Genomic DNA, 72,089 nt, shown 5'->3' with positions numbered 1-72,089 from the left:
GAAGTGAGTGATGAGAAGGATTAGATTGGGGGGTGGGCGCATCGGGGGTTGGGGTGAGGCAGAGAAAGTTTCAAATTTACTATGGTTTTGACAGGGCATTTCCTGTAACCTTCGCAAGATAGGTCGGCTTAACATTGGGTTCCCCACCTTGTTTGTGGACGCGTGTGTGTGCGTGTGTGTGCATGTATCTGCATGTGAGACTGTGTGTATATTTTTCTGTGTTTGTGTGTGTATCTGTGTGTGGCAGTCACACATTGTATGTACGGGGGCACAGGTTTAAGGTGCGAGGGGCAAGGTTTAAAGGAGATGTACGAGGCAGATGTTTTACACAGATGATGGTGGGTGCCTGGAACTCGTTGCCGGGGGAGGTATTGGAAGCAGATACGGTACTGACTTTTAAGGGGTGTCTGGACAAATACATGAATAGGATGGGAGTAGAGGAGATGGTGCCCGGAAGGTTAGGAGGTTTTAGTTAAGTCAGGCAGCATGGTCGTTGCGGGTTTGGAGGGCCGAAATGTCTGTTCCTGTGCTGAAATTTTCTTTGTTCTTTGTGTGTGTATGCATCTGTGTATGTGCGTATGTTTAGCTGTGTGCGCATGCGTGTGTATGTATCTGTGCGTGTGTGTGTGTATATATGTGTTTCTGTACATCTGTGTGTGTGTACCTGCATATCTGTGTCTGTGTATCTGTGTGTGCGTGCTTGTGTGTGCGTGTCTGTGTATGGGCGTGTGTGTGCGTGTGTGTGTGTGTGTATCTGTGTATGAATATGCGTCTGTGTGTGTGAACACATGTCTGTACTACCTGTATCAGAGCCAGTGCCACACTGGATGATAAGATCTCAATCAGTCCACCCTCGGTGTTACTGCCCTGCAGAACCTAGGGCTCAGTCCCACATCCGCGTTTTTGCTTCAGATTCCGGCGTCTGCCATATTTTTTTCGAATCTCAGAGAAGTGTGAGATTTTGCCTCCTTCATGACAAGATATTACACAATGAATGGGAGAGGATACTGACAGGTGTAGAGGAAGCAACAATTCATTGGGGTGAGTTCCAACACATTCCTAAAGCCAACACGAGGTATAATCTCTGTGAAGGAGGCAGATGGAAAGCATTCATTGTTGTCCGAGGCGGATAATACCCGTGCAGCGAAGGTATACTGGGTCCGCAGAGGACATAATTTGAGCCACATCTTGAGTCCGGTCACCTCATTACAGAAAGGATCCAGAAGAGGACTGGGAGATTTCAGCTATGAGTAAGGATTAGATGGGCGGGTGTTGTTTTTCAATGACGATGCTGTGTCTCTGAGAGACGTAATTAAGTCTTGCTTCGATGCTGAAACATGACTTTGTGTTTCATATTCCCTTCTATTTTATCAGAGCTGTTCTATCTGGATGCAGTAGCACTGTATTATTTCGGCAACAGAATATTTTATCTTAATTGCTCCCATATTAGCCTTAATCGGAACTAATGGATCGGCACATGGAGCACACCAGGATGATAGGGAGTGGGATAGCTTGATCTTGGTTTCAGATAAAGCTCGGCACAACATCGTGGGCCAAAGGGCCTGTTCTGTGCTGTACTGCTCTATGTTCTATGTTCTAATGCAGTGTTCTGTTTTTGTGTGTTCCCCTGGGATATTGCAGAGTAGGGCTTGCATGTAATGCCATAAGACAGCTTGGGGCGAGGCTTTCACAGAGAAAGCAAGGCAGTTCGTTTTTGGGATCTTTAGAGAGAGGTCACTTTCTCTGTACCTCTTTCCCTCCCTGTGGTCTGCTGAACTGGAATCTGTCAGGAAATAAGTCTTTGTCTTTGAGATTCTACTGTTTGAGGGTGTTGTTTTCTCGGGAAGTTGTTGCATGAGAATAAGAAGACAGACGTCTGTCTGGATCACTGTCCAGGAGTGTCAGCAGGCTCGAATCTAATATCCACTTAAGGATGTTTGGGTTTTGTGCTAACAGTTTCCACAAACAGGATTTATATTGATTTGGTGATGCAGCTAAATTGGAAGAACAGAGATAGCTGTGTTATGAATTGTACATTACAATGTTTAAGTCATTTAATTGGTAAAATCATTGCTGATTCTGTTTGTTATATTTTAATGCGATCTTAAATAATCCTTTTTCTTGTTAGTATCACAAGTAGGCTTACATTAGCACTGCAATGAAGTTACTGTGAAAATCCCCCAGTCGCCACATTCCGGCACCTGTTTGGATACATTGAGGGACAATTTATCATGGCCAGTGCACCTAAGCAGCACGTAACTGGAACTGTGGGAGGAAACCGGAGCACTTGGACAAAATCCACGCAGACACGGGAAGAACGTACAGGCAGTCACCCAAGCCATGAATCAAAGCCGGTCCTTGGTGCTGTGAGGCAGCACTGCTAACCACTGTACAACCATGCCAACAGAAGTGCCGCCCCAAAGATGAAGTTTGATTTGATAAATGCTCACTCGAATCATATCTGGAACCTTGTGCTCACCCTAATGCCAAAATCAAAGATAGAGGTTGGAGTCTAGGCTCACTTCAAAGAATCATAGAATCATAGAAACCCTACAGTGCAGAAGGAGGCCATTCGGCCCATCGAGTCTGCACCGACCACAATCCCACCCAGGCCCTACCCCCACATAAAATACCCTACCCCTTCATAAAATAACTTGGAGTTTCTGATCTGGTCACAGATACTTGGGTCAGCTTATAAGAACATAAGAACATATGAAATAGGAGCAGGAGTAGGCCATCTAGCCCCTCGAGCCTGCCCCGCCATTCAATAAGATCATGGCTGGTTTGAAGTGAATCAGTTCCATTTACCTGCCTGCTCCCCATAACCCTTAATTCCCCAACCGATCAGAAATCCATCTATCTTTGACTTAAACACATTCAACGAGGTAGCCTCCACCACTTCAGTGGGCAGAGAATTCTAGAGATTCACCACCCTCTGAGAGAGGAAGTTCCTCCTCAACTCTGTCCTAAACTGACCCCCCTTTATTTTGAGGCTGTGCCCTCTCGTTCTGGTTTCCTTTCTAAGTGGAAATAATCTCCCAACTTCTACCCTATCCAGGCCCTTCATTATCTTATATGCCTCTATGAGATCACTCCTCAGCCTTCTAAACTCCAACGAGTACAAACCTAATCTGCTCCATCTCTCCTCATAATCTACCTGGTATCAACCTGGCGAACCGTTTCTGCACTCCCTCCAAGGCCAATATATCCTTTCGCAAGTAAGGGGACCAAAACTGCACACAATATTCCAGCTGCGGCCTCACCAATGTCTTGTACAGATGCAGCAAGACTTCTCTGCTTTTCGATTCTATCCCCCTCGCAATAAATGCCAACATTCCATTCGCCTTCTTGATCACTTGTTGCAGTTGCAGACTGAGTTTTTGCGACTCATGCACAAGGACCCCCAGGTCCCTCTGCACAGCAGCATGTTGTAATTTTTTTCCACTTAAATAATAATCCAATTTGCTATTATTTCTTCCAAAGTGAATAACCTCGCATTTGCCAACGTTATACTCCACCTGCCAGATCCTCGCCTACTTACTCAGCCTATTCAATTCTCTCTGCAGACCTTCCGCTTCCTCCACGCAATTCACTTTCCCCACTTATCTTCGTGTCGTCAGCAAACTTTGTTACCCTACACTCAGTCCCCTCCTCCAGATCATCGATGTTAATAGTAAACAGTTGAGGCCCCAGTACCGATCCCTGCGGCACGCCACTAGTCACCATCTGCCAACCAGGAAAGCACCCATTTATTCCAACTCTCTGCTTCCTGTTGGATAGCCAATCCCCAATCCACGTTCACACCCTACCCCCAACTCCGTGTGCCCCAATCTTCTGCAGCAACCTTTTGTGAGGCACCTTATCGAATGTCTTTTGAATCTCCAAAAACACCACATCTACCGGTTCCCCTCCGTCAACCACACTGGTCACATCTTCATAAAAATCCAGTAAGTTCGTCAAACACGTCTTTCCTCTCATGAATCCATGCTGCGTCTGCTTGATCGAACCATTCTTTTCCAGATGGCCCGCTATTTCTTCTTTAGTGTTGGATTCCAGCATTTTCCAACTACAGACGTTAAGCTAACCGGCCTGTAGTTACCCGCCTTTTGTCTACTTCCTTTTTTTAAACAGTGGGGTAACAGTAGCCGTTTTCCAATCAGCTGGCACTACTCCAGAGTAAGAAGTCTCACAACACCAGGTTAAAGTCCAACAGGTTTATTTGGTAGCAAATACCATAAGCTTTCGGAGCAATGCTCCTTCGTCAGATGGAGTGGTCTCTGTTCTCAAACAGGGCACAGACACACAAATCAAATTTGTGTGTCTGTGCCCTGTTTGAGAACAGAGACCACTCCATCTGACGAAGGAGCATTGCTCCGAAAGCTTATGGTATTTGCTACCAAATAAACCTGTTGGACTTTAACCTGGTGTTGTGAGACTTCTTACTGTGTTTACCCCAGTCCAACGCCGGCATCTCCACATCATGACTACTCCAGAGTCCAGTGAATTTTGATTAATCACCACTAACGCATCCGCTATTACCTCTGACATTTCTTTCAGTACCCTGGGATGCATTCTATCTGGGGCCGGGGACTTGTCCACCTTCAGTCCCGTTGGTCTACCAAGCGCTACCTCTCTAGTAACAATAATTGTATTGACTACCTTTCCGCCTACCAACACTCGATCGTTAATATTCGGTAAACTATTTGTGTCTTCCACCGTGAAGACCGACCCAAAAACCTATTTAAAGTCTCAGCCATTTCCTCGTTTTTCACTATTAAATCCCCCCTCTCGTCCTCCAAGAGTCCAACATTCACTCTCGCCACTCTATTCCTTTTTATATATTTGTAAAAACTTTTACTGTTATTTTTTATGTTTAGAGCGAGTTTAGTTTCATAATCTATCTTTCCTTGCTTTATCGCTTTCTTAGTCATTCTTTGTTATTTTTTAAAGCTTTCCCAATCTTCTAAGTCTCCACTATTTTTGGCCACTCTCTACGCATCGGTTTTTAATTTAATACTCTCCTTTATTTCCTTCGTTATCCATGGCTGGCTATCCCTTTTCTTACTGTCTTTCTTTATGTTAACGGAAGGCTTGACTCAGGTGTCCAAAATGGTGTGGTGCCTGGTTGGAGTGTATGGAATGTGCCCATTTAAGCAGTAGGTTTGTGCATGTGCGGACATCATTCTCTGAAAGGCTGGTAGATGCAGAAACCCACAACCTATTCAGGATGATTTTTCTTTGGAAATACACCTCAAATGGTGTAACATGCAGGGACAGTGGGAATGAGTGTTGATGGCCCGGTTTTCGGCTGGCCGTAGATATAAAGTCTCAAATGGTCTATTCCAGGCCCAGATTTTCCTTCCATCACTCTCAACTGTTTTCTGGCATTTCACAGCGACATAGACAAGAAATTACAACACCTTCGGAGCCAGCTCATACAAAATTACATCAAACCCAAAGATGTTTCCTCGAAGATAATTAGGGGATTCTATGAGGCAATATGCTAAATTGCCTCATAGTGTCAGGGGTTATCAATGTAAACATGTTGGATTACAGGAATAGGGCCTGGGTGGGATTGCTGTCATTGCAGACTCAATGGGCTGAATGGCCTCCTTCAGTACTGTCAGGATTCTATTATGAAAAGATGGAAAGTTTCACTCACTAAAACTGGGGAAGCCTCGTGTTATTATCACTCGACGACTGAGCCAGAAACTCAGCTAATGTTCTGGGGGACCCGGGATCGAATCCCGCCATGGCAGCTGATGAAATTTGAATTCAGTGAAAAATATCTGGAACTTTGAATCGAGCGATGACAGTGAAACCATTGCCGACTGTTGGAAAACCCCATTTTGTTCACTGATGTCCTTTAGGTAAGGAAATCTGCCGTCCTTACCGAATCTGGCCTAAATATGACTCCAGAGCTATAGCAATATAGTTGACTCTGAGCTGCCCTCTGAACAAGGGCAACGAGGGATGGGCATCAAACGTTGGCGAGCCAGCGACGCCCATGTCCCACGAATGAAAATAATAATACGTAAGAAAATGGTAGGGACCATACTGACCGGAAAATGAACGTGCGGAGGTAGATTCGCTTTTCAGTCAATTCATTGAACATTTAAACATTTTGTGGATCATTAACTCTTGAGACTTGATCACGGGACTTCGAGCTCAGAAGTGGGGATGTTAACAATGTTACATTGGACATCTGTGCCCGAGACGTTGTGTATCTATATCTGTCCGAATTGTAGGCAGTTGGTGTCATTGGCAAGACCAACACGTCACTTTGTGCGCGCCTTGTCGCTGGGGGTAGGCAGCCTTGTTCGGCCCCTGATATCTGTGTTCAGTTCATGTGTATGGATTGAGTTGAAGTCAATAGATGATGGAGAACCAGTGGAAGTGGATTGTTTAAACGTCCACAAGGAGTGGCAAATGTCCCCGTAATCAACGATGATTCCCAAAAGTGGCAATGACCACCTCCACGCAAAAGGTTTCAGATAATGCCCCTAATATGAGATCGCTCGGCAAATTGAAAGCACATGTGTAATTAGGTACTATATTGGCATAGATCTGGAATTTTTTGACATGTGGCTTCCTGAATCCACTAAGCACAATGTGAATGTGAGATGGAATTCTTGCTACTCACTCGCTACATCATAGAATCTCGAGCAGGAGGAGGCAATTCAGCCCTTCTAGCCTGCTCCGCATTCAACATAATCATGTCTGATCCGTCATCTTAATTGCTGCATTCACGCTTTTTCCCCCAAATTCACATAGGTAACATTAAAATTTAAAACATTGTCTCTTTCTTTAATACGTTCACTGACTTGTCCTCCACAACCTCTGTGGTCGAGAACTCCACAGATTCATTCACCTCTGCGGTAAGAAATTTCTCCTCTTCTCAGTCCTAAATGGTCTAAACCCCGATCCTGAAACTATATTCTCAGACTGTGTTCCCTGCTTCGAGAGCCCTCCAGCAGGGAAAACATGCTCCTTCTGTCCAATCAGATCTCCTCTTATCCTTCTATACCCCACTGAATAAAGGGCATATTCGAACTAATCTCACCTCATGGGACAACCCCATTAACTCTGGTATGAGCCTGGTGAACCACTGCTGCATTACCTCGATGGCAAGTATATATTTTCTTCGGTAGGGAGGACATAACTGCAGATAATACCCCAAGTGTGCTCTCACAAAGAGCCCGTATAACTGCAGAAAGGCATCCCTACTCCTGAACTCAAATTATCTTGCAATGCGGTGGCACGTTGGCACAGTGGTTAGCACTGCTGCCTCACAGCGCCAGGGACCCGGCTTCCATTCCCGGGATTGGTCACTGGCTGTACAGGGTCTGCATGTTCTCCGTGCGGCTGTTTCCTCCGATGCTCCAGCTTCCTCCCACTGTCCGAAGGACGTGCTGGTGAGATGCATTGGCCATGTTCAATTCTCCTTCAGTGAACCCGAAAGGCGTCAAAATGTGTCGACTAGGGGATACAATGAAGGTTTTTAAAAAAAAGAATGATGAAAACATTTTCCTTCATAATTATTGGCTGCACCAATCTCTCCACTTCCGTTGACCGGAGAACACCATCCTGACTTAGACATACATCGCCGTTCCTTCACTGAGGTTGGTTTGAAATCTTGAAAGCCTCTTCTCCATGAGAGCATCTTGGATGTCTCGACAATACATGGACTGCGACGGTTGAAGAACGTTACTCGCCACCACCTGTTCAAGGGATGTTTAGTGTGGGCAATAGAAATGTTGGCGGAGGCAGCGACACTCACGCCCAGTCACAGATTGAATCAAAATGTCGTGAAATTTGGACATTGTATTTTTGAGACTCCCATGTACCCACAATGTGACCGAGCATTCTGCACATTTCCTGTCGTGTTAAGGACGGTTGAGTTGTAATGCTGTGCACGCACCTCCCACCCAATCGTATAAATACATACCTCGTTCTAACCATGCAGTACTTCACTCACTTTGGTTTGTTCCAATAAGCCTGGATGAAATATTTCTACAGGAACACATAATCGATCAGAAGCTCGGTCACACCTCCAGGCAGCTCTGAGGTAAGGCTCTAATCACACACATTGTCTCTGCCTCTTTTTGTGAATGGATCTATGGTTCCGTGTGATTGATCACTGAAATAAACCAATGTTGCACAGCGTATTCAGCAGTTGTCCTTCACATACACATCATACGCGTGCCTTGAGCATACTTTATTTGTATTTGTAAAGTCATTCCCAAAATGGACTCTAGCGTATGAGGAGACTATTATTTCCCACGGCAAATTGACCTTTCCTCTTTTGAACACAGTTCTCCACAAGTTGTCTGAAGTCCGAAAGACCTTCATTTTAGGTGCATTCGCCGTGCGAAATGCTCCCTCAGTGTAGCCGAACAGGTGCCGGAGTGTGGCGTCTAGGGTGGTATGGTGGCACAGTGGTTCGCTCTGCTGCATCGCAGCGCCAGTGTTCCCCGGTTCGATTGTGGACTGGGTTGACTGTGTTAAGTTTGTATGTTCTCCCCGTGTCTATATATGTTTCCTTTGGGTGCTACGGTTTCACCCCACAGTCTAAAGACATGTGGGTTCGGTGGATTGGCAATGCTAAGTTGTCCCTTAATGTCAGGTAGATTCGCATGACAATTACGTGGGATTACGGGGACTGGGACTGGGTGGGATTGTTGTTGGAGCTGGCTCGATGGGCTGAATGGCCTCCTCCTGTACTGTCGGGATTTTATCATTCTTTGATTTTCACAGTAACCTATAAGTTAATGTAAGCTTACTTGTGACACATAAAAACACTTTGAAATGAAGTGTGAAATCAGCAGCCTTCTGATTCACTTTGTTATGATGTGGAGGTGAGTTTTCCCTCTGCGCTAATTTGGAACCACCCAAAGTGACATTCCTCCCCTCATAATCGTATACGAGTGTGTGTGAGATATTAGGAAGTTACTGGTTTTGGTAAATTAAAGCAGGATCTGACACTCTCTATCATGAACAATTTAAATTCCTTGATCTTAAAAGTGACGGCAACGTTATTAAAACAATGAACAAACTGAATAAAATCCCATTAGAATGCTTTTCAAAGATTACAAGACTCCTTCAGGAATCATGAAATAAATCATTTCAAAATTCAGTCACTCTCAACTATTATACAACAAGGTACGTTTGGATGTATGAACATTCTTCGGTGATGATCACATCTGGAATTCTTTCTGAGTTGGTCTCTCTCTCCAGTTCGATGGCAAATTTATGAGGACATATATGGAACTGCAGGATTTTCATTCGAGCTTAGACTATCTTCATTCAGACTTAAGAAGTAGCAAGCATACTCCAACTGTTGTACCCCCTTGTCTGGGTTTGTGTGCCTGGAATTACCTCACATTTTCCCTGCGACCTGAGTGGCTTGAGGCTGTCATTAAACCTTGCATCTGAATTCCAATGGTTCGATGTCTCTGCGTGCTTGCTTTACACTCATTGTTTCCATTCAAAACCCTGTTTTGCGATGTTCGAACACTGACTGCTATGCGTTAGATACAAATGTTGCAAACCTGCTTCTGTATTTTGAAATCCACAAAACTCCATTTTTAAGAGACAATGTTCTATGATAACTTTTTGTGTTTACGTCGCATTTATTTTCACGATTTACATTTTCAAACACCACAGTTTCAACCTTACGTATGCCAATTCATAACAACCGAGAGAACTATCCCGCTCATCTTGTGATTTTTCTTTGTAGGACTAATGGGAAGATCCGGGTGAGGACAGAAGCCTTCAGTTTCAGAATGCTTCAGCACTTCATTTTGGACGGCCTTTTCACTTGCAGTTCCTCAACTGACCACCATCTCAACACTGGTGTTGTTGCACCGTTCCAGGGCATTCGGATGGTTCCACCCATGAAGCGGCATTTTCAGCGTGAAAGCTTGCGCCATAATGGAAGTGGACAAGACAATAGGAGACAATAACCTTCCAATAGCCTGCTGAAAGATGTTGCTTGATGTGCTGTTGTTTCTTTGCCAATGTCACGTGTGTTAACAGCTGCTTCCAACTGACACCAGATACCCAGATTCTTTGAACTGCAGTGACAACAGAAGTTTCTATTTTCTGAAGCTCTGCCCAGAACGACTACAAACATCCCCCACACCCAAATCAGTCGATGACACATTTTATGTCCTTCCGCAAATCGTTGTAACATATCATCATATGTCAAAATTGAAAGTCTCGCTTCACTGCTGCTACCACGTTGTGTTCCACTGCTTATCATTAATGCATCCGAGATACAACCATCGTGAGTAAAATAAAGTCGCGGGACTTCATTTGTCGACATGTCTGCAAATGTGAATTTGCAGCAGGGAGGATATGCTGACACACCTGAGTTGTTGCTCTGTTGCTCCTTCTTTCTATCGAAATGTTGTCCCAATTCGCAGAATGTTCTGCGATGGATAGGGACGGATGAAAGCTTCATGTCTGCATCCTTAAATGTAGTTGAACATCATAACGAGATAGAGGGATTGAGAAAGAGAGGGAAAGATGGGCTGGCAGAGAGAGAAAGAGCCTGAGATGGCGAGAGATGTGAGAAAGAAAGATAGGAGAGAGAAACAAAGTGATAGCAAGTGAGAGAACGAGAGTACGAGTGAGACAGAGCAATGGAGAGACATTGGAAGACACAGAAAGAGTAAGAGAGATAAAGAGAGAGCGAGAAAGATAGAGAGGAGGAAGGGGGGGGGGGAGAGAGAGAGAGCTTTAGTGAGACAGAGGAACGGAAAGACAGGAGGCGACAGAGGAAGACTCAGAGAGAGAGAGAGAGGGGGAGGGAGGAAGAGAGCAAGAGCCAGTGAGAGAAATGGAAAAACAAAGAGAGAAGGAGAGAGAAAGGGAGAGGCACAGCAATAGAAAGACAGTGAGAGAGAAATACATAGAAAGGGAGAGAAAGAGGGAGAGAGTGAGTAACAGAAAGAGAAATAAAGACAGGAGAAAATAGAGCGGGAGAGAGAGTGCACATGTGAGACAACGCAACAGAAGGAGAGAGATGGGAAGATATAGAGCGGGAGGGAGAGAAAGGGTTTCAGAGACAGACATGCAAAATGAGTGAAGAAGGCACAGTCATGGGGAAAGAAAGAGTATGAGAAAATGTAAGAATGAGTAAGGACGTCCGAGTGAGGGAGTGATAGACAAAGCGGGAGACAGACAGTGAGAGAGAAAGCTAGAAACAAGGAGGCAGAGAGAAAAGGCGAGAGAAGAATAGAAATAGACTAAAAGAGCAATAGAGAGAGGAAAATGAGGAGTGAGGTTGAGAGATGGAGCGAAATTAAGCATAATGCTGAGGGAGATGGCAAAATAACCTGAGAGTGACACACACACACAGAGAGAGAGAGAGATAGAGATAGAGATAGATAGGCAGGAAAGGTAGGTAGGTAGATAAGTAGGAAAGGTAGGTAGATAGATAGATAGAGAGATAGATAGATAGATAGATAGATAGATAGATAGATAGATAGATAGATAGTTTGATAGATAGATAGATAGATAGATAGAAAGATAGATAGATAGATAGATAGATAGATAGATAGATAGTTTGATAGATAGATAGATAGATAGATAGATAGAAAGATAGATAGATAGATAGATAGATAGATAGTTAGATAGATAGATAGATAGACAGAGAGATAGATAGACAGAGAGATAGAGAGATAGAGAGATAGATAGATAGATAGATAGATAGATAGATACATAGATAGATAGATAGATAGATAGATAGATAGATAGACAGATAGATAGATAGATAGATGAGAGCTATGGAGTGGTTACTATGTTCTTATGCCTAGAATATGACACGCTTTTGTAGCCAGTGTGTTTATGTGACGATTCCAGTTGTGTTTCTGGTGAATGCTAACACCAATTGTAGGACATAGTGGTGGTATCACCTCTAATGTCAAGGGACTGAACAATGAACAAAAAACAAAGACAATTACTGCACGAGTACAGGCAATTCGGCCCTCCAAGTCCATGCCGAACATGATGTCCTAACTAAACCAAAAACACATACCTCTGCCCTTAGTCGGTTGATATGCCTTTTTTCCCCAGCCATTCATGCACCCACACAGATGCCTCTTAAATGTTGCTAATGTACCTGCTTCCACCACCTCTTCTGGCAGTGCGTTCCAAGCACACACCACGCTTTGCATGGAAAATGTCCCCCACACCATCTCAAGTGAACCTTTCCCCTCTCACATTGAACTTGTGTCCCCTTGATATTGACACTTCCACCCTGGGGAAAAGCCCCTGAAGATCCACTAAGACCAGGACTCCCATAATTTTGTTGACCTGTATCAGGTCTCCCCTCAGCCTGCGTCTTTCTTGTGAAAACAATCTTAGTGAATTCAAACTCACCTCACAGACAACTTCCCCGGGACCAGGCAACATCCTCGTAAACCTTCTTTGCAATCTCTCCAAAGTTTCCACTTGCGTCTGGTAGTGTCGGGATCTGAGCTGAAGTCGATATGTCAAATGTGACCCAACAAAGGTTTAATATGGCTACAACATGATATTACACTCTTCTACTCAATGCCCAGGGCGATGAATGGAAGGATGCCTTCTTCATCACCTTGGCCACCTGTTGCCAATTTTACAGAACTGTGCATCTGTACACCCAGATCGCTCTGTGTTTCACTATCCCTATGGGTTCTGCCAGTGACTGTGTAATTCACACCTATATTTGATCCTCCAAAATACACCACCTCGCATTTGCCCCCGAATGATAAGAGGGAAGTGCAATGCATTATGGGGGATTCAGTTAGTTTTGTATTTACAGACTTTGAGGGACTCAGCCATTGCTGTTCATTTCTTATCGTCTTAGATGGTTCTTTGCAGTGTTTTATTATATTTCTTCCCAATTAATTGATGGATTATTTGCTTTTTAACAGAAGGGAGTTCTGTGTTCCCGCTGCTTCTGCAAATATTTCCCACTGACATGCAAATTTAAAAAAACATTTTAAACAAGTGTTTCAGATTGAAATACTCTCACACATAACCTCAGTGCCATTTCATATGCAGATCTGGTTGAAGTATTGAGGAGCCTGTGTGGATTGGGGCCTGTAACTCGTGAGAAACAGGTCACAATGAAAAAATAAACATCAAGAAGCAGTTGAGAGAGATTAAAAATGGAAAAACAAGTAGACGTGCCATAAGAAAAAATAAAATGACTCAGAGAGATTGGAGTTCGGGACAAGCTTCCTGAGAGGGTGCTGCAGGCAGGCTCAATCGATAATTGAAAAATTTGATGGCCATAAGTTTGGTGGGTGGGTACTTTTCTACAAGAGATAACATAATTTCATGATTTATTTCCATTCTTTACAGTGAACCTAGTCGCAATTGTGATTGTCCAGCGCAAAAACTGTGGTCTCTCTTACTGTATCACTCAATACCTGGTGGCCATGTCAGTGGCGGATCTCCTGGTCATTATCATTGACCTGATATTGAGACACATTCCAACTGTTTTCGACACGGAGTTTGTTTTCTTGATACACATCCCTGTGTGTAATATCCACGCTGTCCTGCTTCATGCAGCCACTGACTTTTGTGACTGGTTCACCGTCGCTTTCACCTTTGATCGATTTGTGGCCATCTGTTGTCCAAAGCTGAAAACTAAATATTGCAACGAGAAAAGGCGGCTGTGGTTCTGGGAACAGAGGCTGTGCTGAGCTGTTTAAAGAACATTTTCTGGTATTTCACCTTAACAGGACAGTGCAGGCTGGGCAACTAACCCTGGCATTGTGTGGGCCGATTATAAAGGCAGCAGTTGTGGGTGAACGTCGAGTGCATCCATCACGTCATGACACCATGTGTCGCCTTTGTCCTGATTCTGCTGCTCAATGTTCTCATTGTCAGACACCTTTTAGTGACCAACAAAGCCCATGGGAGACTAGGGGCTCATAAGAGTGTGGAGGCACCAAATGACCCAGAGTTGGAGAATTGAAGGAAGTTCATCATTCTGCTATTTGTTCTATCAGCTAGTTTCATTCTATCATCGGCAACATTAACATTTTATACAATCTGGAGACTCTTCTATAACCTGGGCTATCCGTGTTTCTTTTTCAATATGCCCTTTTTATCAGAGATGTCTTTTTCATGCTTCAAAAAATAAGTTGCTGCACAAACACTGCTATCTATGCTGTGACGCAGACGAAGTTAAGGGAACAATTAAAGAATGCGCTGAAATATCCCTTTTTTTCAATTTGTCAATGTATTAAATGGTGACCAGATTTGAATCACTGAGAGTTTCAAGAAAGTTCCCATTGTATTTCCCAATTTCAGACACGGTATTGGGGTCCATGGAAAGTTACATTTGGGGAATTCAATCAGTGCGAGTTTGCAGATATTCCCCCTTGTATTGCCCAGTTCCAGCGTGGGAGGTTGCTGGGAGGTCCAGGGTGGCGGGGTGGGGGGGGGGGGGAGGGGGGAGGGCGAGATAAACTGGGGGATATAATATCACTGAGTGTCTCCAAAATGTTCCAATTTGATTTAAAACTTCCACGATGCAAATGGGGATGACAACGGGAGCATTGAATAAATGCGTGTCTGCAGAATGTATCATTTTATTTCAGATTTCCAGAGGGGGGAGGTGAGTAAGCACCACACCCAGAGGCTTTTGTGCCATTGGCTCGCTCAAGTGTCAATCGGGCGGCACGGTAGCACAGTGGTCAGCACTTCTGCTTCACAGCTCCAGAGACCTGGGTTCGATTCCTGCTTGGGTCACTGTCTGTGTGGAGTTTGCACATTCTCCTCGTGTCTGCGTGGGTTTCCTCTGGGGGCTCCGGTTTCCTCCCACAGTCCAAAGATGTGCGGGTTAGGTTGATTGGCCATGCTAAAATTGCCCCTTAGCGTCCTGGGATGCGTAGATTAGAGGGATTAGTGGGTAAACTATGTAGGGATATGGGGGTAGGGCCTGGGTGGGATTGTGGTCGGTGCAGACTCAATGGGCCGAATGGCCTCTTTCTGTACTGTAGGGTTTCTATGATTTCTATAGAGTCATCGAGTCAGAGAGGTTTACAGCATGGAAACAGGCTCTTCGGCCCAACTTGTCCATGCCAGCCTTTTCTTTTTTTTTAAACTCCTAAGCTAATCCCAGTTGCCCGCATTTGGCCCATATCCCTCTATCCCCATCGTACCCATGTAACTATCTAAATGCTTTTTAAAAAATAAAATTGTACCGCCTCTACTACTACCTCTGGGAGTTTCTTCCAGACACTCACCACACTCTGTGCGAAACAATTGCCCCTCTGAACACTTCTGTATCTCTCCCCTCTCACCTTAAACCTATGCCCTCTAGTTTTTGACTCCCCGACCTTTGGGAAAAGATATTGACTATCTTACTTTGTCTCTGCCTCTCATTATCTTACATACCGCGATAAGATCACCAATCAGCCTCCTACGTTCCAGAGAAAACCGTCCCAGTCTGTTCAGCCTCTCCTTATAACTCAATCCATCAAGTCCCGGTTGCATCCTCGTAAATCTCTTCTGCACTCTTTCGAGTTTAAAAATGTCCTTTCTATAATAGGGTAATCAGAATTTCACACAGTATTCCAAGGGTGGCCTTAACGATGTCTTCAACAAGACGTCCCAACTCCTGTATTCAATATTCTGAGGATGAAACCAAGCATGCCGAATGACTTCTTCACCACTCTGTGCACCTGTGACTCCACTTTCAAGGAGCTATGAACATGAACCCCGAGATCTCTTTGTTCTGTAACTGTCCCCAACGCCCTAACATTAGCTGAGTAAGTCCAGCCCTGGTTCAATATACCAAAATGCGTCACCTCGCATTTGTCTGAAATAAACTCAATCTGCCATTCGTCAGCCCACTGGCCCAATTGATCAAGATCCCATTGCAATTGAAGATAACTTACTTCATTGTCCTCTCTGCCACCAATTTTGCTGTCATCTGCACAGTTACTAACAATGCCTCTATTTTCTCATTCAAATCATTAATATAAATAGCAAAGAACAGTGGGCCCAGCATTGATCCCTGAGGCACACCGCTGGTCACAGGCTTCCAGTTTGAAAAACAACTCTCTCCAACCATCCTCTGGCTTCCGTTAAGAAGCAAATTTTGTATCTATTTCGATACCTCACCCTGGATACCGTGACGTTTAACTTTATGCAATAACATACCATGCGGTATCAAGTCAAAGGCCTTGCCAAGTCCATGTAGACAACTTCAGCTGCACTGTCCTCATCTACCTTCTTGGTTCGCCCTTCAAAAAACACAATTGAATTTGTGAGACATGATTTTCCACTCACAAAGCCATGCTGACTGTCCCTAACCTGGCCTTGCATCTCTAAATGCCTATAGATCCTATCTCTCAAAACACATTCCAACAACTTATCCACCACAGATGTGAGGCTCACAGGCCTGTAGTTCCCAGGCTTTTCGCTGCAGCCCTTTTTAAACAAAGGCACAACATTTGTCACTCTCCAATCTTCAGGCACCTCACCCGTGACTATCGATCATCTTGCAAGTTCACACTGATTGGAAAGGGCAAGAGATTATCTTCCTGCACTGCCCCCACCCTCGCATGTCTAACTGTCCTACTCTCTCTCTTCTCTCTCTTTCTCTCTCTCTCTCTCTCCCTCTCTCTCTCTCACACACACACACAAACACACACATGTTCAAGCACAGATAAACTCCAACAGTTTTCCATTCATTCATGCCATGCAACCACATAGTCATTCATCCATCCATCCATCCATCCATCCATCCGTCCATCCGTCCATCCGTCCATCCGTCCATCCGTCCATCCGTCCATCCGTCCATCCGTCCATCCGTCCATCCGTCCATCCGTCCATCCATCCATCCATCCATCCATCCATCCATCCATCCATCCATCCATCCATCCATCCATCCATCCATCCATCCATCCATCCATCCATCCATCCATCCATCCATCCATCCATCCATCCATCCATCCATCCATCCATCCATCCATTCTTCCATCCAACCTGCCAGTCGGCCAGCCACCCAACAATCCATACATCGTTCCAACCATCCATCCCGAACCATCCGTACCCATCCATGCATCCATCCATCCATCTGAAACGATTATTTCATATTTATCTTAGTTTGGACTCGGCATAGACACTAAATACTCGGGAGAGCAAAGATAACTTACCCACATGGTAATACAGTAAGATTATTGAATCAGGTAACTATGATTTCGGGTCATATCTGTTCATGTTTTTAAAGGTTTTTCAAAAACTTTTTCTGTGGTTATACTTTTTGACTAATGCAAGGTAACAAAACATGTAATGGCGAATGTCAGTTGTTTGGAACCAATCCGTCTGGGAATCTTAGCTAGCATATTGCCTGGGAGAGAACAAAGAACAAAGAAGAGAGAAAATTACAGCACAGGAACAGGTCCTTCGGCCCTCCAAGCCTGCACCGACCATGCTGCCCGACTTAATAAAACACTTACTCTTCCGGGTGCCATATCCTTCCATTCCCATCCTATTCCTGTATTTGTCAAGACGCCCCTTAAAAGTCATTATCATATCTGATCCTGCTACGTGCCCCGGCTTCGACTTCCAGGCACCAACCACCCTCTGGTTATAAAAAAACTTGCCTCGTACATCTCCTTTAAACGTTGCCTCTCACACTTTACACATATGCTCCGTAATTATTGACTCTCCCGCCCTGGGAGAAAAAAAGTTTCTGACTGTCTGTTCTGTCTCTGCCTCTCATAATCAAATAGAATTCTATCAGGTCGCCTCTCAGCCTCAGTCGTCCCAGTGACAACAAAACAAGTGACTCCAACCTCTCCTCATAGCCAATGCCCTCCATACCAGGCAAACATCCTGGTAAATCTTTTTCTGTCCCCTCTTCAAAGCGTCCACATCCTTCTGGTCGTGTGGCGACCAGAATTGAACGCTATGTTCCAAGTGCGGCCAAACTATGGTTCTATGAAGCTGCAACATGACTTGCCAATTATTAAACTCAGTGTCCCGGCCGATGAAGGCCTTCTCCAATTGTGTTGCCACTTTCAGTTACCTGTGTAACTGTTCATCCAGATCCCTCTGCCTGCCAATACTCTGAAGGGTTCTGTATATTTCCTATCTGTATTAGACTTTCCAAAATGCATTACCTCGCATTTCTCCAGAATAAACTCCATCTGCAATCTCGCCGCCCATGAATCCAACTGATCGATATACTGCTGTATCGTCTGATGGTCCACATTGCTGCCCGCAAATCCACCAATCTTTGTGTCGTCCTCAAACTTACTAATCAAACAGTTACGTTTTCCTCCAAATCATTTATATATATTGCAAACAGCAAAGGTCCCAGCCCTGCTCCCCGAGGAACGCCAATTGTCACAGCCTTCCATTCAGAAACGCACCCTTGCATTGCTACCCTCTGTCTTCTATGACCGAGCCAGTTCTGTATCCAGATTGCCAGCTCACCTCTGACCCCATGCGACATTAACTTCTGCAGCAGTCTGCCATGAGAGAACTTTCAAAGGCCTTACTGAAATCCATGTAGAGGGAACATATTTTGCAACTTTTATGAATAGTTGGTTCGCAGCACAGCCATGGATTCGACATAGCCTCAGACGCGTGGACAGTTTTCGAGTCAAAATTGGCGGTGAGCCAGTCGGAACTTCCATGTTGCACCTTATAGCAATGGCTGCCATATCCAGGTAACAGGGAAGTAATCAGAAATAAAGTGTGGATAATATCAAGTTAATAATGGACAAATGAGTTATCATAATGCTGGAAATTACTAAATAATTGCTTGAAGCCTCTGACAATAACTTATATTGATGTATTGACATTAAGTGAAATTACTTTTATCATCCTGTAAGGCTGACAATCAGATTATGAAAAAAATATAACTCTCTTCCCCTTTACTGATGAACCCTGAAGCTTATTTTGAGAGATACGGGTATCCTGTGTTCGAGACCATCGATACAATCTCTCCCAGTGACCACTGTTTTTTTTAAAGTTTCCCCTTTATTCTGTGGCATTGGTTTTCTGAGTTCATGTGCCAACTCGTTCGAAGATCCGGCTGACAGCATTTTGGCGCCAGAAGTATGGGTTAAAGTCACAGGAGCCTGACAGATCAATACGACTCCTTTATCGGGTGAGTATTTTTACATTGATAACCCACAATTGGAAAGGAGTAATGCGTCTGGTTGCTGGATCCAAAAGTTGACTGATCCGCACAGTAAAGGGTGTTGAGAAAGCCTTGGCACAGCAGGAAATGTCTGTGCTTAATGCAGAGATACGATATCTACATCTGGCTGTCAGCAGAGCTGCATGTTTCGGAACCGTGCAATTGGTCGATAAATTGAAAAATTGAGAATTGTTGCCGTGCTAATCCGGAAAACCAGGGACGGAATTTGCTCTTGTCCGTTCAGCCGAGCGTGTAGCCGCCGCGTGGCATGGATGAAAGATTAGGAAACCAGAGGGGTCGAAGTATTCCAGCCTCGGCGTCCGTGGTAGAGTCTGAAGTTCTATTTCCTTAAAAGGGCAGAGGTTTCGTGGGGAAATCTTAGCAAGGATATTAGGGGGTTTATCTTATGTTAATATTTAGATGGTAGTTGTTTTATGCAGGAGCTGGGAACTCCATTCTAGAAACTCTGGGAAAGATTCTTAAAACAAACTGTTGAAATTGTGTTGATTTTCAAAATTGGGAGCTGAACAGTTAATTTCATTCAGGCAGTGAAGATATTGACAAGGGAGTGATTGTTCGACTAGACCATCATCTGATGGGAGAAAATACATGGCAGAAAATATCGACATATCACGTTGGGGACCAGAGGATTCGCTTACTCAGGCAATGTTCACAGAAAATTAATGAAAAAGAGGACATAGAAAGGATATAATCCTGATGCTTCAGGGAAAGAAGAGAAGTCATGGTGGGTGGCACAGCCTAAAAATAACTTTGAATTGGCTGCTGTAATCCTGGAATCCATTGTGCGTAGCCGTCTTCAGAAATAAACACAGGAGAAATTAAAATAGAGAGGGTACAAATCAGGCAGTAGAAGAGAAGCAGACAGTTCCATCAAAAACCGGTCAGGAGGAACAGAAAGATACTCTTGTGTGGAGGTTAATAACACCAAGGCTGTATCCGCAACTCCCAGGTATTTCAGATGAGGAAGATGAATGCCAGTGACAAGTAACAGAGAGAGATGAAATTCCCCCACAGCATGAGAAATTGGCACCATGACATACTATCATAAAAGAGAAAGGGAGTGGGAGACATGCCTCAGTTGCAGTTAGCTTGGAAGAAGTACCCTTAACAGCGGCTGATAAACAAATGCGCTGAGACAAACTGGGACACCTCTGCAGAAATCACCAAAATTCAGCCTTTTGGGAGAATATGGATGAATTAAAAGAATTCCATCACTTTCCTTTGAATGACATCAGAGTTTTAGTAAAAGCAAAAAAAAAGCAGGGCCAATATGGGATTTGTGAGCCGTTAATTTAAGGACAAGAGATTGGATACTTCCAAGCGGTCAAGAGGAAAAGAGATATGAGATTCAGGTGGGGAACCAGTCCAGCTTTGGGTAGAGGGCGGGCAAATTCGACCAAGATAACTTTAGTTAGACAGGCAGAAAGCAAGAGTGTTGAGGAAAATGGTGAGATAAAATGTAGACCTGCAAAGGACAACAGGTGTGGTGTGGGGACGGGGGGGGGGGGGGGGACGGGGGGCGGCGGGGCGGGGGGGGGGGGGGGTGGGCGGGGGGGGGGGGGGGGGTTGTGTGGGGGCGGGGGGGGCGGAGGGGGGCAGCTCTGGAACCGGGCAAAGTTGATGCTAATAATGTCAAAAAAAATCAGGGAACTGTGCAGCAATTGTTATAAAATGGGTCATGATATCTATCTTGACTTCCAAAAGGCCTTTGACAAGGTGCCTCACGGGAGACTGCTGAGTAAAATAAGGGCCCATGGTATTCGAGGCAAGGTACTAACATGGATTGACGATTGGCTGTCAGACAGAAGGCAGAGAGTTGGGATAAAAGGTTCTTTCTCAGAATGGCAACCGGTGACAAGTGGTGTCCCGCAGGGTTCAGTGTTGGGGCCACAGCTGTTCTCTTTATATATTAACGATCTAGATGACAGGACTGGGAGCATTCTGGCCAAGTTTGCCGATGATACAAAGATAGGTGGAGGGGCAGGTAGTATTGAGGAGGTGGGGAGGCTGCAGAAAGATTTAGACAGTTTAGGAGAGTGGTCCAAGAAGTGGCTGATGAAATTCAACGTGGGCAAGTGCGAGGTCGTACACTTTGGAAAAAAGAATAGAGGCATGGACTATTTTCTAAACGGTGACAAAATTCATAATGCTAAAGTGCAAAGGGACTTGGGAGTCCTAGTCCAGGATTCTCTAAAGGTAAACTTGCAGGTTGAGTCCGTAATTAAGAAAGCAAATGTAATGTTGTCATTTATCTCAAGAGGCTTGGAATACAAAAGCAGGGATGTACTTCTGAGGCTTTATAAAGCACTGGTTAGGCCCCATTTGGAGTACTGTGAGCAATTTTGGGCCCCACACCTCAGGAAGGACATACTGGCACTGGAGCGGGTCCAGCGGAGATTCACACGGATGATCCCAGGAATGGTAGGCCTGACATACGATGAACGTCTGAGGATCGTGCGATTATATTCATTGGAGTTTAGGAGGTTGAGGGGAGATCTGATAGAAACTTACAAGATAATGAACGGCTTAGATAGGATGGACGTAGGGAAGTTGTTTCCATTAACAGGGGAGACTAGGACGCGGGGGCACAGCCTTAAAATAAAAGGGAGTCACTTTAGAACAGAGATGAGGAGAAATTTCTTCAGCCAGAGAGTGGTGGGTCTGTGGAATTCATTGCCACAGAGGGCTGTGGAGGCCGAGACGTTGAGCGTCTTCAAGACAGAAATTGATAAATTCTTGATTTCTCGAGGAATTAAGGGCTATGGGGAGAGAGCGGGTAAATGGAGTTGAAATCAACCATGATTGAATGGTGGAGTGGACTCGATGGGCCGAATGGCCTTACTTCCGCTCCTATGTCTTATGGTCTTATGGTCTTATGATATTAACCACTGCTTGATCACACAGAGTTTAATAGATATGTGACTCGAGACCACCCTCTGGTGGCAAATCTGGCCCGCAATTTAAACACGATTGGAATTGAACTAACAATATTCACAGTGTTGTAAATAGTTTATGGTTTCCTGGAGCCGCAAAACACCAGAACAAGTTTTCATTTACAGTTGGAATGCAGCAATACACCTGACCTCACATGCCACACAGATTCCATAACAGCCCAGCCATCTTCATCACGTATGTGTCCCAGATAGTGGAACCCCTGGACTCTGCAGGTACCACCATTTTGCAATACGTAAATGACATTTTAATCGAATCAAACAATACATGAACAGATTGTTTAGCTGTTGACAGAGTGATCTAAACGAATCAAGAAGGAGGCCGCAAGCTAAATTCCAGCAAGCCTCAATTGGGATGAAAAGCTGTGATATACTTTGGACATGTCATATCACAAGTTAAGAAATAAATTCCAGAGGACAGAAAGAAAGCCATGCTATGTGTACGTAGAGAACACGGTATCAAGGGACTGAGACAATATTGGGGCGTTTCAATTACTGCAGGAATTTCGGATAAAATCGTGGAAGCTGTTATTGCGAAACTTCAATCAGATTTAAATAAGGGGGAGGGGTGGCTGGGGAGAGCAAAGCAGTGTCAGAATAGAATGGGGCCATAGTAAGGGCACCAGCTGGATGACAGAAGAAATTTTGTAGAGATTTGTTACGACAGACAACCACTCTTTCCAGTGAACAGGGTTAACATATTTTAGACAGATGACTGGGAGGGGGAGGGGGGGGGAGTAGGGGGTGGGGGAGGGGGTTGGGAGTTGGGGTGGGCAATGCAGCTTCCAGAAGATGAGATAACAGCAGGAGGAGCATTATTGGTAGGCTGGGAAGCAGTGTTCAAGTGCATGAGCGTCTTATTACATTCTCTCAAACAGCAGGTTATCAGTCAATCGCAGCGCAGGGACTGGATAAAATTGCCAGAGGAGAATTCTCCTAAGTTACCGACACCAGGAGACAAGGTAATGGTGAAACTCATGACTGGCAAGAAAGGGTTCGGAATCGGGTGGGAAGGCCCTTGTACTGCAGTAGTCAACGTACAGACATGGGCCTCATTTGATGAGAAGTATGGTCCGCGTTGGAGACACTGGACTCAGTTAAAACCATACCCAGGCGAACAAGCCCACTGGGGATGAGATTGTCTGTGTAAGTGAATAAACAGCCACATCAGTAATGATGAAGGATAATTCTGATTCGTAAATTAATGTCAGATTTGAAATGCTACAGCATAAGAGACTTAGGAAATAGGGAATGTAAATAATTCACTATGTTTACTTCATAAGATGCTCCCTCTGAGGCCAAAAGGCATCCTGGTCTTGTTTACAAATTGTTGAGGTCGAAGATCAGAAGATGTCAATCGAGAGAAGGAAGACAACCTAAAATCAAATCCCAAACCTGATTGTCAAGCTTCAAGGCTTCGGATCAGAAATTTTGTATGAAGTTTTAGTTTCTTGACTTTGTCCAAGGACGGGGAGATACAAGATGTGATATTGAAATCATCAATTAACGACAATGAAAAATCACTATGAATTTTGTTGTTACCATTACTATGTTAAATAGAGACAGACAATCGAGAACTGCAGACTAATACTTGCCCGTACATGGCATAAGCGTACACTAAAACTGTTAATATATCAAAATGTTGGGAATGTTCACACATTCCTCTCCAGGCTGAGGGAGGAATACCTTTACGTCCAGTACCGTTGCATTAGGCAGATTTGTTTGCAGGTGATAAGTTTACTCAGTCCAAAGGGACCATAAGGAAAGATCAGTAGGGTTTCCAAGGGAGTGTGAGAGAGTAGACTTTTATAGAAATAGACCTTGTGCAGGTGGGCCAGGTCACAAGAATTGGTACACACCCATCTTCAACACATTCAGCCCAGCACCCAGTCTTGTTCTGAATAAAATGGATTTGGAGCCGCAAGGAATATTGTGCATCGAGGGTTAAAGATACCCTGGAGAGAGTTTAGGCACAAAGAAGTGTCAACACTCTGTGCATGTAAACAGTCAAATTTGCCTGAATCCATCTTGTAATGATTCCATACTGCTATAGCGGGATATGCATTTAATGATACTTATTGGATTTGTGGGAACAAGGCATATGCATGGTTGCTTTTTGTATGGAAATGGTCATGTTTCCTTGGATATGTAGTCCCATATATTTATCATTCCAACCAGCTTCCAAAGGAGAGAGAACGACGTGCTCTGTTTGGATTGAACAAATTACTTGGTATAATGATGCCCCCATGTTCATATTGGAGACGATCAATCGAGATTGAAGACCGAACCTCGATTTTAGAACGAATTGCCAATGACACAGCTACAGCCCTTACAGAGATCAACGGTGAGTGTTTAGCAATGCGCACTGTTGTTTTACTGATTCGGAAGGCATTGGACATCATCTTGGTAGCTAGGGGCTCCACATGTCCTTAAATTGGATCAAAGAGCTGCACACACATACCAGACACTTCCGAGCACATAACTAGTTTGGTTACACACATTCGGAAGGAGGTCGAGAAGGTTGAACAACCAACTTCTTTATTCAGTGTGGCATTGGATGACTGGATGGATGGGTTGACTGGGGAAGAATATAGTGTAAGGAATAGAGATTTTTGTGCTCGTAATTTTGATTTCCTTTTTGATTGTGCAAGCAATTAATTGTTGCGATGTCTTAGCAACAACGTACATGCGGTGTGCAGCATTATTTGCATCACTTCGAGGAGGAGTAGAGTTAGCAACAATCCCAAGTGCCCCTCCAGGATATGAGAGTTTCGACCGGCAATCATCCATCAAAAAAAGAATGACATTATCTTTTGATTTTGTTTTGTTTGAGAAGGGATTCTTGATTCAATGCAGTAGCGTATACGTAATCAAGCACATAGCTGACACGGCATTGCAAATGACAATCGTAGTGTACGAAATCAGTCATTGAGTTCACAATAGTTATTGAGATACATTTGTAGCTGGCGTGGTAATTGTCTCGCCAAATCGGCCAGAAGGGGGGATATGAAAGTGATTCTTTTAGATTTCTCTTACTTCTGACAGTACACAGACACTCTTGGAAATAACAGTCGGTGGAGGAATGATAACTGACCGACATGTTAATACGGTAAAGGAATTAAATCAATGATTTCAAGGCATAAATGTTGCTGTTTTAAATGCATTTCAAAGCATTTTACTGTGATGATATATTTCGGCCATTGTGAGGTACCGAGAAGCGTAATGGCTAATTTCAGGAGCTTCGAACCAATAAGCCTGGGAAGCTCAGTGAGTATCGTATCTGGGAGAGGGAACACTTTTTGCAACGTTTATGAATAGCTGGTTCGCAGTCCAGACAAAGATTCGGCATCGCCTTGGACACAGGGATATATGTCAAGTGAAACTTGGCTGTGAGCTGGTGGGAACTTCCAGGTTGGACCTTGTAATAATGGCTGCCATATCCAGACAACAGGGAAATGTTCAGAAGCAGAGTGGGTATAATGTCCGGTTAATGCTGGACAAATGAGAAGCCATTATGCTGTAAAGTACGAAGCAATTGGCTGAATTATCTGACAATGATTTATATTGATGTATTGACATGAAATGAAATTACTTTTGTCCTGGTTTCAGGTGGAAAAAAAAGGTTTTAAAAATCAAGTGTAACTGCCTTTTATGCACTGGTATTTTGTGCAGACAAATGTGTGATTCACTTCGAGAGAGTAAAGTTGGCATTTTGCCTATACACCTCTCTCTAAATCTACAAACGTCTGCCGCCCCTACCACCCACACCACATATCTATCTCCCTCCAGCACCTTCTTCCTTCCTTATCTCTGTAATTTCCTCCAGTTACTTCATCCTATCTCTGTACATCATCCAACCCATACACACCGTCACATCTCTGTGACCTCCTCAAGCCCAAACATCCCTCTCTAAATCTGTAACTTTCCCGAACCCCCAGAACGCTCACTATCTGAGTTCTCCTCCAGCTACTACACCCCTCCATATCTCTGCACCCTCACCCAGCCCCTACCAAACCCCTTCTGGGCCTGGAGGTCTGGAGTGCATCTGCTTCAATGCGAGGAGCGTAACGGGTAAAACAGACGAACTTAGGGCCTTAATGCTTATGCGGAATTTGGATGTGGTTGTGGTGACGGAAGCTTAGTTAAAAGAAGGACAGGACTGGCAGCTGAATATTCCGGGGTAGAAGTGTTTTAGGCGAGACAGAGGAGGGGCTAAAAAAGGCGGGGGAGTAGCGATTTTAGTTAAGGAGCATATTACCGCGGTGCAGAGGGTAGACAACTTAGAGGGGTCATGTACTGAGTCGCTGTGGGTGGAACTCAGAAACAGGAAGGGTGCAGTCACTATGCTGGGGGTGTACTGCAGACCACCCAACAGCCCACGGGAAGTGGAGGAAAGGATATGTCAGGAGATTCTGGATAGGTGCAGAAAAAATAGGGTTGTTGTAGTGGGGGACTTTAATTTCCCTGGCACAGAATGAAAAGTGCTTAGAGCTGGGGGTCCGGACGGGGAGGAATTTGTAAAATGCGTACTGGAAGGTTCTTTGGAACAGTATGTAGATAGCCCGACTAGAGAGCGGGTTACACTGGGCCTAGTTCTGGGAAATGAGCCCGGTCAGGTCGTCGAAGTTTCGGTAGGGGAACACGTGGCAAATAGTGACCACAACTCTGTTAACTTTAGGATAGTAATGGACAAGGATGAGTGCTGTCCTACGGGCAGGGTGCTAAATTGGGGGAAGGCTAACTATAGCCGGATAAGGCAGGAATTGGTGGATGTTGATTGGGAGAGGATGTTCGAGGGTAAGTCCGCGTCTGGCATGTGGGAGTCTTTTAAGGAACTATTGATAAGGCTGCAGGATAGGCATGTGCCTGTAAAAAGGAAAGATAGGAAAGGTAGGATTCGAGAGCCGTGGATAGCCAGGGAAATTGAGGATCTGATTAAAATGAAAAGCGAGGCGTACGTTAAGTCCAGGCAACAGAAAACAGATGGAGCTCTGGAGGAATACAGAGAGAGTAGGAAATAACTCAAACGGGGAGTTAGAAGGTCAAAATGAGGTCACGAGATATTCTTGGCAGGCAGGATTAAGGAGAATCCTAAGGCATTCTATTCATACGTTAGGAACAAAAGAGTTGTCAGGGAGAAAATCGGACCTCTCAGGGACAAAGGAGGGGAATTATGCTTAGAACCCAAGGGAATAGGGGAGATCCTAAATGAATACTTTGCATCGGTATTCACGAAGGAGAGGGGCGTGTTAACCGGGAGTGTCTCGGAGGGAGGTGTTGACCCGTTAGAGAAAATCTCCATTACAAGAGAGGAAGTGTTAGGTTTTTTAGGGAACATTAAAACTGACAAAGCCCCAAGGCCTGATGGCATCTGTCCTCGACTGCTCAGGGAGACGAGAGATGAAATTGCTGGGCCTCTGACGGAAATCTTTGTCGCTTCTTTGGACACGGGTGAGGTCCCTGAGGATTGGAGGATAGCGAATGTGGTCCCATTCTTTAAGAAGGGTAGCAGGGATAACCCAGGAAATGATAGGCCGGTGAGCTTCACGTCCGTGGTAGGGAAGTTGTTGGAGAGGATTCTTAGAGACAGGATGTATGTGCATTCAGAACGGAACAATCTCATTAGTGACAGACAGCATGGTTTTGTAATTTGTAATATTACAAATTTGGTGGAGTTTTTTGAGGAAGTGACAAAAACGGTTGATGAAGGAAGGGCCGTGGATGTCGTCTACATGTATTTCAGTAAGGCATTTGACAAAGTCCCACATGGCAGGTTGGTTAAGAAGGTTAAGGCTCATGGGATACAAGGAGAAGTGGCTAGATGGGTGGAGAACTGGCTTGGCCATAGGAGACAGATGGTAGTGGTCGAAGGGTCTTTTTCTGTCTGGAGGGCTGTGACCAGTGGTGTTCCGCAGGGCTCTGTACTGGGACCTCTGCTATTTGTGATATATATAAATGATTTGGAAGAAGGTGTAACTGGTGTCATCAGCAAGTTTGCGGATGACACGAAGATGGCTGGACTTGCGGATAGCGAAGAGCAGTATTGTGCAATACAGCCCGATATAGATAGGCTGGAAAATTGGGCGGAGAGGTGGCAGATGGAGTTTAATCCATATAAATGCGAAGTGATGCATTTTGGAAGAAATAATGTAGGGAGGAGTTATACAATAAATGGCAGAGTCATCAGGAGTATAGAAACACAGAGGGACCTCGGTGTGCAAGTCCACAAATCCTTGAAGGTGGCAACACAGGTGGAGAAGGTGGTGAAGAAGGCATATGGTATGTGCTTGCCTTGATAGGACGAGGTATAGAGTATAAAAGCTGGAGTCTGATGATGCAGCTGTATAGAACGCTTGTGAGGCCACATTTGGAGTACTGCGTCCAGTTCTGGTCGCCGCACTACCAGAAGGACGTGGAGGCGTTAGAGAGAGTGCAGAGAAGGTTTACCAGGATGTTGCCTGGTATGGAGGGTCTTAGCTATGAGGAGAGATTGGGTAAACTGGGGTTGTTGTCCCTGGAAACACGGAGAATGAGGGGAGATCTAATAGAGGTGTGCAAGATTATGAAGGGGATAGATAGGGTGAACGGTGGGAAGCTTTTTCCCAGATCAGAAGTGACGTTCACGAGGGGTCACGGGCTCAAGGTGAGAGGGGCGAAGAATAACTCAGATATTAGAGGGATGTTTTTTACACAGAGGGTGGTGGTGGCCTGGAATGCGCTGCCAAGTAGGGTGGTGGAGGCAGGCACGCTGACATCGTTTAAGACTTACCTGGATAGTCACATGAGCAGCCTGGGTATGGAGGGATACAATCGATTGGTCTAGTTGGACCAAGGAGCGGCACAGGCTTGGAGGGCCGAAGGGCCTGTTTCCTGTGCTGTACTGTTCTTTGTTCTTTGTTCTTTGTTCTCTCTGTAACCTCATCAGCCAAAACAGCCCTCACTATCTATGCAACATATGCCATCCCATAAGCGCGCCCATAAATATGTGACTTTCTCCCGAAACGATAATGCTCCGTATCTCTGTAACATCCTCCAGCCCAACACAACCCTCCCTGTATCTATAAGTTCCTGCAACCTCGACAGGCCTCCCTATCTCCGTCACTTCCCCTCCCTTTGGAGCCCTTCCTTTCTTTATGACATCATAGAAACACGACAAACCTCTGTATCTCTGTAACTTCCTCCAGCCCCTCTACAGCTTTGTACCGATATAAATTCCTCCAGCCACGACACACCTTTCGATGTCTGCAATCAACTCCAGCCCCTTATCACCCTTCTTATCTCGGTGACCTACTCCAGCCTCTTCACCCCTCTCTATCTCTGTAACAAACTCCAGCTCCTTCACACCCCCTATATTTTCAATCCACTCCTGCCACTACAACAGTCCTTATCTGTTTAAACCCCCAGCTCCTACACTATTCCGTGTGTCTGTAAATTACCCCAACCCCGACACTCCTGCAAATATTTGCAAACTCCTCCAGCTACGACATCACTCCCTATCTCTGTCTCCTGTTCCAGACCCCATATATTTCCCTATCTCAGTGACCGCCGCCACATCCTATGCTCCTCCCAATATCTGTAACCTCCTCCAGCCCCTAAGCATCTCCCCATGCTGTAATGTCCTCCAGCCACAAGAACTCTCCTTATCTCTGTCGTTTTCTCCAGTCCCTTCACCCCTCCATACAACTGTAACACTCTGCAGCCCCTACAATCCTTGCTATTGTTGTAACCTCTTCCAGCCTCTATCCTCCTCCATACCTCTATAATTTATTCCTGCGCCATGATCCGCCCGATTTCTGTAAACTCCTGCAGGCCCAGCACCACTCCATATCTCTGTAACCTCCTCCAGCAACAACAACCCTCCCATTTTCTGTTACGTCGTCCAGCCACTACATCCTTCCCTAATTCAGCCACCTGTTCTCGCCCGTACATCCCTGCCTATCTCTGTAAACTCCTCCAGTTCCTACAAACTCTCCCTATTTCTCTAACCTCCTCAAGCCAATACACCCCTCCTTATTTCAGTCAACACCTCCACCTCGTACACACTTCCACATCCCTCGCTATCTTACTAACCCCCTGCAGGCTCTACCCTCCTCCATACCTCTGTAATTTATTCCTCCCCCTCTGACCACTATTTCTGTACAAACACCTCAAACCCTTACATCATTCCCAATCAATGTAACCTCCCCCAGCCCAGACAAAATTTTCTAAAGCTGAAACCTTTTCCGGCCCTCACTCCCTTTCTAAATTGGTTCCTGTTTCCAGGCCCTGTTCCCTTCCTATCATTTTAACCACCTCCAGCTGATACAACATTTCCAGACGTTGTAATCTCATCCAAACCCTACTCCCTGTCTAAATCTGTAACTGCTTCCAGCATCTAGAACCGTCCAATCTTTGTAACTTGCTCGTCCCAAATACATTTTTTGATATATTTGTGAGCTCCTCCAGACCCGATCAAACTCCCTAACTCGGTGACCTCCAATAGATTTTACAAAATGTATCGCCCTCCTGCCGTGTCAACATGCCCTATCCCTGGAATCATCTCAGTCCTAAACTTTACTTGTATATGATTCCTTATGCAGCTCCAAAGTCAACCCCTCCACTATCTCTGTTACCCGCTACCTCCATTACAATCTCTGAAACCTCCTTCTGGACAAAGTTTCCAATGTTCCGTACCCAACTCCAGACTAATCAACTGGGCGGCACGGTAGCACAGTGGTTAGCAATGCTGCTTCCCAGCTCCAGGGACCTGGGTTCGATTCCCGGCTTGGGTCACTGTCTGTGTGGAGTTTGCACATTCTCCTCGTGTCTGCGTGGGTTTCCTCCGGGTGCTCCGGTTTACTCCCACAGTCCAAAGATGTGCAGGTTAGGATGATTGGCCATTCTAAAATTGCCCCTTAGTGTTCTGTGATGCGTAGGTTAGAGGGATTAGCGGGTAAATGTGTAGGGATATGGGAGTAGGGGCTGGGTGGGATTGTGGTCGGTGCAGACTCAATGGGCCGAATGGCCTGTTTCTGCACTGTAGGGTTTCTATGATTTCTATGATTTCTATGAACTCTCCCCATATCCGTAACGAGCTCCAGCCACTCTGGAGCTCCCCAATGACACTTCAGTCCCTTCCCTCGGACCTGTCTTAGCGCTGACTCCAGTATCCACTCACACAGCAGCATTCCCTTGCCCCATCTCTGCTGATGGTGTGTGGGGCCATCACTATTCACCTCTTCGCTGTATCAGTCCTGGCCCAGGGCACCAGAGGAAACCACATTCCATTGGCTGAGTTGATCCATGTTTATCTATACCGCTTCCCCGTCCCCAATTCTGAACCTCGCCCCTGGCCGATAGTTTGCTGACCCTCAGGTAAAAATCACCACCAGTGAGATCTCCACCTCAAAGGGAAGGGTAGCCTCTGATCATCTGGGACATTGGGTGATGGACCCATGGACAGCGACATTTGCCAGTGGCACAGGAAGCACAAATCAGAGGAGGGAAAGGTGGATGTCATCTGCTCTGTCTGTGGAGACCTCAGCCACGAAGGCTCTGTGGTGGTCCATCTCTGTCTGAAGGTGCCTGATTTTCAGGAAGAAATTAGCTTAGCTTGTTTCTGGGTAGATATCGTTTTCTCAAAGTCGTTCCCGCAAAATTGAATTCTACCCTCATTCTGGACATGTCTTTTTAATCTGTGTTATGCTCCGGAATTCAATGATTTTCCCTTCCTGTTTATGTTCTGCCGTGGGACGCGGGCATCGTTGGCTGGCCAATATTTATTACGTGCTCTGTCTGTGGAGACCACAGAGGTGGTCAACTTCTGTCCGAAGTTGCCTGATTTTCAGAAAAAAGAGCACAGCTTGTTTGCGGGCAGATGTCATTGCCTCAAAAACCCTCTCAACTGAGTGCCATAGAGTCATAGAGGTTATTCCAAATGCAAACAGTCCATTCGGCCCAACCTGTCCATGTGGCCCCTTTCTTAACAACTAAGTTAGTCCCAATTGCTTGCGTTTGGCCCATATCCCTCCATACCCATCTTAGCCATGTAACATTCTAAACGCTTTTTAATGTTTTAATGTTTCCCACCTCTACTACTACCTCTGGGCGCTTGTTCCATACACTCGCCACCCTCTGATTTAAACAAGTTGCCCCTCTGCACCATTTTGTATCTCTCCCCTCTCATCTTAAATCTATTCCCTCCAGTTTTAGACTTCCGTACCTTTCGGAAAATATATTGACTATCCAGTTGATCTATCCCCCTCATTAATTTATACACAGCTTTAACATCATCCTTAAGCCTCCTACGATCCAGAGAAAAAAACTCCCTGTCTATCCAGCCTTTCCTTATAACTCAACCCATCAAGTCCTGGCCGCATCCGAGGAAATATTTTCTGCACTCTAGTTTAATGATACCCTTGCTATAGTAGGGTGACCACAACTGGACACAGTATTCCAAGTGTGGCCGAACCAATGTTTAGTATAACTTGAACAAGACGTCCCAACTCCTGCATTCAATATTCTGACCAATGAAACCAAGTATGCCGAATGCCTTCTTCAACACTCTGCCCACCTGTGACTCCTCTTTCAAGAAGCTATGAAGCTGTACCCCCTCGATCTCTTTGTTCTGTAACGCTCCCCAACGCCCGACCATGAACTGAGTCAATCCTGCCATGGTTCGATCTACAGAAATGCATCACCTCGCATTTGTCCGAATTAAACTCCATCTGCGATACGTCAGCCCTCTTGCGCAAATGATCAAGATTCCATTGCAAACTTAGCTAACCTTCTTCTCTGTCCACAATGCCACCAATCTTGGTGTCATCTGCAAACTTACTAACCATACCTATTAAATTCTCATCCAAATCATTAATACAAATGACAACTTTCTGTGGATGGAGCACCGATGCCTGACGCACACCACTGGTCACAGGCTCCAGTTTGAAAAACAACCCACTACAACCACCCTCTGTCTTCTGTCATCAAGCCAATATTGTACCCATTTTTTCTCTTTCACCCTGGATCCCGTGAGATGTAACCTTATGCAACAACGTACCATTCAGTACATTGTCAAAAGCCTTGCTCAAGTACATGTCGGCAATGTCAACTGCACTTCCCTCATTAACCTTCTTGGTTACCCCTTCAAAACACTCAATCAAATTTGTGAGACATTGATTTTCCACTCACAAAGCCATGCTGACTGTCCGTAATCAGTTCTTGCGTCTCTTAAATGTCTATGGACCCTGTGTCTCAAAATACTTTCCAACAACGTACCGACTATAGATGTGAGGCTCTCCGACCAATCAACCCAACCCGCTCAACTTTGGTTGATGGGAGGAAACCGGAGCACCTGGAGGACACCCACACAGAAACATGGAAAACTTGCAAGATCCACAGACAGTGATCTAAGTCGGGAATGGAACTAGGTCTCTACTGTTGCGAGGCAGTGTTGCGAACTGCTGTGCCGCCCAGTACACAGTGTGCTTTACTGAGTTCTGCTCAGTGTGCATCATGTCCCTCTCACTTCTCCTTGCATAGAGACCTTTCCAACATTGAAACGCATTCCCATTCGTGAAAACTGCATCTCCACAGATTTTGGGAGGCATAGTGGCACAGCGGATAGCGCTGCTGCTTCATTACACCAGGGACCTGGGTTCAATTCCAGCCTTTGGTGCTTGGTCTATGTGGACTGTGTACATTCTAACCGCCTTTTCAAGTCCGGGTGTTCTTGTTTCCTACCACAGTCCAACATATTTGTGGGTCAGGTGGATTGGCCATGCTAAATTGTCCCTCAGTGCCAGGGGATTAGAGTAAATATTTGGTTTAAGGGGATAGTGCCTCGGTGGGATTGCTGTTGTTGCAGGCTCGGTGAACCGAATGATCTCTTTCTGCACTGCAGAGATTCTATGATTTTATGATACAGGACCAGCAACACACACGCACTTGAGAAAATACCTGGACATAACAAACTGCTTAGCTTGTTATGAAGGTTCATTTTAAACCCACTAGCTTACCGGACCCTCCTGAGGCAATCTCGCTGTGTGAGACACAGTGAGTTCAGTCCAATTGCTTCCTGCTCAATGGCAGGTCCAATCTGCTGTGAAGGTTGTCACTGCTTGGGTAACCACGCCCTCCATTATCTGTGAGTCACATGGGCCTGGCAGCATTGCTGCTTGGCTGAAACATCATCATTTGGGGCATTCTGTTCCGTATGACAGAATCAAGGCAGTTGCAACAACTTCCGTGTGAAAGCCTTGATCAGAACTTGTTACGGTCAGCATCGTGTCAGTGTGTGACAATCACTGTGTGTTTGTGAACATTAATATACACGAAGTGCTCGGGAGAAGATATTTGCAAATTTTCTTCTCCTTCATCACTAACTCCAGGACATCTGTGCAGGAGTTCCTCAGATTTTGTGTCCTAGGCCAGAACATCTTCAGCTGTTTCATCAATGACTTCCTTCCATCATATGATGAGAACTGGCGATATTCGCAAAATGTTCAACGCCATTCGCCACTTCTCAGACACTGACGCAGTCCATGTCCAATTGCAGCTCGGCATTGAAAAATTCCAACCTCTGGAATCTATGGACCATAGTTTGAGGATAATGGGTAAACCTTTTAGGACTGAGGTGAGGAGAAATTACTTCACCCAGAGATTGGTGAACGTGTGGCATTCACTGCCACAGAGAATAGTTGAAGCTGAAACATTGTGTGATTTCAAGAAGAAATTAGAAGTCGCTCTTGGGGATAAAGGGGTCAGGGGATTTGGGTGTGCGGGGGGGGGGGAGGGGAGAGCAAGATTTTGATATTGAATTTGATGCTCAACCGTGATCTTCTGTGTCCTATGATTCTATATTTCATAGCTGAAATTCTCCAGGCCCAGGCAGCAGCCTAATGAATTTCTTTTCCACCCTCTCCAGTGATCAGAACGTTCCTATAATGTGGTGAGCAGAACTGCACACATTGTTGTAGTCTTGGCCCAACCAGCATTTTAATCAGTCCCAGCCTGGTCCCCCTGCCCTGGTATTATCAGCCTCGGCTGATGAAGAGAGGCATCCAATATGCCCGCTTTAGGGGAACACATTGTGTAACCAGAGTTTCTTTATTCCTGCGATTATGGGAGCTTGGGGAGTGATCTACTTGATCTGCTTAAGACAATGATAGATTTGTCCCTGTGGATAGATGGGAGATTTTTCCTCTGATGGCGCGAGTCCTAAACAAGAGGGAAGAGGCTAAAGAATAGAGCCAGGCCTTGCGAGAGAGACCTCAGGAAACCCATCTCCTCACAACGGCTTGTAAAAATCAGAAACAACTCCCCGAAAAGCGCGTGTGCATCAAAAAGTCACTAACCCTGTCAGATCAATTAGGTCCAGTCATTCCCAAAACGTGTCTGTGCTCCCATAGATGCTATTGAGCATCTGTGATGTTCAGTTAGACATTTGAACTGGTGGGCAGGTGGACGCGGCAAAAATCATGTCCTGATATGTCGCATGGGAGCACAATAATGAGATATGCCAAACGCCGAGATTGCGTCGGCGAGCAAAATCATTAAGTAGACATTAAAATGGAGACAGGTGTGCTGAAATTTACACCGTTGAGTGAGCGTAAGAATATAACAATGTTCTCTTCTTTGCGATGATTCGCAGGCAAATCTTTGTGGAGCGTTTACAAGTGAAGGTTGATGAAAATCTTTGTGAATGTTTCATAATCATTGCCATTGGGGAAAACGAAACATAGTACGTGACTTGGGTTGTGAGTGGGAGCATTTGTTTCAAATGGAGAAATCTATTATTCGTTTGCAACTGGAATTCTGGAATGAAGAATCTACTGTTGGTGATGATGAAACCATTGTCGATCTCTCCAAAAACCTATCTGGTTCACAATTGTCATTTATTGATCCAAGTATGCCGTCCTTACCTGGTCTGGCCCATATGTGACTCCAGAGCCACAGCAATGCGGTGAATATCACGGGTGAGGTGCCTGAAGATTGGCAAATGTTGTGCCATTGTTTAAAACGGTCTGCAGGGAAAAGGTTGGGAACTACAGGCCAGTGAGCCTCACACCTGTGGTGGGTAAATTATTGGAAGGTAGTTTGAGCGACAGCATGTACAGGCATTTAGAGTTGCAAGGACTGATTAGGGACAGTCAGCATGGCTTTGTGAGTGGAAACTCATGTCTCCCAAATATAATTGAGTTTTTTGAAGGGGTAACCAAGAAGGGAGATGAGGGCAGTGCAGTTGATGTTGTCTACACGGACTTTAGCAAGGCCTTTGACAGGCATGGTAGGTTGTTGAATAAATCTTCCGGGATCCAGGGTGAGGTATCTAAATGGATACAAAATTTGCTTCTTGACAGAAGCCAGAGGGTGGTTGTAGACAGTTGTTTTTCAAACTGGACGCCTGTGACCAGCGGTGTTCCTCAGGGATCAGTGCTGGGCCCACTCTTATTTATCATTTATAGAAATGATTTGGATGAGAATGGAGGGGGCACGGTTAATAAGTTTGCAGATGCCACCAAGGTTGGTGGCATGGTGGACAGTGAGGAAGGTTATCTCCAAGTGCAGCGGGATCTTGATCAATTGGGCCAGTGGGCTGACGAATGGCAGATTGAGTTTAATTTAGACAAATGCGAGGTGATGCATTTTGGTAGATTGAACCAGGGCAGGACTTACTCAGTTAATGGTAGGGCGTTGGTAAGAGTTACAGAACAAAGAGATCTCGAGGTACATGTTCATAGCTCCTTGAAAATGGAGTCACAGATGGACAGAGTGGTGAAGAAGGCATTCGCCATGCTTGGTTTCATCGTCAGAACATTGAATACAGGAGTTGGGACGTCTTGCTGAAGTTGTACAAGACTTTGTTAAGGCCTCACTTGGAATACAGTGTGCAATTCTGGTCACCCTATTATAAAAAGGATATTATTAAACTAGAAAGAGTGCAGAAAAGATTTACTAGGATGATATCAGGACTTGATGGAGTGAGTTATAAGGAGAGGCTGAATAGACTGGGACTTTTGTCACTGGAGCGGAGGAGGCTGAGGGGTGATCTTATAGAGGTCTATAAAATAATGAGGGGCACAGACAACGTAGAGAGTCAATATCATTTCCCAAAGGTAGGGGAGTCTAAAACTAGAGGGCATAGGTTTAAGGTGAGAGGGGAGAAATACAAAAGTGTCCAGAGGGGCAATTGTTTCACACAGAGGGTGGTGAGTGTGTGGAACAAGCTGCCAGAGGTAGTAGGAGAGGCGGGTACAATTTTATCTTTTAAAAAGCATTTAGATAGTTACATGGGTACGATGGGCATAGAGGGATATGGGCCAAATGCGGGCAATTGAGATTAGTTTAGGGCATTTAAAAAAGAAAGGGCAGCATGGACAAGTTGGGCCGAAGGGTCTGTTTCCATGCTGTAAACATCTCTGACTCTATGACTCTCAACTGCCCTCGAAGTGCAACTGGGGATGGACAATAAACACTGTCCAGCCAGCGTCGCCCGGGCTGTGGACTGTGCCAATGTTCTTGCAAGTTTTCCTGTTAAATGACTATTCTGGCTCCATGAATCTTTTACTCCATGAAGAGACAGTGATGTTATATTTTTAAAAAAGGTTGCATCCCATATTCGGAAGCTCATGTGATCAGACCCAATTTTTCAGTCCCATTAAGACAGAGATCCCCCCAACCTCCCCCAACAAAATGCAAAACGTAGCAATAAAATGCCGGGAGCTTGTCGAGAATAAGTTATCTTAAAAAAGAACATTCATGTGATTTGGCTTCGCTGCTGGGACCAGCATTTATGTCTTGAAATGATGCTTTCTCGAGGTGTATCTACGCCCATAAAGCTGTTCAGGAGGGAGTTCATGGATTTTAACCAAGCGACAGCGAAGCTACGGAAGATATGTTGCCAAGTCAGGACAGTGAGAGACTTAGATGTGGCCTCCAGATTGTGGTGTTCCCAGTTATCTGCTGTGCATGCTATTCTGGATGTTAGTGGTCATGAATTGGTAGTTGCTGTGTAAAAAACGTTTTGTGAGTTCCTGGTACTGCTGCAACTGTGCACCATTGGTGGAGAAATGGACGTATGTGGAAGGGATGCCTATGCTTTGTGGCAGATTCTGCCAAACATCTTGAGGGTTGATGGAACTGGGCTCATCCTGTCAAGTGCAGAGTATTCCATCAAGATCTGGCGGCACGGTAGCACAGTGGTTTAGCACTGCTGCTTCACAGCTCCAGGGACCTGGATTCGATTCCCGGCTTGGGTCACTGTCTGTGTGGAGTTTGCACATTCTCCTCGTGTCTGCGTGGGTTTCCTCCGGGTGCTCCGGTTTCCTCCCACAGTCCAAAGATGTGCGGGTTAGGTTGATTGGCCTTGCTAAAAAAAAATTGCCCCTTAGTGTCCTGGGATGCGTAGATTAGAGGGATTATTGGGTAAAATATGTAGGGATATGGGGGTAGGGCCTGGGTGGGATTGTGGTCGGTGCAGACTCGATGGGCCGAATGGCCTCTTTCTGTACTGTAGGGTTTCTATGATTTCTATGATCTTGACTTGTGTAGATCATGTGCAGTCTTTAAGGAGCCTGGTGCGTTACTTGCTGCAGGATTACTGGCCTCTGATATGCTCATATAGCCACAGTATTTGATATGGATTTTGTATGGATCGATCCTTTGAGTTTCGGATAAATGGTTACCGCCTGAATGTTCATCATGTGGTATTCACTGATAGTAATGCAATTCAATGTCATGGGGTGATGTCTAGATTCTCAGCTGTTGGAGTTGGGCAGTGTCTGGCATTTTAAAAATCGGAAATTTGGACTGATGGAATATCTCAGTACAGACATCAAATTCTCCCTGAATTTTGTCTGGGTCACGGCATAAATGCAAGTGTTTGTGCAGCAGCTCAACAGCTGCATCATGAATCCCAATTCCCGAACAAAAGCATGCAGAAATATCCCTTCATACCCAGCATTATACATTCGCCACCATACAGAATACACCATAAAAACTGACCATAACAGGATAAAATTGGCTGAGATAACGAACAGTAAAATAATGGATTTCCTTCGACTCTCCATCTCTGGATCTTTGGGACTTTGTCCACTGCTGTGAGTGCGGAGTCTCCTGCGGTTTCTGCTGCTCACTAGAATGTACCTGACAGTTAAAACATTGAGGAGCATAATCAGGAGAAATGGGATGCATGGCGTTACAATGTGATGAGCGAACTCGATTGCAACCCAGATTGGAGACATCTGAATAATTAACGTGACAGAACAAAACCACGGGTTGTTCATTAGCCAATACTGACGTCCTAACATAAAATACCAGAAACTGTTCTTTAAGCAGCTGAGCACCATCACTGTGCCGAGAACCACAGCTGCCGTTCTCTCAGTGCAAATTTTGCTTTTCAGCTTCTGGCAGCAAATAGCAACAAATCGATCAAAGGTGAAGGCCACGGTGAACCAGACAGAACAGTCAGTGGCTGCATAAAGCAGGACAGCGTGGATGTTACACACGGGAATAAAATACTGAAGGAAGATAAAGTTTTCCCGGTAAACAATTGGAATGTGTCTGAGTATAATGTCAAGGATAACAACCAGTAGATCGGCTGCCGACATACCTACCAGATAGCGAGTTACACATTTGGAGAGGCCACACCTTCCCCGTGACAGGATCACAATGGTCACACAGTTTGCTGTAAGAAAGGACATAAGCAAGAAATACATGTTTTAGGTTGATAGTCAAGTTATCCAGTCGATCAATGACTGACTGGAATGTTTCAATGTGTGACACGATTCAGTGATGCTTTGGAATGATATTCCCTGCAATAAAGATGTCCATGTAAATGGTTAAATGTGTTAATCTGAGGATATGATGTTTCACTCCAGGCTCGACACGACTGACAATCCAGGAATGCTTTATCAAATCAATGCTTGAATGTCACAATGTACAATTCAAAACTGCCAATCTATCTCTATTCGTGCCAGTTCAAACAATATTACTCTTTCAGTCTTAAATTGAACAAAGTAATACATAATAAAAGGGCAGCGCCGTTGCACAATTGCCAGCACTGCTGTCTCACAGATCCAGAGAGCTGGGTTTGATTCCCGGCTTGGTAACTGTCTGTCTAGAGTTTGCAGATTCTCCCCACCCCCCACCGCACCCCCCCCCCCCCCCCGCCCCCGCCCCCCACCTGCGATGTCTGTGGAAGTTTCCTCAGGGTGCTCGTTTTTTTCTCCCACACTCCGAAGCTGAGTGGGTGAGGTCCATTGGCCATGCTAAATTGTCCCATACCATCCCAAGCTGTGTAGGCTAGAGGTAATATTGGAGTGAATAAGTGGGGTGATGTGAATAGGCCAAGGTGGGATAGTTGTCAGTGAGACTCGATGTGCCAAATGGCCACCTTCTGCACTGCAGCGATTCTATTCTAAATGCAATGGCAATATCTGTAATTGGTTGGAATGAAGGAGTGGATCACCAATGAAGGCGAACATTGAAAATGTCGATTGCAATATTTAGCATAATCCTTCATTCCTTCCTTACACTCTGTGCTCCAAAATAATTTCATTCCAAACGTCAACATTTGTGACAAAATGCTCAACCAACAAAACAGCTCATGCCATTCTCACTGAATCCACAGATTGTCCCACAGGAATTGATGAAGCAATAGCGTTGGGAATTCCAATATTCAATGTTGGTGTTGGAGATCTCGGGTAATATAATTGAAAGTATGATTGAGAAGCGAAAATACTCAGCAGGGAGAAATGTGAAGACATTTCCTGAATAGTACTATTGTGGTGGAGGGGTGGGATTGAATTTCACAGCTTGGAAACATGATAGAAGTAGGTTAAGCAATACATTTCAAAATGGGAACAGAAGCAATTCAAAACGGATGAGTGTTGTGACCGTGAAGAAACGTGGTGTTAATTGGATTGTTCGGATATGGATCAGAAACCCCGAGGTGTATTATAAATTTAAACGAGACGTCAACTATTTCCGATATTTGGTGTTAATGTGAGGATATGATGTTTCTCACCAGGCCCGACCCTATAGAAAAACTAGGCATATTTTGTCAAGGCAAAATTCATTTAACAACACAGTTATAACTATATCAAATGATTTAGCTTAAAATTTATAATTTGAACAATGATTAAACGTGACAAAATGCAATTCGTAACTGCAAATCTATCTCTATTAGTTCCAACTCAAACAATTATCAGCTTACAAGCTGAGAATCCTCTTCAAAATTAGGTGGTAACACATAACCTTCCGTGTTTGCAATGAATTATCCAGCCCGAGAGTTCTCAGAGCACTTCTGGAGAAAGTGAGAGACAGAGACATGTCTTGCTTCTCTCAGAAACAGGGAGAAAATGACTGTGAAAAGAACTATTTATTACTGCAAGATTATTCCCTCCCAATAGCACACGACCGTTTCTCTTTCGATCAACCGAACCAAAATTCTACTCTCACCCCAAAGGAAGCCAAAGTAAATACAAATGCATTAACACCGTGTAAATGTGCACAGCCCGAGCTCATCGCAGCAACTGTCTTGCATTCTCAAAATTTGAGCTGTCTGTTGCTCGGAGAAATTGGCAACTTGTAAAAACTGAGCTGACTTCTAAACAGACCACTTCGAAGAAACATGATAAAAAATATAATTTTTAAAGGCACAGTATCACCTCAGGATATCTCTTTGAAAATGTGGGCCAGTGACTCGATGGGGAAACCAGCCTGCATCCTTGCATTATTCATATTTCAAATACATTTAAATGATTTTGATGTCATTGCTTTTTTTTTATTTTGGACAGATGCACAATGTCCTGCATCCGCAGTAGCTGCGAAAGGGTAAGACTGATCTGAGCTGTACTTGGGCAAATGAAGTGCCCAAGCCGTCTGCTGATGCTGTCACAATTAACCAGACTGACTTCACGGCATGCACAGTACATTGAGGGACGACCCAATGTCGGCGTGGGAGCAGGAATTAATCAGCAGAGTGGCTCCCACCATTATGTAGATCCAGTGTTCCCCAGTGCCTCCATCAATGGCAGATTGGAGATTACACTCACAGCCACGGAGAGAGATAGAGAGGGAAATAAATTCACTCTCTTAAGCAAGCTCGGAAACGAAATGCCTTGGTATAATAATATTTGCAGGAGATTTGAAATGCATTGGAGAAGATGACTATTTGGAGGGATGACACTGTAACGGATTGAGGAAGATAAATGATAAATTCAAATACTATCTGCATGGCAGTAAAGTTTTAAAGTTTATTTATTCGTGTCAGAAGTAGGCTCACAATAACACTGCAGTGAAGTTACTGTGAAAGTCCCCTCATCACCACAACCTGGCGCCTGTTTGTGTGCGCTGAGGGACAAGTTTGCATGGCCAATGCACTTGACCAGAGCTTCTTGCTGATTGTGGGCGGAAACCCACGCAGACACAGCGATAACGTGCTGACTCTGCACAGACAGTAACTCAAGCCGGGGAACGAACCCAGATCCTTGGCGCTGTGATGCAGCAGTGCCACCGTGATGTCCCACCATGCCGTAATGGAGGTCAACTGATAATTTGGCTGAACCGATGACGATGACGATCCCTGAATTCCGTCATTGCCAGAGTGTTATTGTTTAAATCTAGCCTGGATTGAGCAAAGAAACTGACGAGTGTTTGCACAGCAGATTGGCTTCGGTACGATTGGGTGCTGGAGATGTTATGAATGGGGTAAGATGTACGAGTAGAGATGGAGAGAATTGAGAGCCGCATGATGAGTGGTGGAGTGCAGAGTACAGAGGGCACTGAACATTTGCAAAGCCTAAAGATATTTTAAGTGAATGGGCAAGTGTTTCTGGTCGATGGAGTACAATGTTGGTAAATTTGATGTCATCAATTTTGGCAGGAATAACAGCAAAATGGACTATTATTTAAATGGTAAAAAAATGCAGAATGCTGCTGTGCCGAAGGGCCCGGGAGGCCATGAGCATGAATCACAAAAACATTCGTTTGTTGGTGCAGTTGGCAATTTAGAAGGCAATTTGAATTTTGTCCTTCATTGCTCCAGAGATGGAGTTTTAAAACAGGGATGTTATTTTGCAACTGTATATGGTGCAAGTGGGGCCAGATCTGGCGCATTGTGCACAGTTGTGGCCTCATTATTTGAGAAACGATATACTGGCGCTGGAGGGGGTGCAGAGGAGACTCAGTCAGTTGATTTCGGAGTTGAGAGGTTCGGGCTCATGAGGAGAGGCTGAGTCGGCTGCGACTATACTCATCGGAATTTAGAAGGATGAGGGGAGGGGAATTTAGAAACATATGAAAATATGAAGGGTATAGATGAGATCGAAGCAGGGAGGTTGCTTCCAGTGGCTGGGAAACCAGAACTGGGGGGCATGAACCAAGATAAGGGGGAACATTTTTGGGACTGAGTTGAGGTGAAACCTGTTCACCAAAAGGCTGCAAAATTGTGGAATTCCTGCCAAGTGAAGCAGTTGAGGCGATCTCATTGAATGTTTTTAAGGCAAGGATATATTTTTGAACAATGAATGAATTCAGGGTGAGAGTGATCTGGCGGATAAGTGGGACTGAGTTCACGAAAAGATCGCCATGATATCATTGAATGGCGGAGCAGGCTTGAGGGGCCAAAGGGCCTACTCCTGCTCCTAGTTCTTATATTCTTATGATCTTATATCAGTTCAGGATCAAAGGGCTCTGGAGGTTGAGACCAGCCTCCAATCATATCAAGGTTGAAAAGTGGAGTCAACGATTTCTGTGACAGTGTGCGTGAGAGGAACTGAAAACGATGCCATCACACTTCACTCAATTCAAACAAAACAAAATCATGCAGCTAAATATGGTTTATAGAATTAATGTTCAGATAGAAACACTTACCAGGGATGCCCACGACAGCGAGGAAAGAATAGTAACCTGCTTGAATGATCAGAAGTGCATAAAATATTCTGTCGTTTAATGGTAGACGATCATAAAGGATTGAAAGATAAATGAACGCCCAGGAGAAACTCTTATCCATCTTCGTAATATTATAGTCCATTGTCCACAGACGCTGATGCATTGCTGTAACATTCCAGTCCATTGTCCACAGACTCTGATCCATTGCTGTAACATTCCAGTCCATTGTTCTCAGAGTCTCTCTATCTCTTTCGCTCTCTCTGGAGCAGTTGCCCCACTCTCTGTTCTGAAGCTGATGCTCCTACTGACGGCACATGATAGCACACTGAAGGGGAATCTCTTATTAATGTACGAGGGAAAACCTCCAGTGAGACAATCAGACCCTCAAGAGACTTCAATCAGTTACAGTCATTCAGCAAGCAGGTTCACTTAACCGGTTCCGTCCCGACACTTTTTCTAACCACAAAAAATGGAAACCTGCCCCATTTGCGGGTGTGATGTATACACATTGCAAAAGGTAACAGCAGCGTTTTTCTACCCTGCATTCGCTTTGCAATCGTCAAACCCTCATTAAAATGCAGGCATCCTTTATTGTGAAGCTCAACTCTCATCTCCTTCGCACACAACAGCAGAAAGACAATTTAAACTTGCACTTAAGGATCCAATTTTATTCCAAAGACATGAAGACAGACAGTGCAAAGCTGTCCCTGTAAAGACTTGATTAACTGTAAAGACTAGCATTTCAAACATTATCTTGCAATTGTGTCTTTGCCTCTGTACGCCATGTTTATAAACTCACCTCTCGACTCCCCGAATGAAGGAGTAGCGCTCCGAAAGTTCATGATTCCAATAAAGCTGTTGGACAGAAACATGGTGTTGTGAGACTCCTTACTGTATTCCTAATTTAATAATAGCTTCCAACATTTTCCCTGTGACAGATCTGAAGATAACTGGTCTGTGATTTCCTGCTTTCAGTTTCCCTCCCAAATTGCAATAGAATAATTACTTTTGCTATTTTCAATCTAAAGGCATTCTTCCCAAATGCAAGAAAGTTGTCAAATTAAAACCAACCCAGCAACTATGTCACTAGCCGCTTCTTTTAAGAAACTTGAATGAAATGAATTAGGACCAAGAACTTTATCAGTCCTCAGTTCCAAGATTTTGCTGAATGCGCTGCCTTACTAAATGTGGTGTCAGCGATTTTCCAATTCGGTTGGGGATTGGGGGGATCGGGGGCGGTGGGGGGGGGGGGGGGGGGGGCGGTGGTTTTGCTCAGCCACCCTCCTCCGTCCTTCCTGAGGTGTGGAGAAGCCAGGGTTGGACTGGGGTGGAACAATGAGAGGTCACACGACGCCACGTTATAATTCAACAGGTTAATTCGAAATCACAAGCTTTTGCAGCGCTGCCCCTGCATCGAGTCAAGTGGAGAGAGACACGCAGGCACCGAATACATCGGTGGAGTGCGACACTCACAGCTAATCAAGAGTGTCAATGGATAAATAAAGACAGAGCAGTGCCGTGTAGGCCGGCTGAATTACAAGTCTTTACAGGTAATCATGAGTTTCAAAGAAAAAAGCAAGCAGTTAAGTACAATCAGTATCTGTGAAGTGTCGACAGGCTCTATACGAAGTGAAGGGAATGGCACGAGAGCTGATCATTTAAGGCAGTGAGATAATTTCAAATAATCAAAGAGTGAGATCCTGCTCACTGGTATGTAAACGAATTCAGACGGAGAGAGAGGTGGCAAATATACTCAGAAAATCAATACCACAGTATAAAGGTAAATTCAGTGATCAATGGGGAACCGATGGTTTCGAATGCAGACTACCCAGACACTTCGAATAAAGTCTGAGGTTACCAATGCATCAAAGGCAGATCTACTTTATTTTTTATTATTTCCCACGTGAAACCAGAACAAAAGTAATTTCATTTAATGTCAATACATCAATATAAATCATTGCCACATGCTTCAGCCAATTGCTTCGTACTTTCCACCATAATGGCTTCTCATTTGTCCAGCATTAACTGGAAATTATAACCACTCTGGTCCTGAACATTTCCTTGTTGTCTGGATACGGATACCGTTATTACAAGGTCCAACGTGAAAGTTCCCACCAGTTCACAGCCAAGTTTAACTAGACATATATTCCTGTGACCAAGGCTATGCCGAATCTTTGTCTGGACTGCGAACCAACTATTCATAAACGATGCAAAATTTGTTCCCTCTGCCAGATACTATACTAGCTGAGGTTCCCAGGTTTATTGGTTCGAAACTCCTGAAATTAGCCATTCTGCTTATCGGTACCTCGCATTGGCCAGAATATATAATCACAGTAAAATGCTTTGAAATGCATTTTAAAAAGCAAATTTTATGCCTTGAAATCATAGGTTTAATTCTCTTAACGTATCAACATGTAGGTAAGTTATTATTCCTCCAGCGACTGTTATTTCCATCAGTGTCTGTGTCCTGTCTGAACTGAGAGAAATCTAAACAAATCGCTTTCATATCCTTCCTTCTGGCCGATTTGGCTAGACCAACACTCGGCCCGCTATAAATGCATTCAAAGAACTATTGTTAACTCTATGACTGATTTGGCACACTATGATTGTCATTTGCAATACGTGTTAGCTGTGTACTTGACTAAGTATACGCTACTGCACTGAAACAGGAATCCCTTCTCAAACAAAACAAAACAAAATCAAAAGATAATATAATCCTTTGTTTGATGTATGATTGTCAGTGCAAACTCCCATATCCTGGAGGGGCACTGGGGATTGTTGTTAACTTCTCCTCCTCGAAATGGTGCAAATAATGCTGCACACCGCGGGTACGTTGTTGCTAAGACATAGCAACAATTAATTGCTTGCACAATCAAAAAGGAAATCAAAATTACGAGCACATAAATCTGTGTTCAATGCACTATATTCTCCCCCAGTCAACCCCTCAATCCAGTCATCCAATTATGCACTGAAAAAGACGTTGGTTGTTCAACCTTCTCGATCTCCTTCCGGATGTGTGTAACCAAATTAGTGACGTTCTCGGAAGTGTCTGGTATGCATGTGCAGCACTTTGATCCAATTTAAGGACATGTGCAGCCTCTAGCTGCCAAGATGAAGTCCAATGCATTCCGATTCTGTCACACAACAGTGCGCATTGCTGAAGTCTCGTCGTTGATCTCTGTAAGGGCTGTAGCTGTGTCATTGGCAACTCATTCTAAAATCTAGGTTAGGGCTTCAATCTCGAGTGATAGTCACCAATACGAATATGGCGGCATCATTATACCAACGAATTAGTTCAATCCAAAAAGAACACGTCGTTCTCTCTCCTTTGAAAGCTGGTTGGAATGATAAATATATGGGACCAAATATCCAAGGCAACATGACCTTTTCCATCCAAAAAGCAATCATGCCTTGTTCCCACAAATCCAGTAAGTCCCATTAAAGGTCGGGTAAATGGAGCAGTTTGGAATGTTGCAAGATCAATCATTACACAACGTGGATTCAGACACATTTGTCTGCTTACATGTAAAGAGTGTTGACACTTACTTGTCCCCAAACTCTGTCCAGGGCCTCTTTGATCCTCGATGCACAATATTCTTTGCGGCTCCCATTCCACTTTATTCAGAACAATACTGGGTGCTGCGCTGGATGTATTCAAAGTGGGTGTGTACATATTCATGTGACCTGGCCCACCGACACAAGGTCTATTTCTATAAAAGTCTACTCCATCATACTCCATTGGAAACCGACTGATCTTGCTTTATGATCCCTTTGGACCGAGTAAGCTGATCACATGCAAACAAATCCGCCTACTCCAACGGTACTGGACGTAAAGGTATCCCCCCCCCACCCCCCCTCAGCATGTCAAGGAATGTATCAACATTCCCAACATCTTGATGTATTAACAGGTTTAGCGTAAGTGTATGCCATCAACAGATAAGTATTAGTCTGCACTTCGCGATGGCCTGCCTGCACTTCAGCAGTCACGGGCATTCAGCCTTGGATCTTCAGGTAAGCGTTCTCCAAGGCGGCCTTCACGACACACGACAGCGCAGAGTCGCTGAGCAGAAACTGATAGCCAAGTTCCGCACACATGAGGACGGCCTAAACCGGGATGTTGGATTTATGTCACATTATCAGTAACCCCCACAGATTGCCTCCTGGGCTTGTAGAATCTCACTGGCTGTTCTGTCTGGAGACAATACACATCGCTTTAACCTGTGTTGAATGCTCCCTCCACCCACATTATCTGTACCTTTAAGACCTGGCTGGCTGGCTGTAGAGATTTGCATTCTAATTAGTATTCTGTAACTTGATTTCTGTGTCTGTGCACTGTTGGAGAACAGATATCCACTCCATCTGACGAAGGAGCTGTGCTCCGAAAGCTTATGGTATTTGCTACCAAATATACCTATTGGACTTTAACCTGGTGTTGTCAGACTTCGTACTGTCTGTATTAAAGATAGTAAACTTAACAACAAAAGACCAACATAATTCACAGTGATTTCGGATAGTCCTTAATTGAGGATTTCAATATCTCCTCTTGTATCTCCCCGTCCTTGACGGTTGTCTTTCTTCCTTCACCCAATCGGAAGCTTCTGATTTTCGAGCTCAGTAATCTGTAAAGAAGAACAGGTTGCCTTTCGTCCTTAAAGGTAGCATCTTATCAAATAAACAGAGTGAATTATTTACATTTCCTGTTTCCTCAGTCCCTTATACTATAATATTATCGAAGCTGATATTTATTTACAAATCCGAATGATCCCACATCATCAGTGATGTGGCCATTAATTCACTCACTGCGGCAATCTCATCCCTTCTGGACGGTTCGTTTGAGTGTAGATTTAACTGAATCCAATGTCTCCATCGTAGACCATAATTCTCAACAACTAAGACACATGTTTGTCTGGTGATTACGAAAGCAAAATGTCTTTCCACCTGTTTCCGAACCCTTTCTTGTCAGTCATGAGTTTCACCATAACCTTGCCTCCTGGTGTATTGACCTGAGGAGGAATCTACTCTGCCAATCTTATTCAAACTCTGTGCTGCTGTTGATTGATCATCTGCTGTTTGAGAGAGTGTAGACTGCCCAATAGGTCCCTCATGCACACATGAACACTGCTTCTCACCCCAGCACTAACGTTCCTCCTGCTGTTATCTCATCTTCTGGAAGCTGCATTGCCCTGCCAGTTATCCGTTCAAAAGATGTTAACCCTGTTCCCTGGAAGGAGTGGCTCTCTGTCGTAACCATGGTGCAGGCAAAGCCTGTACCCAATTGCTTCCTTCATTCAGCTGGTGCCTTTACCATAGCCCCATTCTATTCTATCACTGTTTTGCCCTCCGCCACCACACCCCCTCCCCTGCCCCCCGACCCTCCCTCCCCACACCCCCGCCATGGTTTATTCTCGTAGTGGTTTCGCAATAACAGCTACTCCAATCTTCGACAAATTTCCTGCAGTAATTGAAAAGCCCCAGTACTTGTCTCACTCCCTTGATAGTGTGTTCTCTCTGCACACATAGCATGGCTTTCTTTCTGACCTCTGGAATTTCTTTCTTAATTTGTGATGAGACGTGTCCAAAATATGTCACCGGTTTTTGTCCCAATTGAGGCTTGCTGGGATTTAGCTTGCTTGAATCGTGTAGATCACTCTGTCAACAGTTAAACAATGTATCAATGTATTGTTTGATTCGATTAAAATGTCATCTCCATAACGCAAAATGGCGCTACCTGCAGAGTCCAGGTGTTCCACTATCTGGGACACATGTCTGTGGGAGATGGCGGGGTGTTGTGGAAACTTTGTGGCATGTGAGTCCAGGTGTATTGCTGGTGTCCAACTGTACTGGTGGTCTGCGGCTGCAGGGATTCACCAGAAACCATGAGTTATACCCAACACTGTGAATATTGTTCGTTCAATTCCAATCGTGTTTAAAATGCTAGCTGGATTTACCACTTGATGGTGCCCGCGAGTAAGGGATCGATTCAGCTCTGTGTAATCAAGCAGTGGTAAACGTCATGACCCATTTTCTGACTGCACTGCTTCCCAGTTCCCTGATTGTCCGTCATGGCAGGGTTTGGCAATGTGTCCCTTTTTCCGACACTCACCAGCATGTTTTGACCCTGGGCTCCGACTGTTAAGCTTCCAGCTGAGCGTCTGGTTGCGCTACATGTACTGGGACTGTTTTAAAATGTTTATTTTGACTCACGTCTGCTCTCATGGTACAATCCATAACGTCACCTTGAGTGTTTCCAACTGGAATCCACATGTCCATAAATTTGGTCAGAGCGAGACTGAATCCCTCTTTTAACATCCCCAATAAATTAGCATCACATTTGCCAAGTTCCATAACACCGTCACCACGCCCCCTCCCCCCGCCCCCTCTCGCCCCACACTTCTCTTGTCTATAGAAGATCTAAATTTTCTCTCATCATATTCCTCAATACTCTTGCCTTCTGTCTGTCCAACTAACGTTACCTTGGACCAATTTCCCCACCCGCGACCCACAGCTCGACTGGTTCCCCACCTAAATCACATATCTCTGTTCCACATCATCGCTTGGAAGTTTCCAATCTCTTGTGCTTAAATTTTCGGGTGACATTTCCTCTATTGACACTGCTATTTTTTTTTTTTGCTTTCACTAACATTTTGTTGTCACATAATGTAATGCGATGGAATTATTTAAATTTACCCGTATTCTCCCAACAGGCTGAATTTTGGTGATTTCTGCAGAGCGGTCCCAGATTATCAGGCGCTGTTCAGGGTACCTCTTCCGAGCTAACTGTAACTGAGGCATGTCTCCCCCTCCCTTTCACTTTTATGATAGTATATCATGGTGCCAATTTCTCATGCTGTGGGTGACTTTCATCTCTCTCTCTGTTACTTGTCTCTGGGATTCACGTTCCTCATCTGAGTCACCTGGGAGTTATGGATACAGCTTTGGTGTTATTAACCTCCAACAGGCACATATTTATGTTCCTCCTGAAATGTTTTGTTGCTGAAACTGGCTGCTTCTCTCCTACTGCTCTTGATTTGTCCCCTGTATCTTTTAATTTCTCCTCGGTTTCTTTCTGAAGATGGGTGTGCACAATGGATGCTCGGACTACAGCATCCATTTCATTCTTATTTATAGGCTGTGCCACCCACCATAACTTCTCTTTTTTCTCTGAAGCACCAGGATTACGTCCATTCTATATCATCTTTCTAATTAATTTAACATTTTCTCTGAGCATTGCCTGAGTAAGCGAATCCTCTGGTCCACAACCTAAAATGTCGATATTTTCTGCCATATTTTCTCTCCCTCCAGATGGCGCTATAGTCTAACAATTACTCCCTTGTCAATTTCTTCACTGCCTCAATAAAATTAACTGTTTAGGTCCCAAGTTGAAAATCAACCCACTTTATTTTGCAGCATCTGTCCCAGAATTTCTTGATTAGTGTTCCCAACTCCTGCTTAAAACAACTACCAGCTAAATACAAGTAAAAAGATGAACCCCTTAATTCTCTTGCGAGACTTCCCCGTGATACATCTGCCCTTTTAAGGAAATAGGAAATAAAACTCTCCCACGGACGCCTCGAATGGAATATCCTGACTCTTCTGGTTTCTGAATCTTCCATCCTTGTCGCATGGCTGCCATACGCTTGGCTGAATAGACAATACCAGAATTCTGTCCCTGGTTTTCCGGATTAGTGCGCCAACAATTCTCATTTTTATTAACTTATCTACCAATCGCACAGCTCCAAAACATGCAGCTCTGCTGACAGCCAGATGTCAAAATTGCATCATAGCATCTCTCCATTAAGCGCGCGGACCTTTCCTGCTGTGACAATGCTTTCACAACCAATTTCACTGTTCAGATCAGACAACCTATGGATCCGGGAACCAGACGCATTACCGCTGTCTAATTGTGGGTGGTCAATGTAAAAATACATTGTAAAAATGAGAAAGGAGTCACATTCAGCTTTCAGGTTCCTGTCACTTGATCCCATCCTTTGTCGCCAAAATGCTGTTCGCAGGATTTTCCAACGAGATGCCAAATATACTCAGAAAACCAATGTCACAGTATAAAGGGGAACCATTTCAAAAAAAAAAGTGGTCAATGGGAGAAGTTGTATCGATGGTCTTGAACGCAGGATACCCGGATCTCTGGAATAAACTTTGAGGTTTATCAGTAAAGGGGAAGAGAGTAATTTTTATTTCTTAATCTGATTCTCAGCCTTACAGTATGATTAAAGTAATTTCATTTAACGTTGATATATCAATATAAGTTATTGTCAGATGGTTCAACCCATTACTTTTTTCTAATTTCCAGCATAATGGTACCTCATTTGTCCATTATTAACCAGATATTATACCCACTCTATTTGTGATCACATGCCTGTTGCCTGGTATGGCAGCCATCGCTATTAGGTGCAACATGGAACGTCCCAACAGCTCACCGCCAATTTTGACGAGACAACTGTCCCCGCGTCTGAGGCTATGCCTGATCCACGTCTGTGCTGCGAAACGTCTATTCATAAAAGTTGCAAAATATGTTCCCTCCACATGGATTTCAGTAAGGCCTTTGTCAAGACCGCTCAAGGCAGACAGGTGCATAAATTGAAGTCTTATGGGGTCAGAGGTGAGCTGGCAAAGTGGATTCAGAACTGGCTCGATCATAGAAGACAGAGGGTAGCAGTGGAAGGGTGAGTTTCTCAATGGAGGGCTGTGACAAGTGGCTTTCTTCAGGGAACATTGCTGGGACCTTTGCTGTTTATCATAGATATATATATATATAAATGATTTGGAGGAAACTGTGACTGGTTTGATTAGTAGGCTTGTGGACGACAAAAACGTTGGTGGATTTGCGGACAACAATGTGGACCATGACAGAATACAGCAGGATATAGATTGGTTTGGACATTTGCGCGGAGATATTGCAGATGGAGTTAAATCCGGATATATGGATGGATTGATGGATGGATAGATAGATGGATGGACGGATGTACGGTCAGACAGCCGGATGGACAGATGGACGGAGGGCGGATGGACAGACGGAAGGATGGAAGGACAGAAGGACGGACGGACGGACGGAGGGATGGACAGAGGCATGGAGGGATGGACGGAGGGATGGAGGGACGGAGGGATGGAGGGACGGAGGGATGGAACGGAGGGAGGGAGGGAGGGAGGGAGGGAGGGAGGGAGCGAGCGAGCGAGGGAGGGAGGGAGGGAGGGAGGGATGGAGGGAGGGAGGGAGAGTGGGATGGATGGACGGACGGGCGGGTGGGCGGATGGGTGGATGAATGGATGATTGTTTGCGTGGATGGATGGATGGATCAAAGAAGGGATGGTTGGATGGATGGATTGGTGGATGAATGGATGAATGTTTGCATGACATGGATGAATGGATTACATTTGGATAGATAGTTGCATGACATGGATGAATGGAGTACTGTTGCAGTTTATGTGTGTTTGAATGTGTGTATGTGTGTGTGTGTTTGTGTGAGAGAGAGAGAGAGAGAGAGTAGAGCATTTAGGCAGGCCAGATGGGTGCAGTGCAGGAAGATAATCTCTTGTCGTCTCTGATCAGTGTGAATTTGCAGGATGATTTGATAGTTGAGTGAGCAGCAAGACTTCCGGGTTTGGTGTTTGCTCATCTCCCCCCTCTGGAAACTGAAACAAAATGATAACTTCTGGAGACACGCATTTATTCATTGTCATCCCCATTTGCATAGTGGACGTTTTAAATAAAATTTGAATATTTTGGAGAAACCCAGTGATATTACTCACCCAGCTTAACTCATGCAACGCCGCCCCCCCCCCCCCCCCCACCTCCCACCCCACCACCCTCGCTGGAACTGTGCAATACAAGGGGTAATTTCGGCAAACTCTCACTGATTGAATTCCCCAAGTGTAACTCTCCATGCCCCCTCAGTACTGCGCCTGAAATTGGAATATCAAATGGGAAGTTTCTTGAAACTCTCAGTGACTCAATTCTGGTCATTGTTTAATTAATTGACAAATTGAATCAAAAGGATATTTCAGCACATTCTTAAATTGTTCCCTGAACTTAGTCTGCGTCACAGCATAGATAACAGTGTTTGTGCAGCAGTTCAGTCGTTCCAGCATGTAACCGGCATCTTTGATATAAAAGGGCGCATTGAAAAAGAAACATCGATAGCTCAGGTCACAGATGAGTCTCCAGATTGTATAACATGTTAATGTTGCCCATGATAGAATGCAACTAGCTGATAGAACAAATAGCAAAATGACGGACTTCCTTCGACTTTCCAACTCTGGGTCTCTGGGTACCTCCACACTGTTATGAGCCCTTAGTCTCCTCCTCCTAGTCAACAACCCTCTCAAATACTGTAATCTCCTCCAAACCTCCCTATCGCTGTAACACCCTCCAACGGAACGACCCTCCATATCTCTGTGATCTCCTCCAGTCCCTACAAATCTTCCTATTCCTGCACATCCTCCAGCCACGTATACCCAACCCTATGTCTGAAACCACCCCCAGCTCCTACAGCCCCTCACTCTGTCTGTAAACTTCCCCAGCCCCTACAACTCTCCATATCTCTGTATCCCCCTCGACCTCCTATAACCCTCCCATTCGCTGTAACCTCCTGCTGACCCTACTCGCCTCAATATCTCTATTAACACCGCCGGCACCTACACCTCTCCCTTTATTCATAACTTCCTCCAGCTCCAGCGTCCCTCCCTATTTCTGCAACCGCGTCCCGCTCCAACAATCTCCCGACTGCTATAAATTGCTCCAGCCCTTATGCACCCTCACTATCTCTGTCACCTCCTCCAACACCTAAAACTTTCCCAGTTTCCGTCGGTTCATCCAACCCCTACACTCCCTCCCTTTCTCTGTAACCTCCTCCAACACCTACAACCCTCCCAATCTCCATAGATACTCTGAACCTCTCCACCCCCTCCATATCTCTCTAACTGAAATCAGCCCCTCTACCCACTCCCTATCTCTGCAAACTCCTACAGCCCCTTAGACCTTTCCCTACCACTGTAAACTCCTGCATCACCTGAACCCCTCCCCATCTCAGTAACCCCCTCCAGAAACTGCAGCCCTCCTTATCTCTGGGAACCCCATTCCTGCCCTGACAACGATTCCAGTCGCTGTAACCTCCTCAGGCCCCTACACCCATCCCTACTATCATAAACTCCTCTCGTCCCCGATATCATTCCCCATATTTGTAACGTCATTTAGCCCGACAAGCTGTTTTCTGTAAACGTCTCCAGCCCCTATACCCTCCCTATCTCTGTCACCTCCTCTTGCCCCGTCAACCCTCCCCATCTCTGTGTCCTCCTCCAGCCGTATGCTCCTCAGCTGTGGACACGCTCGCCGAGTTGTATCATCGCGAGACAATTAATCCAGAAACTCAGCTAATGTTGTGGGGACCCGTATTCGAATCCCGCCCTGGCAGGTGGTGAGATTTGAATTCAATCAAAAATATCTGGAACTACATATCCACTGATAACCATGATATGGATGTCGATTTTCGGAAACAAAAAAAACCATCCAGTTCACTAATGTCCTTTCGGGAAGGAAATCTGCCATCCTTAACTGGCCTGGCCTATATGTGACTCCAAAGCCACAGCAGTGTGGTTGGCTCTCAATTGCCCTCTGGGATGGCATAGAGAGCGACACAGTCAACCAATCAATCGGTCAAGAAGGCAGCTCACCACCAGCTTCTGAAGGGCAACAAGGGATGGACAATATGTCTTTCCAGCCTGCGACGCCCATGTCCCACCAATGAATAGAAACATCTCAGGAAACTCCTGTAAACACTCCCAGGCACTACAGTCATCACTGATTCTGTAACTGACACCAGACCCGACAATGCTTCTTATTGATGTAAAATTGCTTTGAGACTCAGACACCACCTATTCATTTAACATCCTCCAGGCCCAAAATTTAAGGCGATGGGCCAAGAATGGAGAGTGGGGTTGGTGTAGATTTAATGCAGTTTTGTTGGTTCAAACTGGAAGGGCCGAAGTCCTGTCTGACTAAAAGTGTGCTTTTTTTTTGTTACCCCAGCGTCAGAAACAGGATCTCCAATCTCTGACCCTTCTGTCCACTGATAGATTTTTTATTTCTCTTCGAGCTCTAACGAAGCTCGAGGAACTCACGCCGTGTTGCAACGTCCGGATTGAACGTGGAGTTCACAAATTGAAGTTAATCGGCTTTGCATCCCTCCTGTTCTTTGTGTTTGATTTGTCTTTGAGTTTGCTGGCCTTGTGCTGTTTCTGGACCTCTTCATTTTACATGCGCACAACTTTATTGAGCTGCTCACATTCTATATAGACACAATATTTGTTTCTTGTCAATATCCGTGACCCCGCTCTATGTCTGTTGTGTCATCTGATCTTTCCTCATTCACTCTTCCTTGGTCTCCACCTTACCACGCAGATTTCAATGTTGTCCTTCCTGACACCTACTCAGTCCCTCCCAGCTCTCAAACTCTCTCATTTGTGTTTTCATCAGTTCTGCTGAAAGGCCGCCTTGAACTGAAATGTGATCTAATTTCCTCTTCACTGAAGAGAATTCAGTGAAGCTGAAATTCTCCTGCAGTTGCAGCTGTTATTTCTGATGCCAAGATTACACATCATCCTGCGACGGAATTATATCTTTATGATGGAAACTACCCCGTGCATCAAAACAGATCAGTTCACCCGCATCCAAGCAGCAATATTTCTAACAATGGCTCCATCAGAGAGTTTGGTCATTGTTATATCATAACACAGAAATTGGGGGAGTAGTGGAAAGTGACGAGGATTGTGAAAGGATACAGCAGGGTAGAGATAGATTGCAGACTTGGGCAGAGAAAATGCAGATGGAGTTTAATCTGGACAAATACAAAGTGCTGCATTATGGAAGATTAAATTCAGGTGCGAATTATACAGAATGGCAGAACAATTAGGAGCATTGATATACAGAGGGATCTGGGTGCAGAGGTACACGGATCCTGAAAGTGGCAACACAGATGCATAATGTGGTCATGAAGGCATACAGCATGCTTGCCTTCATTGCCTGGGGCAGCGAGTATCTAAGTTGGCAAGTTATGTTGCAGCTGTATAAAGCTTCAGTTCAGTCGCATTTGGAATATTGCATGCAGTTGTGGTCCCCATAATGCCAGAAGGACGTGGATCTATTGGAGAGAGTGCAAAGAAGGCTGCCCACGATTTTGCCTATTCTGGAGGGTTTTCGTTATCAGGAGAGGTTGGATAAAATCAGATTACTTTCACTGGAAAGAATGAGGCTGAGTGGTGGCCTGGTCGAAGTCTACAAAATTATGAGAGGCCGAGACAGAGTGGACAATTAGAGACATTTTTACAGGGTTGAAATTTCGACTGCAAAAGGGCATAGATTTGAGTTGAGGAGGGGAAAGTTTAATGGAGCCGTGCGAGGAAAGCATTTCACAGAGGGTGGTGAGTGCCTGGAAGATGCTGCCAGTGGATGTGATGGAAACAGGTTCGTTCATAACATTCAAGCTTGATGGACATATGAAATGGAGGCGAGCAGGGGGATAGAAACTGGGTTTGGGCATGATTCTGGTGGGCTGAAGGGACTGTTCCTGTGCTGTATTATTCTTTGATATTTGATACGGTCGGGTTGACATCATTATATAGTTCAGAACTTCACCAGAAAGAACTTTATGTGGATATGATATTTTCCATTGATTCTGTTGTTTCTCTACTGAGTGGCACTGATAGGATTGGAACACATTGCAAGAAGACTGAGTTGTAAACAGCTATCTGATGAGCTGATTTCTTTGTTCCTGGTTTCATGCAATGTGGGCGCGTCCGTGGCAAGGCCCGTGTTCCATTATCATTTCCAATATCCATTGATCTGAGCGGCTTCCAATGTCATGCACTGGAGAAGTTGACATGCAAGATCCTGTGAGAAGTCAGTCACATTCAGGCAATTTCTGGAGAAGCAGACAGATAATCATCATTTCTCACTGAAATATAGACAAATGTGTTATTGACTTGGAGAGGGTGGAGCTCACATTTTAATCCATGTCCCAGGCCAGTCATGTTGCACTCCATACCTTAACTGTGTAAACAATATATGCGCCACAATATGACAACTTCCATCTGACAATTTCAGTGGGCATGGATATTGCATAAGCAAACACACCGCAGTCAATATTACTGGTCAGTCTGTAACCACCTCGAGCCCCTACCCCCTTCCATATCTCTATTATCCCATTTGCTCCAGAAACCCCTCCCTTTCTCTGTAACATAATTTGCCCCCTTCAGCCCTCCTTATCTCTGCCACATCCGTCATCCCCGTCCATGCTTCCCTATCCCCACGACCTCCTCCAGCCCTCTACACACTTCTCAATCTTTGTAACCTCCACCAGCCCCTACACCCCTCCCTCTCTCTGTAACTTTGTCCAGTTCCTAAACACCTCCCTGTATCTATAAGATTCTCCAGCCCCCTAAAACTATCACTATATCTGTAACTTCCTCCAGTTTCGACAAACCGCCTGTCCCGATCCCGACAGCATCATCCAGCGCCTGCGCCCTCCCTATTTCTGAAACCTCCTGCAGTCCCTACAACCCTCCACATCTCTGTAAACTCCTACAGTACAAAAAACCCTCCCTATCTCTGTAACTTCCTCCATTCCATGCATGTTGCTGCATCTTTGTGACCTTCTCCATGCAGACCATGCAACCTCCCCTGTTTCTGCAAGCTCCCCCAATCCCGGTACACATTCCTGTCTCTGTAACCTCTTCCAGACCCCTATACCCCTCCATATCTTCGTGTCCTCCTCCAGCCCCGACGAATTTGTGTATCTCTGTAACCTCCCCCAGTCCCTAAACCACTCCTGATCTCTTTAACATCCTCCAGCCCCTGCAACCCTTCCTATCTATTTTCTCTAGACAGCCCTCCCTATCTCTGTGTTCAGACCCAACCTCTGTAACCTCCTCCAGCCACAACTACCCACCGTATCTCTGTAAACCTCTCCAGCTGATACACTCATCCCAAAATTTGCAACCTCCTCCAGCCCCGGCAGTCCTCCCTATCTCTGTGAAAAGCTCCATCCCTCTGCAACATCCCCGTATCTGTAACGTTCTCCAGCTTCAACAGACCCCCCATCTCAGTGTCTTCCTGCAACCCTGACAAACTTCCCTATCTCAGTAACATCCTCCAGCCCCGACACACCTCCCAACTATATAAATTCCTCCAGTCCCTACACCCCTTCCTCCCGCTGTCCCCTCCTCCAGCCCATACACCTCTCTCTAACTCTGCAAACCCCTGCCACCCCTACCACCCACACCATACCTGTAACGCATACATCACCTACATCCCTCCTAATCTCTGTGACTTCCTCCAATTACTACATCGACCATTTTTTGCAACTTTCTCCAGCCCATATATGCCACCAGATCTCTCTGAACTCTTTATCAAGCCCATATATCCCTCTCAAACTCTGAAGCTTTCTAGAGCCCCCAGAACGCTCACTATCTGAGTTCTCCTCTCGTCACTAAATCCCTCCGCAACTCTTCATCATCTCCCAACCCCTACAAACCTCCTTCTCTCTGTAACCGCATATAGCCAAAACAGCCCTCACATTCTATGTAACCTTCTCCAGCATACTCCCCTCCATAACGATGCAACTTCGTGCAGAACCTACTAACATCCCTATCTCTGTAACATCCTCCAGTCCAAGACAACATTCCCTATATGTATAACGTCCTGCAACCTCTACCAACCTCTCTATCTCTGTAAACTCTCCAGCCCATGAAGCCCTCTCTATGTTTGTAACATCATCCAACCACTCCAAATTTCTATATCTCTGTAACCTCCTCCAGTCCCTGCAGAGTTTCCGACCTACAGAAATTCCTCCAGCCACTACAGATCTTCCTATCAATGTAACAATTTCAACACTGTATAACCTTCCCGAGCTCTCAAAGCTACGCCAGCGCCTATACTCCTCCCTATCGCTGTATCTTCCTTCAACCCCTTCATCGGTCCAAATCTCTGTGATCCACTCCAGTCTCTACAACACTCTATATCGTTGTACGCCCCTCCAGCCCCTGCATTATTCCCAATGTCTGTATCTTTCTCCAGCCCCTTCACTCCTTCCTAGCTCTGTAACCTCCTGCAGTCACTACACAACGCCCGATCTCTGAAAATTCCTCCAGCACCTGCACCACACCCCATCACTGTAATGTCTTCCAGTCCCTATTCCACTCCCTATCTCTAAGCCGTGCTTCAGCTCCCATACACCTCCCGATCTCAGGAAAGTTCTCCAGCCCCTATATCTCTCCCTGTCTCTGTAACGTCCTCCAGCCACTATACCCTACCATAACACTGTAACTTCTTCAAGTCGCTACACCCCTCCCTATCTCTGCAACTTCCTCGAGCCCCTTCACTCATCCCAATCACTGTTACATTTTCCAGCTCCTACGCCCCCCCCCCCCCACAGCCCGCCCCTATCCTCCTCCATACCTCGGTAAATATTACAGAGCCTCTGCCCCTTCATACCTCTTTAAATTCCTGTCGCTCCTGCACCACTCCATATCTTTGTAACTTCCTCCAGCCGCCAGACTCCTCCCATTCTCTGTAACCTCGCCCAGCAACTACTCCCCTCCCAAACTCAGTTATCTCCTCTAGCCCGTAGAGCCCTTCCAATCTCTGTAACCTCCTTCATTTCCTTAAACCTCTTCCCATCTATCTAACCTCCTCAAACCCGTAGAACCCTTCCTTATATCAGTCACCTGCTCCACCCCATATCCCTCCATATTTCTGTAAACTCCTACAGACCCAATACCCTCCCTACCTCTGTAACCTCCTGCAGCTCCACAACCCGTCTCTATGGATGTAATATCCTCCAGAGCTTACACCCCTCCCTATCTGTGTAACCTCGTCCAATCCCCCACAACAGTGCCGAACTCTGTGGCCCCCGCCAGCAAGTGGAAACCTCCCTTTACCTTAACGTCCTCTTGCCACCACCACCCTCACTAACCGTGCCCTCCTCCAGCGAAAACACCAGTCTCTTTCCCTGCATCTTCCTCCAGCCCTACAACCCTATTTATCTCTGTAGCCTCCTCACGCAGCTACATCCCTCCCCCTCTATGTAATCTTCTCTGGCCCGTACAACCCCTCGATAACCCTGTATCCTCATCCAGCACCAAAAACCCTCCTGATCCCTGTAACATCCTCCAGCACCTATACTCCTCCCTATCTCTGTAACAAACTGCTGCCCAGATATCAACACCATCTCTGTAATGCGAGAAATAAAACACAGGGAGAGTGTAATAAACATGACAGGATAGGTAGTCTGCGTTGTGTTTGCTTTAACGCGAGGAGCATGACAGGTAAGGTGGATGAACTTACATATTGGCTTATTAAATAGAATTCAAATATTGTGGCAATTATGGAGGCTTCGATGAAAGAAGGGCAGGACTGGCAGTTTAGCATGCCAGGATTTAGATGCTTTAGACTACATAAAGAGGGTGACAAAAGAGGTGGGGGTGTTGCTTTACTGAATAGGGAGAATAATACCACTATACAGAGGGAGGACAGCTTGATATGAACATACAGTGAGGCCATGTATGTAGAACTCAGGAACAGGAGCGGTGCAATCACACTGTTTGGGTTGTAGCACAAACCTCTCAACAACCAGCGTGAAGTGGAGGAACTGATATGTCAGCACATTATACGAAAATGTAAAAACATGAGGGTTGTTGTGATGGGCGTTTTAACTTCCACAACATAGGCTGGATTCATTTAGTACCAGGCGCTTGGGCGGGAAGAGTCTGTTCAGTGTGTCCAAGTGTCCATATTGAGGCAAGATGTAAGGAGTCCAACTGGGAAAGGGGCTATCTTAAACCTGGTTCTCGGAAACGAGCCCAGACACGTGAATGATGACCCTGTGGGTGACCATTTTGGGAATAGTGATCACAATTCTGCAATTTTCAAGATACTTGTAGAAAAGAATAGAAGTAGTCCCAGAATGGAAGTACTAAATTAGGGGAAGGTTAATTGCGGCAGTATTAAGAAGGAGGTAGGGAATGTAGACTTTGGTGACTGTTTGAGGGAGAATCCACCTCCGATATCTGGGAGTCTTTTAAAAGTCAGTCGTTAATAATTCAGGACAAATATATCCTTGCAAAAATGAAGGATAAAGATTCTGGAACCTTGGATGGCAAGGGGAATTGTGAGCTCAGTGAAAAAGAAGAAGGAGGCACACATCAAGTTCTGGAAATTTAAAATGGACCACGCTCTTGAGCAATGTAAAGATAGCGGGGACGGTGTTAAAAAGGGATGGAGAAAGGCAGAAGAGACAATCCGGGAATTACAGGTCGGTGAGCCTTACACCAGTGATGTGGAAATTATTGGAGAAGATTCTTAGGGACAGGATGTACTCACATCAGGAAGAGCCTCGGCTTATTAACGATAAGCAGCATGACATTGTGAAGGGAACAAAGAACAAAGAACAGTACAGCACAGGAAACAGGCCCTTCGGCCCTCCAAGCCTGTGCCGCTTCTTGGTCCAACTAGACCAATCGTTTGTATCCCTCCATTCCCAGGCTGCTCATGTGACTATCCAGGTATGTCTTAAACGATGTCAGCGTGCCTGCCTCCACCACCCTACTTGGCAGCGCATTCCAGGCCCGCACCACCCTCTGTGTAAAAAACGTCCCTCTGATATCTGAGTTATACTTCGCCCCTCTCACCTTGAGCCCGTGACCCCTCGTGAACATCACTTCTGATCTGGGAAAAAGCTTCCCATCGTTCACGCTATCTATCCCCTTCATAATCTTGCACACCTCTATTAGATCTCCCCTCATTCTCCTTCTTTCGAGGGTGAACAACCCCAGTTTACCCAATCTCTCCTCATAGCTAAGACCATGCAACATCCTGGTAAACCTTCTCTGCACTCTCTCTAACGCCTCCACGTCCTTCTGGTAGTGCAGCGACCAGAACTGGACGCAGTACTCCAAATGTGGCCTAACCAGCGTTCTATACAGCTGCATCATCAGACTCTAGCTTTTATACTCTATACCCCGTCCTATAAAGGCAAGCATACCATATGCCTTCTTCACCACCTTCTCCACCTGTGTTGCCACCTTCAAGGATTTGTGGACTTGCACACCGAGGTCCCTCTGTGTTTCTATACTCCTGATGATTCTGCCATTTGTTGTATAACTCCTCCCGACATTATTTCTTCCAAAATGCATCACTTCGCATTTATCCGGATTAAACTCCATCTGCCACCTCTCTGCCCAATTTTCCAGCCTATCTATATCCTGCTGTATTGCCCGACAATGGAAGATCGTGTCTCACAAAATTGATTGAGTTCTTTGAGGAATTGACAAGAAACATTGACCAGGGCAGGGCAGGGCAGTGGATGTTGCTGACATGGACTTTAGTAAAGCCTTCGATAAGATTATTCATAGCAGGCTGACAGAGAACGAGAAGCCATATGAGATTCCAGGTAAGCTGGTAAGATGGATGCAAAACTGGCTTGGGCACAGAAACAGAGTGTAGGGGCGGAAGGGTACTTTTCAAACTGGAGGTCTGTGACAAGTGGTGTTCCACAAGGATCAGTGCTGGAGCCTGTTTTTAATATATAAAAATGATTTGGAGGAAAATGTAGGTGGCCTGATCAGTAAATTTGCAGATGAAACAAAAGTTTATGGAGGAGGGAATAGTGTGGTGGATTGCCAGTGGATAAAGCAGGATATAAATCGGCTAGGAATACGGGCCGAGAGATGGTGGATGGAAGTTAACCTAGACAAATGTGAGGTGATGTGATTTGGAAGGTCTGCTGCAAAAAGAAAAGTAGATAGTAAATGGTGGCGTCATTAGAAATATTTTCATGCAGAGTGATCCATTTTGGCAGGTGAAATGGGATGAAGGAGTACAATTTTAAGGGAAAGACTCTTAGTACTGTAGAGGATCAGAAGGACCTTGGGGTCCGGGTCCATGGGACTCTAAAATCGGCCCCGCAGGTGGAGGAGGTGGTGAAGAAGGCGTATGGTGTGCTGGCCTTCATCAATCGAGGGATTGAGTTTAGGAGTCCGGGGATAATGATGCAGCTATACAAGACCCTCGTCAGACCCCACTTGGAGTACTGTGCTCAGTCCTGGTCGCCTCATTACAGGAAGGATGTGGAAAAGATTGAAAGGGTGCAGAGGCGATTTACAAGGATGTTGCCTGGGTTGAGTGGCATGCCTTATGAGGATAGGCTGAGGGAGCTCGGTCTTTTCTCTTTGGAGAGACGTAGGATGAGAGGAGAACTAATGGAGGTATATGAGATGTTGAGAGGCATAGATCGGGTGGACTCTCAGAGGCTTTTTCCCAGGGTGGAAATGGCTGCTACGAGAGTACATGGGACTTAATTGGATGGAGGGTTATAGGTAGGCATAAAAGGTAGGGATATGTTCGCACAACATGTGGGGCCGAAGGGCCTGTTTTGTGCTGTAGTTTTCTATATTTCCATGTTTCTATGTTTCTATGTTCCCTGGTTGGGATGGATAAGGCCTATGGAGAAAAGTTGAACATACTTGGACTGCCTTCGTTGGAGCTTTGGAGGATGAGGGAGGACCTGATAAAGCTGTAGAAAATTATGACAGGCTTGGAAAGGGTAGACAATCAGGGTATTTTTTGCCAGACTGGAAGGGGTCATAGTTATAAAATGAGAGTGGGAAGTTTAAAAGAGATGTAAGGAGCAAGGGTTGCACACAGAGGGTGTTGAATGCCTCGAATATACCGCCGGAGGAGGTGGTGGAAGTAGATTCTAGAACAACTTGCAAGAGATGTCTGGTCAGACGCATGATCGGCAGGGAATAGATGTCTTGTAGGTATCATGTAGAGATCTTGTGGATATTCTATTGGTATTTTCCGTTAAGTTCTTGGTCAATGGCAGCTCTGACGATATTGATAGTGGCAGATTCAGTGAGGAAATTGTTTTTGACAGTTTGGGGCCGATGGTTGGATTCTGTCTTGTTGGCAATTGCACGGCGTGAATTTAAGTTGCCACTTGCCAACCCAAGCCTGGATGTTGTCCAGGTCTCACTGCAATAGCATATGGGTTTTTCCAGCTTCTGATTAGTCGGCAATGGGGCTGTGCATTGTGTAATCAAAAGCGAGCACCCAGAATTCTCTGTTCTCTGGTTGGGAAGGGTGTGGATATCTGTCCCATGGCTTCTGTATCAGACTTAGTGCTACAAAAGATGATTGCATTTCATGCAGTCCGCGGGGGATGGAACTATACCGGACCGAGTACTGGGGAATGAGCCCGGTGAGGTCATCAACGTTTCAGTGGGAGAACATGTGGTGAACAGTGACCACAATTCTGTAAACTTTCGGATAGTCATGGAAAAGGATGAGTGTTGTCCTATGGGTAAGGTACTGAATTGGGGGGAGGCTAACTACAGCCGGATTGGGCAGGATTTGGTGGCTGTTGATTGGGAGAGACTGTTCGAGAGTAAATCCACATCAGGCATATGGGAGCCTTTTATGGAGCAGTTGATAGGAGTGCAGGACAGGCATGTGCCTGTAAAAAGGAAGGACGGGAAAGGTAGGATCCGAGAGCCGTGGATAACCAGGGAAATTGTGGGTCTAATCAAAAAGAAAAAAGAGGCATACATAAGGTCCAGGCAGCCAGAAACAGATGAAGCACTGGAGGAATACAGAGAAAGTAGAGAAGAACTCAAACAGGGAGTTAGGAGAGCAAAAAGGGGTCACGAAATGTCCTTGGCAGACAGGATTAAGGTGATCCCAAGGAATTTTATACACGCGTTAGGAACAAGAGTGTTGTCAGAGAAAGAGTCGGACCTCTCAAGAACAAGGGAGGGGAATTATGCTTAGAACCCAAGGAAGTAGGTGAGATCCTAAATGAATACTTTGTATCAGTACTCACAAACGAGACGGACGCTTTGATTGGTAGTGTCTCCGAGGGATGTGTAGACCCGTTAGAACAAATCGCAATTACAAGGGAGGAAGTGTTAGGTGTTTTAGGAAGCATTAAGGTGGACAAATCCCCAAGTACCAGATGGCATCTGTCCTAGTTTACTGAAAGAGACAAGAGATGAAATTGCTGGGACTCTAACAGAAATATTTGTTTCTTCATTGAACACAGGTGAGGTCCCAGAGGATCGGAGGATAGCAAATGTGGTCTCGTTATTTCAGAAGGGTAGCAAGGATAACCCAGGTAATTATAGGTCAGTGAGCTTGACCTCCGTGGTAGGGAAATTGTTGGAGAAGATTCTTAGTGAAAGAATCAATACACACCTAGAACTGAATAGTCTCATTCGCGATAGACAACATGGTTTTGTACGAGGGAGGTCATGCATCACAAATTTGTTTGAGTTTTTGAGGAGGTGACAAAAATGATTGACGAGGGTAGGGCCGTGGATATCGTCTACAAGGATTTTAGTAAAGCATTTGACAAGGTCCCTCATGGCAGGCTGGTGCAAAAGGTTAAATCTCACGGGATCAAAGGTGAACTAGCTAGATGGGTACAGAACTGGCTTGGCCATAGAAGACAGAGGGTAGCAGTGAAGGGTTCTTTTTCTGATTGGAGGCCTGTGACTAGTGGTGTTCCGCAGGGCTCTGTACTGGGACCTCTGCTGTTTGTGATTATATATAAATGATTTGGAAGAAGATGTAGCTGGTCTGATTAGTAAGTTTGCGGACGACACAAAGATTGCTGGAGTTGCAGATAGTGATAAAGATTGTCAGAGAATACAGCAGGATATAGATAGGCTGGAAAATTGGGCGGAGAAATGGCAGATGGAATTTAATCCAGATAAATGCGAAGTGATGCATTTTGGTAGATCCAATGCAGGGGGGAGCTATACAATAAATGGCAGAACCATCAGGAGTGTAAAGACACAGAGGGATCTGGGTGTGCAAGTCCACAGATCCTTGAAGGTGGCAGCACACGTGGAAAAGGTGGTGAAGAAGCCATATGGCATGCGTGCCTTTATTGGACGGGGCATAGAGTATAAAAGTTGGCATATGATGTTGCAGTTATGTAGAACGTTGGTTGGGTCACATCTGGAATACTGCGTCCAGTTCTGGTCGCCGCACTACCAGAAGGACGTTGAGGCTTTGGAGAGAGTGCAGAAAAGGTTTACCAGGATGTTGCCTGGTATGGAGGGTATGAGGTATGAGGTGTGATTGAGTAAACTAGGATTGTTCTCCCTGGACATACGGAGGTTGAGGGGCGACCTAATAGAAGTTTATAAAATTATGAAGGGCATAGATAGGGTGAACAGTTGGAAGCTTTTACCAAGGTCAGAAATGACAAATACAAGGGGTCACGAGTTCAAGGTAAGGGGGGGTGGGCAGGTTCAATAAGGATATGCGGGGGACGTATTATACACAGAGGGTGGTGGGGGCTTGGAATGCACTACCAAGCAAGGTAGTTGAGGCAGACACGCTAGGATCATTTAAGACTTATCTAGATAGCCACATGAACAGACTGGGAATAGAGGGATACAAACGGATGGCCGAGTTAGGAACACATGATCGGTGCAGGCTTGGAGGGCCGATGGGCCTGTTCCTGTGCTGTGTTGTTCTTTGTTCTTTGTACTTTGATGGAGCCTGGAATACAGCTATGAACTTTCTGGGGCTCAGTTCCAAACCCTGTGCTTCATCTTCATTGTCTGGTTCTAATGTCCTCCTCTGTCACACTTTGAGCAGACCTCGGAGCTCCTGAGTTCGCTGAATTCCCCGCTCCTGCCTCGGCCAACCGTAGTCACTGAGTAAGTAAATGAGTTTGGCAGCTACAGTGAGGTAAGACCACCCTGTGTGAACAGAGGTTTGGACTTAGAGGTAGCACTAGCCAAGGATGGGCACATCTTATCTCTGTCACATTCTCCAATCAGAGACATCTCAGTTTAACTCGAACAAACTCTGGTCTGTACAATGGTCCCTAACTATGCATCTTCCTCCAGCGCTTTCAAACCTCATTTCCTCTCCAAACACCCCAAGCCCTTACAACACTCGAATATGTCTTTAACATGCTCCAAAACATACAACATTCCCGAACGTTGTGATCCCATCCAGAATCGACTCCCTGTCTGATTTTGTAACTGCTTTCAGCCTCTACACCCTTCCTATCCATGCAACCTCCTCCACCACAAACAACCCTTGATGCCTCTCTGATCTCCTCCAGCCCCGATCAAACACCCTACCGCGGTGACGTCCAACAGATTGGGCAAACCGTTTGCCAACAGATTCGCCCTCCTGCCCCTCTCGGGACCCTTCCCTGGAAGCATGTCAGCTCTAAACTCTCCTTATATGTGATTCCTTATGCAGCACCGAAGTACGCCCCTCCCCCCCGCCCCGATCCCCAGCCCAACGCCTAATCTCTGTAACTCCTTACATCCATTCCTATGTCTGAAACCACCTCCAGGGCAGTCAGATCGTACAGTCCTTTGCACCGGACTCCAGGGTCATCAACTCTCCCCGTATCCGTAACGACTTCCAGCCACTCCGGCCCTCCCTATCAATGTAACCTTCTCCAACTTCTGTAAACCCCCAGGTCCCTCCCTCCGGCCTGTCTTACTGCTGATTCCAATATCCATTGAGAAACCAATATTCCCTCGCCTCATCTCTGCTGATGGTGTGTGCAGGTTTCACTCTTCCCCTCTTCCCTGGATCAGTCCTGGCTCAGGGCATCAGAGGAAGCCACATTGCATCGGCTGAGATCACCCATGTTTATCCATGCTGCTTCCCCACCCCCAATTCTCAACTTTGCCCTTGGCCTGAGGTGTGCTGACCCACAGGTTAAAATCACCACTAGTCAGCTGTACCCCGCAAAGGAGAGGGCAGCCTCTGGTCATCTGTGACAATGGCAGATGGATCCATGGACAGGGGCATTTCCAAATGATACAGGGAGCTCAAAGCAGAGGGGGAAAAACGGATCCAAATCGTACCCATGAAACTGCCTGAATGCTTTTTAAAAGACAAAATTTTCCCCGCCTCTACGACTGCCTCTGACACCTCGTTCCAACACTCACCTCCCTCTGAGTGAAAAAAAGAAATGGCACTCTGGACAGTTTTCTGTCTGTCCCCTCTCAAATTAAATCTATGCCCTCTCGTTTCAGACTCATCTACCTTGAGGGAAATATGTTGATTATCGACCCAATATATCGCCCTCATTAATTTTTATGATCAACTCGAAGCCTCCTACGCTCCAGGGGGAAAGAAATGTCCCAGTCCATTCAGCCTCTCCTTATAACGCAAACCATCATTTTCCAGTAACATCCGAGTAAATCATTTCTGCACTCTTTCTCGTTCAATAATATCCTTTCTGTAATCGGGTGACCTTCACTTTGGACAAGCGTTTTATAATCAGCGTTACACTCCAGCATTCAATAATTTTCCCTTCCACTTGGATATTGTCAGAGTCTAACACACCGCTTCTTTCCAAGATGCCGGAACTCTGCTGACCATGGAGATGCTCTATAACACATCGGCCTATACGTATTTGATTCTACGCAGTCGATTATGGTGGGGAGCAGAAAGATGTGCCAGGATTCCCCAGTGCTTCTTTCCCTGGACAATTGGGCTGACCTGGGGACCATTCACTCCGTCAGAACCCATACGACCAGAAGATAGAGGAGCAGAAAATGCCCATTCAGCTCATCGAATCTGTAGCATCAAGCTTTGTTCCGGTATTCTCTCATTCCCCCTTCGCATTGGGCATACCATCTTCAGTCTGTTTTATTCCAGCATTCATTTTGCACCTTGTCTGCTTGTTTCCATTCTTCATGGAGTGTCTCTCACATTCCCTTCGCTGTGGACCTTCACTTACATATTCCGCTATTCCATTATTTTTCCTATCATCTTTATTGTGTAATGTATCAGGTTAAATGTTTCCCATTTTCTCTGTAACTGACTTTGGAAACCAGGTAACCAATTGCCAGCCATTACATTCCACTTGAACTTTGTCCTCCCGAGCTACTTGAATCTTAAATAAAAGGTTGATTAGACATAGACATAGAACAGTACAGAACAGAACAGGCCCTTCGGCCCACGATGTTGTGCCGAGCTTTATCTGAAAACACGATCAAGCTATCCCACTCCCGATCATCCTGGTGTGCTCCATGTGCCTATCCAATAACCGCTTAAATGTTCCTAAAGTGTCTGACTCCACTATCACTGCAGGCAGTCCATTCCACACCCCAACCACTCTCTGTGTAAAGAACCTACCTCTGATATCCTTCCTATATCTCCCACCACGAATCCTAAAGTTATGCCCCCTTGTAATAGCTCCATCCACCCGAGGAAATAGTCTTTGAACGTTCAATCTATCGATCCCCTTCATCATTTTATAAACCTCTATTAAGTATCCGCTCAGCCTCCTCTGCTCCAGAGAGAACAGCCCTAGCTCCCTCAACCTTTCCTCATAAGACCTGCCCTCCAAACCAGGCAGCACCCTGGTAAATCTCCTCTGCACTCTTTCCAGCGCTTCCACATCCTTCTTATAGTGAGGTGACCAGACTGGACACAATATTCCAAATGTGGTCTCACCAAGGTCCTGTACTGTTGCAGCATAACCCCACGGCTCTTAAACTCCAACCCCCTGTTAATAAAAGCTAACACACTATAGGCCTTCTTCACAGCTCTATCCACTTGAGTGGCAAACTTTAGAGATCTGTGGACATGGACCCCAAGATCTGTCTGTTCCTCCACAGTCTTCAGAACCCTACCTTTGACCCTGTAATCCACATTTAAATTAGTCCTACCAAAATGAATAATCCACATTTATCAGGGTTAAACTCCGTTTGCCATTTTTCAGCCCAGCTTTGCATCCTATCTATGTCTCTTTGCAGCCTACAACATCCCTCCACCTCCACCCTGCACCAACAACGTCCTCTCCAGCAACCTCTACTGATGCCGACTATGAAAACCACATGTACGTTGTCAACAGAAGCCGCACTAAGATAGACAAGGTAGTTTGAGTAATGATGCTCAGTGTCTGCGATGTTTCCAGCTCTCCTGCCTCATACACCACTTCCACATAGAGTACATGTTCTTCATTGTGATTTGAAAGGTGTTGGATTGAAGGGGGTTAACTCAGCCTGTTTGTTCCGAGACTGTAAATGATGTCAGTCTCCATGGATCACCTTCGTCTCACTGGAGAATTCTACGTCTCTCATAAAAAGGGCATTCCTTCGATATACTTTTGCACAGTGTGAGCGGCAGCATCACGTCCCAGATCAAGAGTGATCAGTGGATCCAGAGAGAGTGCGAGACAAGATAGGAATCTGAGAACAACTGATTGTAATGTTCCAACAATGGATCAGAGTCTGGGAACATTGGACTTCAGTGTTCCAACAATGGGTCCGAATCTGACGACAATGGACTGGAATGTTACAACAATGGATCAGAATCTGGGAAGATTGGACTGGGATGTTCCAACAATGGATCAGGATCTGAGAACGATTGAGAGTTTTACCTTTGCACTTTTCATGATTTCTACAGGTTATTGGTTGTTAGATTTAGAAGAGCGGATCGAGTTTTCACTGCAAATTGTTCAACACTTTTACTATCCCATCCTGGCTGTCATAGGGGTCCCTGGTAAGTCTCTCCATCAGATTATTAATTGTATAAACATTTCTTAAGTCTGTTGAAAACATTGCCATTTACTGAGCCCCATTTTGCTGCTCTTTCTCGTTCTGCTGTGTCTCTGCAACAAGTTGATAACTAATGTCATCACTTGAATTACTTTATTTACTCATGCGCTCTTTTTTCCCCTCTTGGAATGCACTGGAAGTCTCGGTTTTAGGCCATTATATCTGGAACCGATGAGTCAAGTTTCAAATAACTGTCAAATCTCCAGAAACACACCCTTGCTTTTGTTACCTTTTGAGGGATATTAGCCTCGATGGATGTCCAGCATTTATTGCAAATCCGGAGATGCCCTTGAGAAGGTGGTGGTGAGCTGCCTTTTTGAAAAACTGGAGTCCACGTGCTGTTGATTCACCCGTAATGCCGGTCGGCTGGGAATTCCAGGATTTTGAGCCAGTGATATGAAGGAACGGCGATATATTTCACTATGGTGGGTGACTTGGAAGGGAACTCTCAGGTAGTGGTTTTCGCC

The sequence above is a fragment of the Mustelus asterias genome, unplaced genomic scaffold, assembly GCF_964213995.1.
Source record: "Mustelus asterias unplaced genomic scaffold, sMusAst1.hap1.1 HAP1_SCAFFOLD_256, whole genome shotgun sequence".
Lineage (NCBI taxonomy): Eukaryota > Metazoa > Chordata > Chondrichthyes > Carcharhiniformes > Triakidae > Mustelus > Mustelus asterias.
The sequence above is the reverse complement of the archived record's forward strand: the minus strand, read 5'-3'. Positions refer to the sequence as shown.